This window comes from Copadichromis virginalis, linkage group LG11 (genome assembly GCF_057382275.1).
Source record: "Copadichromis virginalis isolate Kocher_CV1m ecotype Utaka linkage group LG11, C_Virginalis_male_GT1.1, whole genome shotgun sequence".
In the NCBI taxonomy this organism is placed as follows: Eukaryota; Metazoa; Chordata; class Actinopteri; order Cichliformes; family Cichlidae; genus Copadichromis; species Copadichromis virginalis.
Genome location: NC_140628.1, coordinates 24,143,521 through 24,204,503, shown reverse-complemented (window position 1 = coordinate 24,204,503; position 60,983 = coordinate 24,143,521). Strand labels below are relative to the sequence as shown.

Sequence of the window (60,983 nt, the reverse complement as noted above, 5' to 3'; positions counted from 1 at the left end):
TGTACATTTTGCTTTGAGTTACAAAAAAATGCATGGTTGCTAATTTTTATGGTCATTTTCATCTTAATAGAGGGAGACAGAATATCAACCACAAATCCAGAAAAACACATCACATAAAAGTTATGCATTGATTTGCATGCCATTGACTGAAATAAGTGCCACTCAGAATTCTGCCTCCCACAAATTGCCTGCGTGTCCATGTGGCACACAAATTACATTCAGTCAATTACAGATACTCCTGAACTTAACTCGCTATGTTTAGAAAGCACACCTGCACACAGAATCGGTTTTTTTCTATCCAACTTTGGCTACCAGTACCAAAAAAGCTGTCAAATGACATCAAGGACAAGATTGTAGATCTACACAAGACCATCAGCAAGAAGCTTGTTGAGAAGGTGACAAATGTTGGTGTGATTATGGTGTAATTTTGTAGCCTAACCAGCCTCCAGACCTCAGTCCTAGAGAAAATATGAGGAGGGAGCTGAAGGTCCAAGTTGCCAAGTGGCAGCCAAGAAACCTAAATGATTTGGAGTTTCTGTAAAGAGGAATGGGCCAAAATCCCTCCTGAGATGTGTGCAAACCTGGTGACCTATTACAAAAAATATCTTCCCACTGTGCTTGCCAACAGTAACACATTTTTTGCTTGGGGATCAAATACTCACTTCACTCAGTGACGTGCAAATCAATTTATAACTTTTATGTAATGTGTTGTTTTTTTTTTACTGGATTTTTGATTGATATTCTGTCTCTGTCCATTTAAATAAAACTACGATAAAAATTAGAGACTGTTAATTTCTTTGTAAGTGAGCAAACCTTCAAATTCAGCAGATGATCAAATAATTGTTTTCCCCACTGCCACTTCCCCACACTCCCCACTTCCACACAAAGTAAAAACTTTATTTATGTAGCACCTTTAAAGATATTGATTACAAAGTGCTGAACAAAAGAAAACAAAAACATCAGACATTAGTATATCAAAATAGTTAATTATAAGCAGTTGTAAAAGATTTTTAGTTGCTTTTAAAAAAGCTGAACAGAGTTTGCAGACCTAAAACTAAAAGGGAGAAAGTTCCAGAGTCCTGGTGCTACAACTGAGAGAAGGCTCTGTCACCTTTAGTTTTTAAGTTTTAGTTTTTACCCTTGCATGTGGCACAGCAGGCTTCAGTCAGATGACCTTAGGGATCTGCTAAGGACATACAGATGTAAAAGTTCTTAGATGTATGCTTGTGCTTGACCATTCAGAGCCCTATGAGTGAGAACCAAAATCTTGACATGTATTCTCGAGTCAATGGGATGCCAATGGAGCTGGGAAAGTAGCAGTGTGACATGAGAAAACTTTGGTGATTTGTTCAGAAGTCTGGCAGCATCTACAAACGGTCCAATGATGCTTTGTGTAGGCTGGTCAATAACGAGTTACACTAATATATACACTATGTACACACAGATATACACTAAATAAGTGGTGATGATTTACACTAATCCAGTCTCAAAGAAACAAAAGCATGAATAATAGTTTCCAGTTCTGTTTGTGAGATAGTACTATTTGGCAATATTTCGTTAGTGATAAAAACATAAACGAACCAATGACTGAACATGACCAAAGTAAAGTAAAACCAGAATCTAAATTTGCCCAGAGGTTCCTGATGGAAGGCTTGGAATAGTCTAATCAACTAAGAGTCTAATGTACTAAGAGTTTCCTAGAGTTATATGCTTTTCTGGAGCACAAACAAGAATTTCATTTTTTTCCTCATTAAGTTAAGAAAACATTTTATCCATCCAGCTTTTTACACAGTGTAAGACGTGCAGTTTCGAACGTCATGAGGCTTAAAAAAGATATAAAACTGAATATTACCTGTGTAGCAGTGATATGATAGGTCTTTAAAAGTGCTCAAAATGTGCTGACGAGGGAGCATGTAAACCAGAATTAATACGGGCCCCAAAACAGAACCCTGAGGTACACCAAAATGAAGATGACTTAAGGAAGACTTGTAATTTGAAGCAGGCACGCAAAAAGAACGATCAGAAAGATATGAAGGCAGCGTAAGGCAGATCCCAACACACTGGTCCAATACCTCAACCTGTCAAGCAAGATCTGGTGAGCAATTGTATCAAAGGCTAAAGTCGGTTCCAACATAAGGAGGACAGAACAATTCCTGTGGCACTTTGCGCCAAAACATCATTAGATAGTCTGAGAAGAGCTGTCTCAGTTAATTGTCCTTCACAGAACCCAGGTGGAAATTTATCAAGAATGCTGTTTATCGTAACTTAGTCTAGGGTGAATAACAGCATTCTTAAAGTAACACAGAACTTGACCAGAGGCCAGAGAGGAATTTACTATAGCCTGTATGCAATTAACTAAGAAACAAATAATAAGTTCTGAACCCGTGACTTAAATATGTGAGGAACAGTGTGTTTAAGACAAAGCTGAGATAAATAGTCTGGAGATATCCATGCAGTGATAGAGGAGAAAAAAAGCAGGACAGTGGGGAGTGAAGCACATAATTACAGTTAAATATAATGCTAAATAACTGAATGTTGTACATTTAGCCTCAACTGTGGGTTAGAGGCATTTGAATAATACAACAAAAACTTCTTTTTGTTTACAAAGTAAACTTGCACTAGCAGTTTTGTCTTCACCATTGTTACTGAAATAAACGTGGTCTCTGCGGTTGGTGTCTTTAATAAAATTACATAATATGGTTTGCTGGGTGATAGAGATCAACATCCAAGACATCTGCGCTTCAGTTCTGGTAAGTGAAATTGTAGTATGTTGTTAGTCTGTTGATTAATACTAATAAGTCTATATTTGTGTCTGTGCCATGCACGTGTACAGTTTATGAATCAGCTTGCTATTGACGCTTCATCATCTCATTCGCATATGGTCATGTCTTGCTCAAAAACCAATAGCAACATGTCAGCAGCCAAAAAGCTAGTTGAAGCTTCAAAATGCATACTCCAAAACCAGTGGGTGACATCTGAATGTTCAAGGATAGTCTGATGAAGATAGATGAGCTAAAAGACTCCAAAACTATTGAGTTTTTTTGTAATTATGGTACCGTCTCTGATAGGAAAGTGAGACAAATAAGCAAACATGACTTACTTATTAACATGACTCCAAATAATATGTTTTAAAAAAAATTTAAATTGTTGGGCTTCACTTTCTCACTGATCAGCCTAAAAGTAGTACATGAGTTGCTAAATGCCAGGTTTACATATAAAGCTCTTCTCTCGGTTTTAACTCTGATTTTGGCTAAAAACAAAACAAAAAACCCAACATGGGTAATTATTTTCATTAAATTTACAATAATGCTACCTTAATCTGTGGATAATCAAATGATGAGCCTGACAGTAAACACCTCACACACCACTGTCTCTCACATTTACCCACTCTGCTACGACCACCCGTGGCCAACCTGAATCCCTCCCATGAGCCGTCTGCCCTGCACACCCCACAGCCCCCGCCCCCCGTTCCCTCTCTCCAGCCAGCTCTATTATGTAATGACACCTCAGCACATAATATGACAATACCACAGATATTTCTATACAAGTGCACACAGGAAAAACAAAAACGCACACAGCATCACATGCGCACACGCATGCCCTGACCCCACACTGGCAAACACAGTGATTTCAATTTGCCTGTGCAGCTAAAACAAGAGTAATGCATCATGGGGGCATGCGATGGGAGCTGTATGAATTAATCTGTTATATTACTGGAATGTCAGGTATTTAGTTTGTAATCCTAGTCCGGTATCTGCAAAGCTTTTATTGCTGAATCTTAAGTGTTTCCTTTCAGTCTTAACAGCCTTTGAGCTTGATATCAGCTATTAATGTATATTATTGCTTTTCTCCAAAAATTAACTACAGAGCAAAGTTTAAGACTTTAGTTAAGTTATCCCCCCTGTTCTCACACAAAGCTTTTTGATTCATCAACTGTATGGTTATGGTATATTTTATCATGCTGACCCAGTTTTATTTCATTGTGTCTGACAGGGGTTGTAAATCATCTTGGAAGATACACTCTCAGGGGGCTCAGCTGTCTTGACTTCGAGCATACGCTGCTAGGATCTCAGTTTATGTGCAGGTGGTTCATTCTAACTCAGAGGGAGTAAGCTTTAATCTCTCACTTTTGTCTCATTTATAGCCCTCTTTGCTTGCCATCTGTGTCTTTCTTTCCCCCCTCATGAGTATACTGAACCTGGTGATTCCCTTTCACTCAGTGTACTTGAATAATTAAGCAGCCGTGTGGGATGGTGTCATCGCGAGCAGACTCCCGAGAACACATTCAGGCCAGAGAAACTGATGAGGATGTTATTTGCCTGTAGCTGAGCCGTGCCCCAAATATCACACACACACACACACACACACACACACACACAATGTCATGATGAGACACACGTGCGCCCTTGAAAATTTAGTCCTGGTGTCTCTGTCTTTACGTTGTTCACAGAGATGGAGACCACAGATGGCGCGCAGAGCAACCCCTTCAACCTGGCACACCAAGGGCCCGTCACCGCTGTGATCTCCGGCGAAGCAGGGACTTCGAAATGTCTCTGATTTCCATTTCAGGATTGGGCAGGTTTATTGAGCATTCAGGCTGTTTTTTTGGTCAAGTCTGCACTAAAAAAAACCCTGTGGACTTATGGTGAGTAAGAGGCTGTGTATGTAGTTGTAAAGTCAGAGAGTGACTTCACCTCACGCGAGTCGTACTGGAGTGAAATTATGGGGGAGGGGTGTTTAGAATAAGTGAATAAGCACCTCATTGTGTCGTTCCCTTCATTATGTGCACAGAGCAGAACTGGAAGGACACCATTAAATCATCAACTTGTTAAAACCAGTAACAGGATGTGGGCCCACAATTAAAACCTACACAGCAAGGGATAAGAGCCGCAGTAAGTTCATTATGTGCAATCCTATTGATGGACACACACATGCTAAATTAAGCCAACACATGCTCGGAGAAGTGAAAACAACTTGAATGTGAACAGTGCTGTAATGTTAATTATGTGAAAATATACTGCGCAAACAGAATATTATAATCCAACTGAATGATTAAACAAAAAACAAATGTAGCTTTTTTGGGGAGAAAAAGAACAATTATACATATTTTGTTTGTTAAAAAAATGTTCTCAAAACTGTAGCGAGGTCAAGTTTCGTCCCTGTGCCCTCCACACATCCTCTTCTCGTCCTTTTCCTCTTGCCCCTCGTTTCCATCCTCCGGAGTAGAAAGAGGGGGGGAGAATAGCAGCGGTGGGGAGATGGAGGGCAAGGGCTTTTTCTGCTAAAAACTGCATGGATACAAGGGGGGGCCGAGGGGGAGGGAGGGTGGAGGCAGGGAGGGCTGTCTGTGTTGTTGTAACGTAGCATAGTCACTGTGTCAGAGACAAGCCCATCACCAAATCAGCCAGTCAGTGTGTCAGAGCGTGCGACGGGGGGGGGGGGGGGGAGCAGCGCATGCATGCATGCATACGTGCCGCATGGCATGAGAGAGAAGTCAAAACCACACCCTCCCAAATTTTGCCACTCTCATCCTGGTGTGCATGCAGTATCTAAGGATATGATGCTGGGCGAAGGAGAACGAGAGTGCAATGATGGTTAATACATGAAATTAACAGTTGTGCTCCTTGTGCAGTGTAACATCTATTGTTGCGTCTGATTTTCTGGTCATAGATTTTTCTTTGAGAATTGGTGAAATTAACAGAATCAGAACTTCCAGATTTAAATATTAAAGGATAAAAGAAGCAATGTTTTTTGAAAACAACAAAAAAGACAGATTGAAGTTAAATTAGTACACAGCTTCATAACTTTAAAGTTTTTACTTTCTCTTTATTTTGAAGTAAAACTCACATTTCGTTACATAACATTACTCCTAGCAACCTCCCAGTGTGTGTTTGGGTTATCAGAATTTTTTTCATTTTCTTTCATCACGTTCGGTGTGGGTGATGCAGCGCCGCGCCACTCAATTTTTCATTCTCACCTTTTGATTTTTTTTTTCTAGAGGGAATTAAAATTCTCGGTGGTCGCCTGCAGAGATCAGACTTTAGCCTGTGGGTAATTGTTTTCGTGTGAAATGCAGGACCGCGCTACAGAGACCACCAACTTTTCTCTGCTAACCTCCAGAAGGTATTTACTCATTATAACACTCTCACATGAGCACACATATAAGCTAAAGTAGTGTTTGGACTCTGATGTAGCAGCTGGTTGGAGGATCAGCCAGCCCCCCTACCTCTCTCAGTCAGATTACAGAGGCTGTAGTCTCACCACCCCACTGCCCCTCCTCTTCTTTCTGCCTTCATCGTCTCCGCCTCACCCCCACTCACTCGTGCACTCACGCAGCCTTCAGAATATACAGTCTGTAAATCTGCACCCCATCGAGTCACACATCTGTTTATTAAAAGCTGCTTTCCAAATCGGGAGCTGCATAATCAAAAGAAAACAAAATAAATGCATGAAGATTTGCGTAAACAAGCACACAGGCAGTTTCATCTTTCAAAAATTGGTTTCATTTATTAAAAGTTTTTTTTTTATTTTATTTTTTTTAATCTTTGATTGTATCAATATTTAAAAAAAAAAGGAGTGTAATATCACATAGAATTGGGTTGAGTGAAAGACAGAGTTTAGTTTAGAAAGAAAATATACTACGGGATTGAGGGAGATAAAGGAGAGGAGAGGGCAGGGGCAGACGAGTGCAGCAGAGTGGGGGAAGGGAGGCGAGGTGGAACTACAGTCAGCTTTTAAAATGTAATAAGTAGTTGTAGTAGTAAAAGAAGAAGGCAGCTGAAATAAACAAGACATTATTTCTGACCAATAAGCAGTGGTCGCTGCAGTAGAAAACACATGAAAAAGGACATAATGAAAAATAAGTGCAATTGGCTTCTCTGTCATACCACAAATGTATAAAAAAAAGAACCCAAAAACCAAAACAGGAGTGTGGTGGAAGACACCCCCAGCCTCTGATCAAGAGTCAACATCTGGCGTATTGTAGCAGGATAAGAGTGACTGAGGGTTTGTACACTCCGTACTGAGAAAAACAACAAAAACAAACAGGCAGTAACATGTTGGCTGCCGGTGGCTCTGTGTTCACGTGTGGTGCTTTTTGGAGGAGTCTAGTAATGCAAATCCCCCCACCCCATTTGTAGTTATGTAAATAACATATGAACCTCTCACACCAATTCAAAAATATCAGTCCAAATATTTACAATATAGATTAATCCAGTCGGGTTACTAAGAACCCCTTCAACATTTAAATGAATGCTGTGAGTGGACTTCCAATTAAAGAGCAAGCCTTCAATGATACATGTAAATCAGCACGATGATAGCAGCGGTAGAGAGTGGTGCAAAGAAAGATTTCTTCCCTTACATTTATATTTTCACCATGTTTTCAAGTTTTCAAGAGCACCATCTTTAAGTGCCGTTCAGTCTGTTTCTCTCCTGATCAGAACCTAAAGAAAAGCCCCAAAGGAAGGCTAGACACTTAAATACTACATGACAAATAGTAGCCACTGCTGTTGGTGTGTGTATTAGTCAGAGATGCAGGCCATTCAGGTGAGCTGTAGATGTTGGGATATAAGAGCTGGATGCCATTTTTTTTTGTTTTTGTTTTAAAGAATCACAGTTGATGATGTTGGTTTTTAAGCTGTGTGCGATTTTAGAAGAAGGGTGACTACACGTTGGCTTTCGCGTTTGACTGTGCACTGGTTTTGTGAAACACATGCAAACAATCAAAACACAGTATGAATGCACTGAGAGCACAGAATGCTTCTTTTTTTTGAAAAACACATCCTATTTGGTAAAAAAGGCACAGTAGTCCAAGAGACCAATCATAAGATTTCACGTCCTTTTTGTTTTGCCCTCCTCACGATAGCAATAAAAACCACAAAAAAATGTCAACAGCATCTTCCCAGTCACCTCAAAAGAACTGTAGGCCAAACTATGCAAGCGCACAGCAGGTGATAAGCTGCCCAATAAATACAAACAATAAATAGATGCAGTATCAGATCAACACATGAATAAATTAACTGTGTAATTGAATCAATAGACATGTCTTTTAGTGGTCCTTGTTAACTCCATACGCTGGTCTATTAAAAGTCTCGGATTGTAATGAGACTGATTGCCAGTCGGTTTGCCGTCGGAAACATCTGATCCACGGCACGACAGGAAAAGTTATGTGACCACCGGTCGCTGCGATGTCACTCCTGCTCGATGCTGATGATCTGCCAGCCGAGTGTCTAAACAATTCTTGGATTACATTCGTGAGTTGTGATGTCATTTTTCCACCGTCTCCAATGGCTCCGACACGGCGCACACTACACCTCATTTCTCACATCACTAGCAACAAGATTTTTTTAGTTACCCCCAGTGTCGCTTTTTCCTCTTCAAACCATTCAAAAGAATGTAGAGAAAAACGTGTCTTCTGCTGCAAGACTAGAATCAGCTCACTCATCAACCACATCAAAATAAACACTGGAAGGTTTTATTTTGATTACTGACATCGGCTGTTCCATTTTCGAACAGTTTCTTTCAAGTTAGATGTCTGTTGAAACAGTCACCTACATAAATATTTCTTCTTTTTGTATTGATTGCCTTCATGCTGAAGAGGAGCGATCATTTACTCCTCTAAATACTCTAGAATGTCTCTCGTTACCTGTACATTGCTTTTGAACCTTGACAACCACCTTTCTGCACGAGTTTCGATTATAAGTGTGATAACGGTTCTTGTTTATGTCCTGTTGTTTGAAATGTCTGTTTTAACTGTGGTCTGGATGATAGGTTATGTTTTTATCCGTCATTGTTTTCAACATCTATCACCAACAATTCTTTCCTCACTTCCTCTCATTAATGCAAGTATAATCACAGGCCTTCAGCCTCTTCCCTTCTTCCTGTCGCAACAGCTTTTAGCCCAGTGGTGTAACAAAGCAAGGCTGCCAGTTCTTTTGCTGATTCAGTACATCAGGTCTTCAAGCTGGTGGGACACGCCCCAGGCAAAGGCTTAAGTGTAACAGGAGGAGACTGGCTCTCACCCGGAGTTGCCTCGGTGGTCCCCCTCTCACTCTGCTGTCCAGCAACAGGCTGGCTTTGGCACCGGATTGGCTTCTTCACATTTTTGGGGTGCTTGTAAGGTGTGGTGGAGGAGATGGAGCTGTCTTGTGTAGCCGGGCTCAACCTCCTGCTGGCTGTGAGGGCATCGTGTGAGAGGCAGGTATTTCGTGGGGACAGGATGGGCGCAACATGAACCCACGTGAGGCTCGGCTTAGAGCTCTGACCCGCTTGGTACTTCGACACCTTCACTGGTTCCTTGCCGTCTCCGTCTTTTCCGTCATTTTTGTCATCAGTTAGCTGACTGCTGCTGGCTGCATGTGCCAAACTCTGATTTGCATCAGCTGCTAGTGATGGGGAGGAAGAAGGTCCAGCTTCTCTGCAATCAGACTTCACCCTGTTTTCTCCTGTGCTGATATGGGGGGACTTGAGAGGTACAGGGGAAGGCGTGGGAGAGTCTGTACCCGTCCAGCTGAGTCTGCGCTTCTGGAAAATAAACAGGAGAGTAATTTTCAGAATATGAACGGGAGGTTTTTGTAAAATTTGTGGTGCTGGTGGGGTGGAGAAATGTTTATGTGTATTAGCAGCAAGAAGTCAGGAATGTATGTCCTCACCTTAACGGGAATATGTAACTGATCCCTGTGTTTGTGCGGCGGGATGGAGCCGAAAGCTTCCTGGAGGGATCGGGCAGGGGATGTGGCGACACTGGAGGCTGTAGACACAGGCTGAGTGAGAATTTGGGGAAACCAAAGTTTTAGCATCATCTCCACCTGGAGCAGAGTGTTCAGATACTTCTCCCTATGATGTAGAAAGAGGAACAAAATTTAGGTGAGGAGCAGATAGGAATACGACTTTGCTGCTGAGTAGGAACAGGCGTGGATATTTATGATCCTGCACAGAGATCTAGGTAAAATTTCATCTGAAGTTTGGTGTTTCTCTGCACTGACAGTGAAAGCTGTAACTCTACCTGCCTGAGGACTGTTCAATAAAACATCCTGCCTCACCGTGCACTGCATATCTAAGATCAACTCACAGTTTAATAAAGATAATAATTCTTAAATGCAGCTAAAACATCTCATGATGGCAGGACTTGATAAGAGTGAGAAAAAGAGGGCTGATGGATGGTGGGACAATTTGGATGACATCCTACCCGCAGTCAGGTCTTTGTAAAACCCCCACAATCCTCTGGATACGATCCATCGCCACGCTCTGCTGGAAACTACTCAAGCCTGTCAATCAAAAGAACATAATCCTTCAGTCAGCATTCACACTGAATGAATGCATATGTGGGCATGCACGGTCTCACACATGCACACACGCTCTAACTCATGATATCGGTAAACTCTTGCAAGCTACTGAGTCAGCGAGAAGACTCGCTTCACACATACACACACACACAGCACTGTGGACTGCATTGATAGGCTACATCAATACAGACTACTGCTTGAAGGAAAACTTACTATTTCAATGGACTGAGGCCACTTAGATCATGTAAACCTGTGTTCAGCCTCAACAACTGCAGAAGCCAGCGAGCGCACACACACACTTGCCTCCCAGAAGACAGTGAAGAAAGGATGCTTACCCCGGTCGAATCGGCCCCTCTTCAGTCCATTCAGCAGCTCTAGCAGGGGCCTGATGAAACCCTGCAGCTCAGCACACTGACAGAGGAGGAGGGAAGACAGATTACGAGTTGGTTTTGGTTAGGCTTGGCTGTCTGAGGCTATCTGCTGGGCTTTCCTTTGCACGCACACTGCTATGTCAGCCCTCTTCTCATCACTCTCCTTTTCTGCCCATCACCTTTCTTACCTTCTGAGCAAACAGCAGATCTCCTTGTGATTTTGCAGTCTGCCTCGCCGGATCAGTCTTCCCCAGGCTGACGTGAGCCGCTTTGCCGCCACTCTGTGACCTGTACGAGTCCTCCTCTTCCTCTTTGTCGGTGAAGCCGTCACACGTCCACTGTGACCCGGGACTGTCTGACCCCCCATTTCCACTTGCTGACGCGCTGCCCGACCCCCCGATGATGACAGATGGAGAGCTGTCTGTCAGGAAGACGTCTGTGTCGTCCTCTGCCTGCTCTGAATCGCTGAACAAGAGGCTGTCACTGGAGCTCAGGGAATCAAAGGAGGGCTGAGAGGAGGTGCTGCCCTGCGACTGCATCCCTATCGGGACAGAAAGAAAGCTCAAAGATTAGGATGACGGAAAGAAACACAAGTGTGGCTTAAGGGAACATTGAAAACCAACACATCTGAAGTGAGAGGAAGTTCAGTTCTTAGCATTTGGCAATACTCCATTTTCCTACCTCGCTACCAAAAATTATAACCCCTATTACTCAAAATGGTGGGTATAGCACTGCCCTAGTTTGGGACTGGGGGTAGGCAGTAGGCACACAATAGTAGTGCATGTCTGGCTTCCATTGAGGAGATTGGAGGCTGTAGGAGAGTAAAATGTGTGAGGGGGATGGGAGCTTGTAGAGTAGTGAAATCGGAATAGGCCTGCTCTCTCTCTTTGCCACAGCCTCCAGTGCTCTCTCTAGCCCCTCCTCTCCGTCTCAGGCTTGCGCTCCATCCCCCCTTGGATTCACACACACACACACACACACACACACACACACACACACACACACACACACACACACACACACACACACACACGCAAACCACTCTCTTTCCTCTCGGCTGTATTTCTGTATGCTTCTCATCCCTCTCCGCTCTGCCTTCAGCTCATCCTGTTCGTTATGCACACAAGCCCGGTGCCCCCTCTTCCTTTCCTCTCCAAACCAAGCCCTCTTCCTCCTCCTTTTTCTCACATTTTCACATTCTGCATTTCTGGCCATGTGCCTTTCTCTCATCTGTTTGTTTTTCTCCCCCTTTCTTTCTCAGCTTGTTCAATCTCTGATCCCACCAATACTGAGGGGGAGATTTCAGGGGAAACTGAGAAATGCTCAGCAATGAAATACACCAACAGAACTCTTTATCAGCGTCAGAAAAATAAAGTCAAAAGTCACTCACAAATGAAGGAGACTGACACAAACGCAAAAGGAGAAAGAAACGCTCAGACAGCGTGCTTTGCCATTTACATTTTATGTCTGGTGGCTGTCAAACCAAATGGCACGTTGTTAACGTGAAAGAGTCAACAGCTTCAAATACTGTGAGGCAATCTGATGCTATTTCTGTTTATGTACAACCCCTTACTTAGTTTATAGCCCCAGCTGGATGGAGATGCGGTAGGATTGGATTGGTGGATGTGTTGCCACAGCCTGCACAGGTAGACCATGAGGCTGCGACTCAGGTGTTTTCTGCCGGCCTGTGTCTGTGCCCACCACCACCACGCCAGCAAGAGAAACTAATAGAACTGTACATTCAGGCCATCTAAAGCCGTTCAGTCTATCAGACACTAACATAAATCCATAGCAGTTACTTGTCTTAAACATGAAGGAAAATCTGAGCAATCATTATAACGTTTAAAAGCAATTTATCGTTAGGCAACACAGCTTTAGGATATATTAAAATTATACCGGGATGGTACGCACAGGACAGGAAATTCCTTCAGGCTAAGCTGCCAACTTCGGCAAACAAAAAAGATAAAAATGCTTTTGAAAATTCTTACCTTCAGTAAAGCGCTTTTAAAAATAACAGCTGATTCTAATAATAGTGGAGGATGGCTCTGTCTTCTACTTTTGGTCCGTCAGTCCACACTCCGAGGCTGGAGCAGCATCGGGACGCCGAGCATCACCTCTCTGTCACACACACATATACACACACACACACACCACCCGGCCTGCCGTTCATCGGTCTGTGCCTGTGCTGCCTCTTTCTCTCGGCAGTTTACAAGCGTCAACATGTGCGCAAATCCACGTGCCCACGCTCTGCGCGCACTCCATTGGCTGCCGTGTCGACGGCGGCGCGCGCCATTGGCTGAACCTTTCAGCCAGTGATCGCAGTGATCTCCGCTGACTGGACGGCGGCCCCGGCACTCACGGTCCTGCCCACTCATGTGTCGCCCGTGAGTGTGGCGTCTGGGCTGGGCTGCTCTACTATAGCGAGCGGGTGTAAACACACGCAGGCACGCACGTCGGCCCGAGATGTGCACAGTATGTTCTATGCACGAGATGTGCGCAAAAATTACTCATACCGAGAGCGTAAGAACGCACGTTGATAAATAAATATAACAAGGGACTTGAGAGGTTTAGCAGAAGGCACGCATGGAGCACGAAAACCGCTTACAAATAAGGCCTCTCAAAGGTAAAATAATAACTAAATAAACAGTGGGCGACGTTTTTCATTATATTGCCCAGAACAGACTAGAAAATCACATTTCTTATAATGATGGTCACTCTGCCTGGACAAGGCTGTGCAATTCTTTCACCCTGAGTTATCTTGGGTTACATAACTTGCAATATTAGACGGATATTGTTTATTTGCTAAATTTCTTGCAGTTTTACATAATCTCATGTGAACATTTTTGTATTTTCCTCAGTTTAAAGCTTACCAACTCGTTTGTCTAGTGTCACAAACTGGAATTCAGAGGATGAAAGTAGGAAGGAGAGCTGAGGTGATAAATTTTCCAAACAATGAAATATCGTATTTAAAGTGTGATTGCCTGCTTTGTGTCAGTGTCATTTCATGTTTAAGTTAAAAACACACACTGCTGCATGCAATCATACAGATAACAAATCACCTCCCAGTACCATGATATATAGCCTTACAGCAGCGAACTCACTGACCCTCCCTCTGAAACTTGCAATGCATTATACCAACGTACATGGATCATACACATGATCTTGTCACATGCTACATACTTATCTTATTGCTGGTCTCTCTCCTCATTGGGCTTTATTGTAAGGCCACGATTTTACTGGCTTTGACTAGTATTTTTAGATCCGAAATCCCCAGCATGTTTCAGCCTATGATAAACGGCCTACCCTTCCCCCACTCCCATGCTTAACATACACATGAACCCACTGACCCTCCTCAACGTACACAACAGGCTGTGTCCTTGTTAGATTGACAATTACCATCTTCGAGGCCTGCAACTATGTCAAGTCCCTCAGTATTTAGTAACCTTAACATCAGGTGCGCAAACAGGACCCTCTTATTGTCAGGATACAATAACAGGTGAACTTTGGCAAAAAATAAACCAGGGGAAAGGTCGTATGTGTGCTACGTGAGCATTCCTCTACAGCACATGAACTCACTGAACCTACTTTGAGTTCATGCTTGCTGAAGACCATCCCCTTCAAATCCCATCCTCCACTTGGCTTCCATGTTAATTTTTCTCTTTTCTCATTATCAGTCCTTGTATTGACAAGCTGAAGTATCATTTATGGAAGATGTGTTTGTCAATTAAGTGGGTCAAAGTTCAGTGCGTCAAACCGGTCCCTGAGGTGGAAATCAGAGCATTGCTCCATTGGGTTGATTGTAGTAAAAACTGACTATTGCATGAATGTAATAAAAAGGATTCAGCAGATGATTTAGAGGGAAACAAAGAGGGATGTGAGAGCGCTTAATTATAGAAGCTAAATTAAACATTTACACGATTACTTTACGTAGAAGACATTTCTACATACATTCTTACTCAGTGTGAAAGCATTTAAATGTTTAGGTAGTGAAAGTTGAAGTTCCTGTTTGGTGAGGTGAGAATCAGACACTAGGACTGAAAAGTCATTGGTCTAATGGAAGACAAAGACACAAAGAGCTGCAATATAAAGTGGAGACAGTTTGCAGTATACACTCTTTGTGCTCTTTGTATCTTTGTCCTCCATCAGAAAGACAAAGATTCAGACCATGTCAGGATAGCTGGGAAACTACTACACACTGCTGCTTTACCCTGCCCTACCTTCTCCTTCAGCTTCCTCTGATTTAGAGGAAATGTCGATCATGTTGCCATATCACAATGAAATAATATCCATAAAGGAACTTGATGAAACACACTGTACATCCCTCTTGTAATTATTATGTGTTTGGGTGCACGTACCTGAGTGTCTAAACAGTATATTTCTTTTCATTGCAGAACAGGCAGAAACTGCTTAGTACTACTAAACTTTGTTTCAAATTTTAAATAAGTTACTATTTGGTTTGAAGCCTGGTACTTTAGCGCCTGCCTCACAATTATTAACTACTATATCTGCTCCTCAGTGATAGTGCACTCACCTTTGGGCAAATCAGACATGCTTTTTGGAATCAGTTCCAAAGTATCACGCAAACTCTTTCACAATGTATTTTGCAACTACAGTGCGATTACAGCTTCCAATGTCAGTTTCAAAAACACTGGCACACTGAGTAAAATGTAAATAAAAACAGGATGCAGTGATTCACAAATCTCATGAACCCTTGTTCTATTCACAGTGGAACACAGAAAACATATCAAATATTTCAACCCAAGAATAATATCAGCTCATTTTGAATTTGATAGCAGCAACATGTCTCAAAAAAGTTGGGATGGGGTGCCATGTTTACAACAGTGTGTAAACCTCTGGGAACTAAGGAGACCAGTTTTTGGACTTCTGGGAGAGGAATAACGTCCCTTTCTCGTCTGATATAGGATTCTAGCTGCTCAAAAAGTCCTGGATCTTCTTTGTTGTACTTTTAATTTCATGATGTATTGACTATTTGTAGAAGGCAGGACTGCAGGCAGGCAAGTTTAAAAACTAGAGTCTTCTACTACAAAGTCACGTTGCTTCTCCTTCTCTGGAGTAGATGTGGTCTGGATGGAAGTATATGGTGCTCTAAAACCTTTATATGTCTTTCAGCATTGATGGTGCCTTTCCAGATTTGCAAGCTCTCAATTCCATAGGCACCAATGCACCCACCATCAGAGATGCAGGATTTTTTGACTGACTGCTGATAACGAACTGGATGTTCTCTCTCCTCTTTAGTTGTGGGATGCTGTGTTCATTTTTCCAAACAGAACTTCAAATTTTGATTTGTCCAACATCCTTGCCTGAGTACATTTTAAATGAGGGTTAGCACAGAGAAGATAGCAGTGTTTCTGGATTATGTTCACATATAAGCCATATGTGGGGGGGTTTTAAAGAAAAAAAGAAAATTTGTGGATGTGAACAGACAATAATTTGTGGAAATGTTCCTGAGCTGATGCAGTAATTTCTGTGAAAGGATCACACCTGTTTTTAATGAATTGCTCCCCGAGGGCTCAAAGATCACCGACATCCAACAGTTATTTTAAGCCTCCTGCCTTTAACACGGACATTTCTCTAGACTCCTTTTCATATGTTACTATCACACAAGTGCTAAAGGACACCATTATGGTAGTAATATTTGTTGCTGTTACCACAAACATTACAGTTTCATTCTGAACTAGTCAGAATCCATCTTCTGTTCAGGCTGCAGGCGTACATCTGCGGAGCAGACATGTGTGCCACAGAATAAGCAGAGGGATCTTCACATGTCGGAGAGACGCTCCGCTGCTAGATTTGTGAATGAAACCGGCAGACACGCCCTCGGCACAGACTTGGCAAATGGCAGGTGGAAGCACTTTAGCCACACCTCCAAGTGGAAGACTCAACAGCCAATGGGAGAGCGGCAAGTGTTACCAGTGTTGCATAATTTGGCTGAAGTGCTTCACGTTTGAGCGCTCCGGTGCACTGTGTGAAAGGATGGAGCTGAGAGACAGACAGAGGAGGTGGAGAAAACTAAAATCGCGAGATCAGTGCCAGAGATGTTAGAAACAATAGTCACGAGTCACACAAACCGCTGTCAACAACCCGAGGAAGAGAACAGATCAGAGTTTCACGAAAAAACAACAACAAACATAAATAGCAAATAATTCAAACACTTATGAGCAGACCTGGTGGGATTTTTCCCCCCACACTTTTGTTTATCTTAAGGGATAAATAGTTGCAATCAGTGATTTTATTAATTAAATTCTATATCCTGTTGTTTCTATGCTTGATGCAGTAAGTGATGTAACCTTTTCAGTTTTATCTTTGAAGTTTATCCTTGAATCCACAATGTGATGTAATCTAGATCAAAAGACTCTTGCTTGGATTGACTCTGAGGTTTTAAAGGGAACTGTTCCCTAAAGGGCGATTTATATCCAGTTTAAAAGTAGTTGCGCAGCTAATCAGTGCGTGGAGACTTTAATTGGTGGCGCTTGCGGTTCACAGTGAAGCAGTGGATTCACGTGGGCTCAGTCTTTCTGTTTTCACTAGTTTATTTATTTATTTTTGTGATTCGCTATTTTTCACCTAAATAAATGTCGATGTTTCCTTATTCGGCATCTTTGGAGCAGTTCCAAGATTGTAACGATCTTTCCAGTGTTGCAGGAAGAAGTGACGATAACATTTACTTTTAGGGTGTATTTTCTGCTCGTTAAGCCCAAAATATGTCACATGGATAGGGCTCCCCCTGGTGTTCACACCGAAGATCTTTATTTAATGACAGTTTTTATTGATCATTTTGACGCCATTCTCACATCAATCTCACACCAGTGAGAACCCACATCAGGCTTTCTCATAGTATTTGTACACACTGCTATTGGTTTTACACATACTTCACTGCTAAAGGTGATAGTCATTGTGTGATGTGTTTCTCATTTGAATGGCACAACTGATCAAATTGTTATTTTCCAGAAAGAAATACAGATCTCTCGCTTATGAAACAACGCTGTGAAGCATTGCATTAGTGTTTTCAATCAAATCACTTCTCAAGTTTTTAAAATATGCATGAAACAGCAAGGCCGTTAAATGCTGTCAGTGGTAGCAGTGAATATGCTCTTCAGTTGAAAGCAAATATAAACGCGGTCTCAGAAGAGGTTCAGTCGAAGCAGCTACAAACACATATTCTCAGTCTTGTGTCACACGTGCAGGTTATGACACTGTTATTACATGCAAGCATGAACTACACACATATGTAGTGTGACTTTGTCATACTATTCAGTAATTGTTTCTGTGTATATAGTATATTTTTGTCTTTGTTTATTTTCTGATGCACATAGTATCAGGACTGATTTACAACAAAAAAGGGATGATTTTTTAAAAATTGCAGTGACTAATATGATGTTACTCTTAGAAAAAACTAGAGGTGTCTAGGTTGATATGATGGGTTGCATTAAATTTTGTATTTTTCTATAAATTTGACAGCTTTTCCTGCTGACAAAGATACTACACCAAAATAGTTACCTAAAAGATAAACAGGAAAAGGTCCAGTTTTTTACTGTCTAATATAAAAATGTCAGTATAAAAAAGAGAAAATGTTCATCAATCAACGAAAACTTGTTCTTTTAAAGCTACAGGATAGTAGTTTACATTTCATACATTTACACATTTGTCATGAAGATAAACCAAGACCTGCTGTAGATACTGCACTTATTTATCTTATACTAAAAGATCTCAGGGATTAAATGTATAATTAAAGATGTTTACACTGACAGAAAGAGTAGTTTCACTCATCTGCCCCACTGAAGATCCAAGTGGGCTGTATGTGGCCCTCATTGTAAAAGGAGTTTGACATCCTTTGTTTAGACTGTTTTACTGACTTGCACAGATGAGACTGTGATATGAGATGTGGTGACAGTGACACTCCTGATGTGAGACTTACACCAACGTGATGAAGAAACACAGTAAAGTCAGAAAGACCCCAGATGAGAAATGGGAATTTTGTGTTCTGGTTTTTAAAAGATGTTTTTCTATTTAAAATTAGAATCCATGAGAGAACCACAAATAAATTACTTAACCTTGAAGTTAATGCTTGGAAATGGATCCAGGAGACCTCCGGGGGTTAAGTTTATTGACCATAACAAAGCAGTCATGTGGGCCTTGAGTGGTCTCTTCAAGTTTATTAGGGGCTTGTAACCAGATCGGCAGATATGGAAACACAGACAAGCCTTGAAACTTTTTTTTTTTAGTTCCAAAATGTGTATAACTTTAATATCTTTAAAAGTAAAGATCGCACTGGGATGCTTTTAGCTTGGTTATCTTTTCATGTGGGACATAGAGATAACTCTTTTATACATATATTTTCTTTGCAGTAACATTGAATCTGTTTCTGGTTTAAGAAATTTTACTGGTCATTTTTTTTCAAAGTAGCCAATCTACTCAAAGTGTGTCCACTGACATACTGGGTTGCTGTGGCATTTATGACGAAACAATAAACAAAAGTTTTCTTTACTTTTATCTGCACCTTACTGACTTTGGATGGAGTGCAGCAAAAATGTAGCCCTAATGTAGAGTAAAAACATTTTAGGCACAAAAAATGAAATGTGAACAATGTACTTGAAATTTTACAAAATTGCTTAAATGGAGAAAAGCAAAATGATACTCGTGAAACTATATGCATCAGAAAATAGACAAAGAAAATATGTAGAATCCATGAACATAGCAGCAGCCACTGTATGGTCCATTGCAGTCACACCACATACAGTCAGCAGCCACTTTATACTCATTAATGCAAATACCTAATCAACCAATCACAGGTCAGAAATTCAAATTCAGGCATGTAGACATGGTCAGTAGAGTGATCAAGTTCAAACCAAGCATCAAGAAGAAAGGGGAATAAAAGTGACACAGCTACTGGTCTAATTGTTTCGAATACTGCTGGCCTGCTGGCATTGGGAATGGTCTGAAATGAGAAAATATCAAGCGAGCAGCAGCTGGGTGAAAATATCTTGTTGATGTCAGAGGTCAGAGAAGAACGGCCAGAAGATTTTAAGCAGAACAGCAACAGTAAGTCAGTCAACCACTCGTTACAAACATGAGTGGTTGTGCAGGAGCGCATCTCTCAAATCATAACACATCTGACTTTGAAGCAGATCTGCTACAGCAACAGAAGAGCACAGTGGAGGCCACTCCTGTCTGCCAAGAACAGGAAACAGCTGTCGGTTATATATTGGACGAACATTTGAAAATCAATGGCCCCCAATGTCACCTGCACTGTGAATGACCTCCAAGATGTGACTGATAAAAGTACAAAGCAGAGTTGCATCAATTGCACCTCAATAACAAATATTGTTTGTAGTGAAGCACGAGTAAGTTATTTTAAAAAAGGGCATTATTATTATTATTTCATAACAAAAGTCAGAGTATCAGTTCCAAAGAACTGACAGTGTTGAGAGTAGATTGCATTCAAAGAGAGGCCTTGCAAACCAAAAAAAATCTGTAATTTTCCCATAATTTTGCTGCAGCAGGTGAAAGAACCAGTTTTTTCGTTGTTTGTAATTTAGTTTTGTAATGGATTTGTTGTTGATTCAGTTTGTGATAGGCATTCTTCTATGAAGAAATCATCGAACTTCATGTTTTTTCATGCTCAGAGAAACACTGTGCTACTGTTGCTATTCAAGTCAATCAAGAAGAAATTAATAGAAAACAATAAAACGCATAAATCTGACACCATATTGTTAATAAACTGCAGAGCCTTTAGAGGGTGACCTCCAGTCAAGTATTTGACTGTGGTTAAACCTCATATATGACATGCACATACATACCACACAGTCATGCATGCAGTCACATGTGAACAAAGTCACAAAGACAAGAAAACTGATCACACCTGCAGGCTTCTGACACACACAGTCACAGCTGAGGAAAAAGCAAAAGTGGACGACAACGCTTGACTGGAGTCAAAGAGGAAAGGAGGGAAGAGGATAAAAGAACGAGTGCGGAGTGCGAGGGTGGAGAGGCAGAGTCGTAGGATGGGAGAAGATGGAGGGGTGATGCAATAAAATCAGAACTGCACTTTTATTGACATTTTTGGGGTTTTTTGATAAACAAAACATAGAAGAAGGTTGACTAGCAATACTAGTATGAGAACCAGCGCTTGTTTGTCTTCTCAGCTTTCTGTTTTTCACTCATCCACATCTTCTGACTGTACTAAACACCTTTATTCTTTGCCTGTATGACCTCCTTTTTCTCCTTTCTTCTTCTTTTTAATTTTTTCTTGTCATCTATATTCTTGCCCAAGCAGCTCAACATCATTCATTTCATACAATGTGGTTTTACAGCTGATGTGGGATCATAAAGTTTGTGAACAATGGCATAGCTCTTGTCATTTTGCCTCCTATAGATCATCACAACATCACTAACCCTGTAATGCCATGAAATTTAGCATGGGGAAAAAAAGTTTTGTTAAACACGTTTTTGACAGATTTCTAAAATATTTGTGGTTTCTTGTTTTTATCCTAGTACATCTGGGGGTGGTGGTAGTTTGCAATTAGGTCTTACTTTGATATTTTGGGCTTTGAATCTTATTCTTTTTGGTCATTTTTGGACTTTATCTCGTACAATTTGTATATTTTTCATCTGTATTTTCACAGTGTGTATTTGTGTCTGTGGAAACACTGTTGATTGTCCTGCATTAGGCAGGGTATTTTTGCAAAAGAGAGTCACGCTATAACAGATAAATAAAAGTTTCATCATAGAAAGGAAATATTGGTATTATTGACACTATTGATTAAAGTTCAGTAACTAAATGCATCAGAATCTTTACAAGTTTCAGTAGCAAGATCAGTTTAATGTTTGATTAGATGTGCTAAGTAGAAACGTGATTATCAGGCCTCTGGTGAATTTTACATGTTCAAATCAGCTGTTCAAAGAGTTTTCATCTTGCCTAATGACACCAGAGGAAGTTCTTCTGCATCAACAAGGAACTCCACAGACCTGCGTGTTCAGCTAACTGTTGATTCTAAATTGCCTCTGTATGTGACGTAGAATAAAATACTAGTTCATACACAAGCGTGCATGCAGAAGGTGTGGTTAAATGACTCAAATTCAACTCACAGAAGTTCTTCCTACCAAAAAAACTTATGTTTAAAACAGCAGACATCTTTTTTTCCTTCACATATTTCCATTTCTCCTCTTCCCTAATCAGTTAGGTCTTTCATTCTTTTATTTTTAACCCAATTTCCTCCATCCTGTCTTTTTGTCTTTTTCCGCCTCCAACTCTGAATGAATTCTCACTAACTGATCCCTAAACCGGGCCTTGTCTCGCCCCTGATTTTCTCGTTTTGTCTTCTTTCATACTTTCTGTTCATCTCTCTCTTGCTGAGACCAGTGCACTGTGTGCCTGAGTGGATTCAGCATGTGACATCAACACTCTGGCTGTTAAACAGAGCTGTGGCAGGTGGGATTGCTGGAGCCCGTCACTTTCTCTCCTCTCTTTCTCACTCTCTCTCTTGCTCGTTCCTCATCTCTCAGTCTGCTCTTATTCACTGTGTATGGGCAAAGCGGGATAACATGGACACTTTGGGTCTTTTTATGCTGCTAATACTTCTGTTTTTCCAGTGGATGCCTGCCCTTGCTGCTGGTAAGGTGAAAATTAACATAATAACGGGCATCATGTGAGATTTTTGGCTTTGATTCTGGTATTTGATGGTTTGGGTTTTCCAGTTTGAGCCTTAGTAGAAGAAAAGTAGTAATTTCCTGATCTATCTTTTCTATCTATCTATCTTTTATCCTCTGCCTTTTCTTTTTTCAAAGTGAATTTTTAAATTTGGTTTAACCAAAACAGAAATTTCAGGAATTTTTTCTCTTTTGTTTGTTTTTGTTTTTTTTCAGAGGAAATCACCTGGACTTACTCTGGTAAGTTCAAGTTCCCAATGTAGCTCATTAAAAAACAGATTATTTTATTGAGTGATAATTAGCACAACATTGTCTAGATTTATGGTTAGAGTATGTTAGATATCTGGGGCAATTGTTTTTTGTTTGTTTTTTGTTGTTTTTTTAGCACTTTAAAAATAAGGAGCAAAGTCCTGAAGTCAATTTTGTAATGACCTGAAAACAAATAGAGACATTTCGTACTGTTTAATGTGTAATCCATTACGCAATCTAATCTGATAACATCAAAGACTTGCACAAGTTTTGCATGAAACAACTAAGCAGGGTTTTCACCTGCTTGGCTGCACATGTTAAATCTGGATCTCTAAAATGTTAAAATTCTGGTAAAAGCTTCTGTAACTGGGGTAGGATTTAGGTCTTCCCCTCCCATATCTTCCACCCTTTCTCCCTCTGTTTTTCCCCTTCTCTGTATTAGTTACAGTTCAGCAAACTGGCATGAGGGCAGCAGCCACACAGAGATGATGAAGGGGTGGGTGGAGGCCGGTTGAAAGGAAGAAAGCTAGAAAAAGCCTGAGAGAGAGGCTGACTGGGAGAGAGGCAGGTGCACGAAGATGAGTGTGTTGGACAGAGCAAGGGAGATGGGACGGAATGAAGCTAAAGCAAAGCAAATCGCACAGTGTATTGTTGCAGCGCACAATATCCTATGTGTTTATTGTGTTGTTGAGGCACACTGGCTGCCTATGCTGCAGACAAAGACATTGTGGGAATGAATGGGGTGCACAGATTAGCACCCTTTGCATGTATTCAGGAGAGCAGCACTGATATACAGTACATGCAGAATACACAGCAAACTTTAGAGTCTGTACCAGGAGGCAGATAGTGTATATACATGTGTGTCTAGGTCTTATTATACTGGATATAGAGGCAGACGACTGTAAGATTGTGTTGCAGTACATACGGTGTGTTTACTAATGCAGAAAATCAGTTTTTATTAAGCACAAGGTTGTGAAGTGGAGAATCACTTGATGTCAGAGATTTGTCTTCACAGGAGTTTAGAGACAATTAAGGGAAAGTCGGTGATCTCCTCATCACCCTCTCAATGTGTCTTTGTTTTTAGCTGCATTCAGGCCGGTTGTAGCATGCTTTGAGAGGTAGGGTGGGTGCATGGGGGTCATAATTTTCGCCTCCAGTCACCATGGAGACCTCCATGACAACCAGTTAGGGGGCTGCAAGACTTTGAAGTTCTTTGCTGTGAAGAGTAGCTAGTGAGGGGCAGTGGGCATTTGGCAGATTAGAGAGGGCAAGGTGGGGGTTACATGGAGACATGGAGAAAGCAGTGGGAGTGGACATGTGGTATGCGTTTACATAATTAATGTCAAGTCCCCTCCTCAATTCCTCAATTTCTGTGTGTTTGAGTGTAAACAAAGCCTTCTGAATTTACTGTGTCTATGCAGAGGAAGTGTTGGTTTTGCAGAGGTATAATGTGCTTTTAAACACAGAATCAGTGAACCTACAGCTGCAAATAACATGACAGACCTTGCATTTTTGTGTGTAAAAGGTGTCAGTGGTGTGCCTGTTTTCTAAAGCATTCCTCGCTTTGCAATTGAAATTCAGGTTCTTTGACTCACATGTCGCTCTTTCTCTTTCCTCTTTTCTAAGTTTCTTTTATCGTGCAATAGAATAGACCAGTCTCTTTTTAATTCAGTGAACCCAGGCCTCAACTACCCTCCTCTCCCTCAGTTTCTTTCTCAGCGTATCTCTGTCCATCTTTCCATTAAATTCTTTAAAAATAATTAATCTTAATACTCTTTAATCTTTTATACATTAACAGATATTACATATTAGATATTATGTGAGCAGGGGACCAACATTTCATAGTAATTTCCTATGGAAGCCAGCAAAAATATCTGAATCTTGTACAGGTTATTATATACTTTGTTTTTCATGCTCATCAGGTTATAATTATATAAAATACTGACACTGTCATTCAATAATCAAGTCAGTAATTATCAGTGCCACAACAATGGTTTTTCCAGAATTTACCATCATCTGCGTTAACCATCCAAAATTAAGCATCACATTTTATAAAAAAAAAAGAAGCAATTTTAATGGGTTTTTTTACATAGCTGTAGGAATTTACTCATAGTACAAATATAGTATTTATGTTTTTTAAAAAGCACTGTATTTTATGAAAAAATGGACTCTCATCAACAATCATAATGCACTTTGTTAAATTAGAAGTAATTTTATAATCTTATCTATCATTGCACATCTATTGTACATGGTTTATTTGTTTATTTATGCTTTGTGTCTCTTTGACCACAGATATCTGCATTAACTAGCTGTTTAGTAGCAAATATCATCAACACATATCATTAGTAATCAGAAAACACATATTACTGCTTTTGTGTTTTTTAATGTTGATATTTTAAATCTACTAAGTAATAAACAGAGTAGCCCCTCAGTAACCTTTGTATTAATATGTTTTGATCAATTTGAGCCTTACGAGGCACCAGCATCACTAGAATAACATTATTTATGCTACAAGAACCAACACTAACACTAAGAAACACACACAAAGCAAAGGTCTAAGAGTCCAAAAAACTAAAAACAAGTCTTTCCAACTCCTCACTCATTCCTCATTCAATATGCGATCATGCCCACACTGATTTATGAGGAGTCTGACAAGTAAGAGCCCAACATGGTTAATGTGGTCATGCAAAATATGAAAAAAGACACTGCGCTACTATTATTTGTGTTAATTAAACAACTACGTAATGTTAAACGAGTGACAAATAAATATATTAGGACAAATAAATATTACCAGACATTCAAAGTTGGGTTAGAATATATCCCCTCAGGTGACAACCAACGTTGATTAAGCAGTTGATCCACTGCTCTGGTTAATAAAAATTAATGCGGTGCTGATTTCTTTGATTCATTGCTTAGATCCATTTCCCTGCATGTTTGTATTTTTTCCAGCCTTTTTTTTAAAAAAAAAAATGTGTTTGACAGTAGAGTTAATTCAATACAGTAGAAATAGAAATGTTTCTCTGAACAAACAGTTTTCAGTTATTTAGACTGTTTTAACAAAACTGGTTCAGGATTGTCCTGCACTGTCAGCAGTGGTGGCTTTTATCAAAGGCACATAAATATTTGGATGTGTGCATGTTTTTGCCACGAGCCTGTGAACCTAAAGAGCACATAGAGGAATAATTGTTCTGCATAATTAGAGATACATCAATAGAAGCTTTTCACTGAGCCAGTGAGCTGTGTGATTGAATGACATCAGTGTAACGGTCTTTCCTCTGTCAAAGGCTTAGTCGGCCAGAGTGAGTGGTCAGAGTATTTCCCGGATTGTGGTGGTACCTCACAGTCTCCAGTTGATGTGATGACCACGCAGGCTAAATACAACCCCAGTTTGATCCCTGTGACTCCGCTGGGCTACAGCCAGCACGGCAACCAACCCTTCACTATGTACAATAACGGACACACAGGTAACTTTGGCAGCCAGCTCATTTCCCGTTCCAGTTTTACGGTCTGCCTGTTTATACTGGAGTCAGATGTGGTCAGCAAACTTTTATAGCTCATTAATTACTTTAGGAGATTAATAAGAGATGACTTGCAACTTTCCATTTTTATATCCACTTTTAAAATTATAGATTCTCATTATACACTTTCCTAGAAACAAGTCACCAGTGTTGTTTATTTCTCCATCAGTGGTGATTGAACTGCCAGAATGGATGGGACTCGGGGGGCTGCCGTGGTTCTTTACAGCCATACAAATGCACCTCCACTGGGGCAATGACGGCCCAAGTCCCGGAGGCAGTGAACACACCATTAACGGACTGAGTGCAGATGCAGAGGTACATTTAAACACATCTGACTGTTAACTACCAGTAACCACACACATACAGTTAAAGTAAATATGAAACTCACCCACAATACATGATGCGTCACTTAACATAGCATGGACTAAACAGATTTGTAATATAAAAATTAATAATAATAAATAAATGAATAAATAAACAACAAGGACCAGTATAAAGATGTTTATTCATTCATTTATAAATATAAAGACAAATATTTTTATAAATATAAAAGTTTTTTTCAGCTGATTTAACATGTATGTAAGACACACTTGTGTAAAAAGGTTTTCTTGGAATCTGCCATTACATGTGTGACATACACAATTAAGCAATGTGCATGTCACACCAAATTCTGTGGCAGCATGACGGCAGGCAGATTTCTTGGTTACAAATATGTGACTACACACAATATGTATCAACAATTACAGCAGTAAATGTGTGAATTTGCAGATGGAAATAGTCACAAAGAAATTCATCGCTTCCTCTCGCGTGCATAAAACTATGTAAAACGGCTGTGCTACAACTATTATTTTTTAATTAAGTAATAGTCAAAAAGACAGACAAAGATTGATAGAAAAACACTTTGAGAATTAGCAGTCAATTCAGTTATTTTTCTATCAAAAGTGAAAAAAACCCAACTCTCTTTTTAAAAATGTATCTATTTATCTTTGGCACATGCAGTAAATGCAGTAAGCATTTAACTAAAAATTGACACAATTAAATGAGAGACTTTTTATATTCTCTGATAAACTATTTTTGATTGTGTTTTTCATTTTTTAGTGATGATTGAGATTATATAAATATTTGTTTAAATATAACATATTAATAACAAATATATAATATACCCTTCTATAAAGATAAATGTTATTTTAACAAATACAATTATTTATTTTTGGAATTGCATCGGTATATTTAAAGATCTTCTTATATTTTATATTTAAATCTTTGTGTCACTTTTTTGTTGATTTAATTTTGGTTTACTGTGATAATGAAACAGCCCACTGACGAGAAGCTAAGGGGGGAAATGACATCCAAGAAACATTTGTGTTGATTTAATGTTAATTAAAAAAATAAAATACAGAATTTAAAAGAGGGAACGACACGAGTAGGTGACCGAATAAAATTTGGAAAGAGTGAACAAGGTAGAAGAAAGAAGGTAAAAGAGTGGAGTAAGGATGAAGGTGAGCTGAATATAGATACACCTTTAAGAAAAGGACAATTATCATTTTTTTAAAATGAACTTGGCATTTGGGCTTTTACAGCATAATGAGACATTTCAGTGCTTTTCAGGACTGAGTTTGCATCCAGCTTTTTCTGTCTGTCAGTTTTAAACCCAAGCCTCTCTTTGCCCCCTTCTTCCTTGTCAGAGTGAATTTTTAAAAATACTGCATGTCCTCCTACTCCCTCCAGCTCCATGTGGTGCACTACAACTCTGAGCTCTACCCAAACATGTCTGCAGCGATGACCCAGAAAGACGGTTTGGCTGTTTTAGGAATTCTCATTGTGGTAATGAAACAATTTTGTCACACAGCAGCTATCCATATAATCATAAAAAAGTAAAAGGTGTAAATCTTACACTCATTAGCTGGAATATTTTTGAGCATTTTAGTGATCATTTAAGCCCGACTTTTCCCAGACAGGTGAGGAGACAAACCCAGCGTTTAACAACATCCTCAACTATCTGAGTCGCATCAGGCACGCAGGTAAGTCTTCTTCCACTTCCACTTTATTCCTAAAGCACTTTAAAACAAGAAAACAGCTAACCAAAGGGCTTTACAAAAAATACGAGAACAAAAATAAAACAATAAATCAGCTATAAGTGAATACATAGGAGCTGAAGAACATTAGAAATAGTACAGGTGCATACAAAGGGTAAAAGTTTAAGAGAGAAACTCACACTGGGTCAAAGCCAAGGAGAAAAGGTGTGTTTTTAAAAACAGCGAGAGATGGAGCCTGCCTGGCCTCCAGCTATAGCTCATTCCACATTTTAGGAGCAAAAGCTGCAAAGGGTATTTACACATTTCTTCTTCTCCTTTCATCCATAATCAGACCAGAAAGCGTTCATCCCAGCCTTTGACGTGCAGTCTTTGCTTCCTGAGGATCTTGGGCGATACTATCGATACAACGGCTCCCTGACAACACCGCCGTGCCACCAGAGTGTTATCTGGACCCTTTTCCATAAAAGGGTTCAAATCTCAGTAGCCCAGGTCTGCACATCTAAAATCTCTAATCTCTAAACAGTGCAAAAAGAGAACAAACATGCCTCATTTTTTGCTCAGCTAGTTATGTTTTTCCTCACTAATATGAAACAGGTCGATTGAGCATATTGAGTACAACATTAATCCTATTTTTATTTTAAAATCAAAGTGAAATGTATTATTTTTTCATGGGGCGACCGTGGCTCAGGGGGTTGGGAAGCGTATCTGTAACCGGAAGGTCACCGGTTCGATCCCTGGGCTCTCTGTCCTGGTCGTTGTGTCCTTGGGCAAGACACTTTACCCTACTGGTGTTGGCCAGAGGGGCCGATGGCGCGATATGGCAGCCTCGCTTCTGTCAGTCTGCCCCAGAGCAGCTGTGGCTACAACTGTAGCTTGCCTCCACCAGTGTGTGAATGAATAGTGGCATTGTAAAGCGCTTTGGGTGCCTTGAAAAGCGCTATATAAAATCCAATCCATTATTTATTTATTTTTTTTTATCATGATAAATATATGTAAAAACATATCTCACAGAACTTATTATCCCTTTAAGATAACAAAACATTATCTTACCAACAACATATTTACCTGTTTAGACATGTTATGGCTTCCTGTGGATGTGATGAGTGCATCCTGCAGCTGTGCAATGCTCATTGGTTGTATCTGCCTCTGATGAGAACATCAACCCAGCATGTCCCAGGCAGACATATCAGCACTAAATACTGGCCGAGGAGCTGCCTGCATATGGTCCAGAAAATCCTGTCCTACTCCAGCAGTGTTATATTTTCTTTATTTGTAACAGAAAGTGTAAACTTGGAATGTTTTTGTGACTTTGACTTAACTTTCAGCACTACACTATAACTGACAGCTTTTATTCTACCAGAAGGATATAAACTTGCTTTCCGCGTGCCTCAGTGTAGAACTCAGTGTAACTGCTCTTCTTCTCCTTTTTATCTCTCCACTCCAGCTGCTGAAGTTGGAGAAAATCCTTTACTCCAGTAAAGCTGAAGAACCAGACAGGATGCTGCTGCAGGACAACTACCGTGCAACACAGCCACTCAACCACAGAGTCATCTTCACCTCCTTTTCTGCAGGTCAGACAGAGTAACTACAACCAGATAATTAAAAGAGACATGAAATTCTCTCTTTCATGTTGCTGTGGTGCACAGGAAGTCACATATTTGCATATGAGCACTTAGAAAAATGGTACTTGGTTAGAATATTAGCAGAATATTCTTTTTAGCCTTTCAGACTGAAGAAATGCAGATTTGGGACAGGTCGCAGCCAGTCTGCTTTGAAGTGTTACCCCACTTTAGCCCTTCTACACTGAGTGATTGTAATGCCAATCTGCTGCTCGTGATACAAAGAACAATGAGTACAATAAAGTCAGTGGGTGACCATGTAGAGCAAAGCAAGCAATTAGTACAATGTATTTAAAGCGTGAAAAGTGAGGAGAAATGTGGGAATACTAATGATTGCCGGTGATTTTGTTTGAGAGACAATAACCTTAGGATGGCATGATTAAAGAGAAAAAGAGAGAGAATAAGGGGAAGTGATGGAAAAGGAAAAAGTGTTTCTTTGCAAGCTTATTGGAGAAAAGGATTTTTTAGAAACTGAACACTGTCTCCATTGTAATCGCAAGAGAAGAGGGAAGAGGAAAAAGAGACAGAGAGAGAAGTGAAAGAGAGAGACAGAGTGGCAGACAAAAACAAAGGAGAAAGAATTTGTGTAAAATGCTCATTGTAATGAGTGGCTGAACTGGAAAGCCTGTGATATCAGCACTCTTGAAAAGGCAGCAAGACTGAGTGGACATAACATTTCACAACACTACGAGTTGAACAGCAGATACTGTCAAGATAAACCGATTGGTTGCTCCGTGTGAGACGAAAAATAACAAAATGATTATTTATTCTGTATTTTGTAGAATCGGGGAAGGAGCTCTCGTCTGGTAAGACTAGCAGTTATTTCCATGCATATCTTTGCTGTCACTTTTTGTAGAATTGCTTTTTTAATTCGCTGAATTGCTTTATTTCTGTATTTCTGTTCACTTTTTATTGCTTTCCTGTTTGTCTCTGTGGTCATCCCTGCAGGAGAAGTAACAGCCATAGTGATAGGAGTGATGTGTGGCTGTGTAGGCCTGGCGGTTATCGTTCGCTTCATCGTGAAGACAATACGGTAAAAGGTTTTTACTGCATTGCTTCGTGATTTCCATAGTCTCGTTGCTGTTTTTTCTTTCCACTCTTTCAAAAGCACATTGTGGTCTTTCTGTTTTTCTTTTTGGTTTCACTTTACTGTTTACCTGTAGAAACTTTGGGGGGGATCGCCTCACTCCAACTCCTTTCTCTTGGCAGATTTTTTAAACTCCTCCAATTTGAAGCAGTCGTGGTAAACAGGTGCTTTACCTGACCTGAATACTGACAGAGCTTTTGGATAGCACTGACTGTGTCGGGCGTCCTCAGCGCAGATCTTGGATCGGCTTATAGACATATTCATTCTGTTTTCGATCCCTGTGAATGAAAACAATGGTGATCTCATAGTAATCTACATATAAATCATTAATTACAGTATGCTGACAAGCAGACATAAATTAGAGTCCAACGAATACACTGGCATGGACAAAACTGTGGATATATTTTGATTTAGTTACAATATCAGATGGTTTTAACTTAAATATGATCATTTTTACCATTACCAGTGTTGGTTGGGCTGTAATAGAAATGTAAAGAAAGAAATGAAAAGATAAAATTAGCACTAAGATCAGTGCTGGGAATAATCCGATCCTTTGACCTCTGCTGCAATAACATGCCTATTTCATAATTCGCTGCCTTCTCTCATGATTACCACTGATTAATGAAAGTATGAGCTCTTCCCATGCCCGAGCGATTTAACTCTTTTCCCCTTGGATGCCTACTATGTGTAAACACTGTCTCTCTTTTTTGTGCTGAACAGTTTCTGTCATATTTGAGGGCTTTCTTCCAGGATGACTGGGTGTTTGTGTCGGCGGTGGTGGTGGTGGGGGGGGGGGTGTATATAAATAATATGCACTCAGGTGTCAAACCTCATCAACGATGGTACAGCGGAAGTCGTCAAATGTTGTCTTCATGGGGGAAAGAGCTAACATCTTCACTGCTTTCTTCAGCGCTTCTCAAAATGGATTATTAGATCCCTCGAGGAGTTTGGGAAACCATCAGCTTTCATTTTGTTAATCTGCTTTAAACTTTACATTAAAATCTCATCTCCGGTCCCTCAGACTAACGAGAGCACAGTGGGAAGAAAACACTTGCATACAGCCTCTTTGAAATGTTAACTCTCTGTTTTGTTCTTCTGTTCCTGTCATGTGATTCCATCTTTTGATCTTGTGACAGCTCTACCTCTAGCTGGGATGTCCTGCACAATAACCGGCCTGCTCCCATGCCAAGGTCACTGTTCAAAATTATGACCCCTGACCTCAAAACTTTCATTTCAACCTCTCAGACGTAGTTTATTCTTTTTTTAACCACCTATTCACAATAACTTATCCTCATGAGTTAGACATTCTTAGAGTACCTACTAAAGACTGTGAGACATTTTAACTTCCAAGAAAGCCTCCAGAGTACAGTTAGAATTTCTTAAACATCTGTCATTAGTAAGAAGAGTAGTCCTTAATCCTAAAGTTTTAGGTGTTAGAGTTCTGTCCTCTGTCTTCTAATGTACTCAGTGCTCACTGGATACATACGTGACTGTGTTGGACTGTCTCTTAAACTGTAAATTTACATGGGAAGGAATAATAATATCTGTCTCTACTGGCTAAAGTTTAGTTGATTTAAAGTGGCAACAGGAAACTTTTCATCATTCGCTGCTCTTGCAAATAGCTGATAGCTTTCCATTTTTAAATACTCTTGTGTTTTAAACCAGTGTAACAACGTGAGAACACAAGGATCCACTAGAGTCTGAATGGCACATCAAGGCTTTCTGGGGACACAACCTCTGATTTCTTCTAAATGCACTGACATTTCTGCACAGAAGCTATAAGGGGGCCGACTGTGCATGTTTTTCTAGGCTGGACCAGATTTTTCTCTGCATTATGGTAGGCTCCTTACCTTACGATATAAATCGCCATGAGGCAACTACTGTTGTGATCTGATACTTTATAAATAAACCTGAACTGAACTGAAATGCATTTTACTGAAAGGTGTTAATAGTATTTTGTCAGCCCCAGCAACCTGCTTCAGTAACCTGACACAGCTTCTGTGTTGGATTGCATTAGATCACATGTTTAATGTTTCCCAAACAGAGTAAAGCTGGAAGGAAATGAAAAAAAAAAGACAATACATTTTTATACCATAACTTTTCAACTCTATGAATGCGTTTTATAGTATTACATGGCAGTTGATATGACATGACCAACCTGAAAGACAGGATATATATCCACAGATTCTTAAAGCTTCTGTTACGACATCTGAATGAACTGCCAGGACATTTATATGAATGGGGGCTTGTTTACTCCACCTCTTTCCCTATGACAGCTGCAATAGGCTCCAGCTCCTTCCTGTGACCCTGAACTCAAGTGGAAAAAATGGATAAGGATAGAAGGATATTTATATACATTTAAAGCAAAATGTCATTAGTATATCCAAAATATGTGATGAAAAAAATGTACTCTTGCTGTACTGAAACATGACAGTGACACAGTAAATCCAGTGGGCATCCTTTGTTACATGTCCCCCTCTGCTAGTTTATTTTCTCTTGACTCTACTAATTTATCCCCTGCCCTCATAGGTTCCTAAAACACCCGTGTTTGATCATTTTTAGTTTTCTTTTTTTGTTTTTTAATCATATAATGGAGCCTTACCGGGGCTGAGCTGTATTTTTGGACAAGGAGCGACCTCTTCTGGATAAACTACACTGACATTTAAAAAAAAAAAAACTGTCTGAGAAGTTTTGAAGTATGTGCGATTAATCGGTGGGGATAACTCTTCGCTTTGACGTTTCAGGACAAAGGATTCAGAGAAGGAAAAAGAGGAAAAACAAGGCATGGCTATGAACTCGACTTCAGAAGCAGAAAAGAAAGAAGAGTCCTTGCTGTCACCTCAGAGTGTGCCCTAGCTCACAGCAACATCAAACACTGTCCCTCTCATCAGTGAGTTTATTGCTGATCCACATCTCCTCAGGGGAGAGGAAGCAACATGTTTTTACTTTATCATTTACAAAACGCTAAAAGAAGAAGGAGCAGCTTATGAAAAAAGCGAAGGGACTTGGACACAGGAGAAGCCACCTGCTGCCCGGACCATTTCTGTCTGGCGTATGACATTTCCTCAGTTTGCACAGGGAGCAGTTGGTGTAAATATGCAGTTTTGCTGGGGGGTTTTTCAGGTATGGCTCATGCATGGCTGGAATATATGACCGACTCATGTAAATACTTTGGGGGATAAACATTCTGTTGTTTTTATCACAGTGGGGCGGTATTTTATCTGTTCACTTTGTTCTTTGAACTGTAAGCACACGTCACTTGGCACATTAATAATCCTAATTAAAATTATTTTATTTTTCACTAAAACCTAAGAATTGAAGAAAATTTGATAACAATGCACACGAGAGTTGAAGCAGGTTTTATTTGTATAAAATACACGATATCGGAACATTTCTGGCTCTGAACTGAAATCAGCAGATTTTGTTGTAAATCAGTTTTATTTATGTGCATTTAGTTATTCCATCGAGGGTTTGGGTGCTATACGTCCTCTTTATGTGTTTGTTTTCAGCTAACTTGTCAACATGGACACCACATTAAAACACCTGAATGTCAAACTTGCCGATTCTTGATTACATATGACCGCGTGTTAATATCTGGCTCACAAAGTGGTTTTGCATGATTGCATGTGATCAAGTAAGAAGTGTTGAGAGCTGTGGAAGTTTGAGGATGCTGCTTGACATAAAGTTTTCCCTATTCATTCACCTTAACCCTAACCTTAAAAAGTGAATTCCTAACCCAAAATATCATGGCCATTGTGTGTCTTATCTGAAATCATGAGATGGAGCAGTGGGCCAGGACAAAACTGTTCATGATGCAGCAGAGCCACGTGTCATATTCATGTCATACAACCTGACAGCTGCGAGGCAAGGCTGTCTAATTTTGTTTCCTCTGCCTTTCCTACTTGAGGTGGAGGGTGCTTTCACATCTGCAGAGAAAAAATAAAAAGACTGAAGAGGCACTTTTGATATTTGATACCGAAATGTAACAAACTTATTTAGGCATTTTTCTTAAATGAAGTAACATATCAGCAAAAAGAGTAACGTGTGTTCATGATGCAAAATACTACACCAGTAAAACACTTAAAGCTGGAGGTGTCTCTGGATTGTAGTGGTTAACATGGTTGCTTAGTAAGCAGAAGGACACTGGGTTGATTCCTGCTGGAGACACAAACCTGCTTCCTGGGCCTTGTGTGTTAAACTCAAACGTGCTGACGAGATCATGATGAGGGTGCAATCCAACGGAGCTTTATTATGAAAGCATACCGTACACGTGACCAGCTGCACATGACATTCCTGAAGACTGCAGTGACAACATATGACACCTATGATTTGTTTAAGAGTCATGACTGATACCAGTACTGATACTGGTAGTACCAGTAAATTAGAGGAGATTATGGTCCCCATGTTTTCACTATGGCCTGCTCTCTTTGTGGAACCACAGCAAAATCAGCTGAAAAGACCTTCTTAGCTTTATGTGTATTAATCAGATTTGAATGAACATAAACGTGTGTTTAATGTCACAGTTGTTTTGTGCTCTGGAGGCCTGAAGATTAGATCACAACTCAGATGAAAGCGAGAAAAGACAATGAGGAAGTTTGGTTACACTTCACTTACGAAAGCGAAGCCATTCAAACATCTTCTGATCTCATTAACCCCTTTTCTTTATTTGATGTTAAATTTCATGGATTTAATATAAAAATATAAATGATTTATTTCAATCACATATACAGTGGCTTGCAAAAGTATTCGGCCCCCTTGAACTTTTCCAAATTTTGTCACATTACAGCCACAAACATGAATCAATTTTAATGGAATTCCACGTGAAAGACCAACACAAAGTGTTGTACATGTGAGAAGTGGAACGAAAAACATACATGATTCCAAAACATTTTTTTACAAATAAATAACTGAAAAGTGGGGTGTGCGTAATTATTCAGCTGGAGCTGTTTTGCAAAGAAGAATGGGCAAGGATTTCAGTCTCTAGATGTGTAAAGCTGGTAGAGACATACCCCAAAAGACTGGCAGCTGTGGTTGAAGCAAAGGTGGTTCTACAAAGTATTGACTGAGGGGGCTGAATAATTACGCACACCCCACTTTCCAGTTATTTATTTGTAAAAAATGTTTGGAATCATGTATGATTTTCGTTCCACTTCTCACGTGTACACCACTTTGTATTGATCTTTCACGTGGAATTACAATCAAATTTATTCATGTTTGTGGCTGTAATGTGACAAAATGAGGAAACGTTCAAGGGGGCAGAATACTTTTTGCAAGCCACTGTATATGAGATATGATTTCTTCATTTGTAACATATTCTGACTTTTGATGACATCTCAAGCAATTTTAAGTATTCCTGTGTTTCAATCTTAACTATAATTTACGCTGACTATGATGTCAGCTGATTTATAATTGAAAGGTCACGTCTGCAGGAACATAGGCTAGGCTATCAAAACAGAGACAGTGATGTATCGGTTGAAACATGATAATAATCTGCATAATTAAACTAACGTGTTACAAAAAGCAGCCCTTCAATGCAGCAGACTCAGACAGTGAGTAGCCAAAATAGCTCACTGGACCTTTAGTATTTATAGCAGTCACTGGATCACCTTCCTCTCCACAATCACTGCTCTGAAGCATAGCCATGTGGTCGGCCTTATGTAATGCACAAATTCTGGCCACTCCTACTCCTACGGCACAGAGAACTGAAAGACAGCGCAGTCGTCTCACATCTGGAGCTCTTTCACTTCTATATCTCACAGAAGAACCAGCAGCTGGCAAAAGGTAGGAAGTTGTCTCAAATAAGCAGCGGTTTTCTACTTCTGCTCCCGTTTTCATGTTTTAAAAACTGCACAGACAGTCAGCTGTGGCTCTGTCGCTAATTCAGCTGCTTTTTATGTACTGTTCAGCGAAAAGCTGTAACGTGTTTGTTCACGACTTCTTTATAGCTGCTTGATAACTCTTCTCGCTCTCTGCAGGACCGCTGGGTAATGGCTGCTCCCAGGACTTACCTCTCGCTTGCCGTCTGTCTTTTTCTGGGACATCAAACTGTTGCCATAAGCGATGCTCCCTGCCAGCTCTCCACTTGGAAAAAAGGCTTCAAAACCTTCATGGATCGCCACGTTCGCAATGGAACTCCTACGACCCTTGATCAAAATGAGTGGTTTAGTTACATTAAGAATATCGGGGACTGTAGCAGACCCACACAGTCCTTCCTTGATCCAAAGGAACTGAAGAGGGTGAAGGCCGTCTGCTCAAAGAATGGAGGAAAGACGTACAAGGATAACCTGTGCATCAGCCAGCAGCCTTTCACCTTTGTCACAGTGAGAAGTGTTAAGGACACCTGTGGTATCAAAAGTGTCCAAAAGGACACCAAACACCTGATCCTGGCCTGTGAAGTGTTGGACAACGAGTGTGTGCCGGTCCATTTTGAGGGAAACCCCACGAACCTGAAGCCTGATAACAATGCCAAAGCCTGCCAGGACCCCAGGATAAGCCATGCTCCCAGCTTAAAAACGACATGGCTCTGGTTGTTGTTTACTTTGTTATTCCTTATAAGCTTTTTTTAAATTGATTAATTAAATGTTATGGATTTGTTTTTGTTTTTTTATCTGAAGGCTTTTCAATTCAGTTCACATTTCAGTCATGAAATTTGATTTGGAGTTTCTGACTTCAAAGCAATATTAAAACAAACCAAAAAAGTCAAGTATTCAGTTATTTAAAGATGGATTTTTGTAACAAATGTTGCTACTTTTTTATGCATGTACTGCTCAGGTGAGTCTGTCTATGAGTTTGATTTGAATAATTTGATTGTGGACATGGCAGACATGGTGTGCAGGGTTTGAATAACAACAGTGGTCTCTTGAGACTGACTCAAAAATAAAATTATTGGTGCTAAATTATGAGCCCATGAAGAGTAAATTTAATAAAAATTCTCAAAAAGCAACTGCAGGAATTTTTCTTTCATCTTTCTCTGACACAAACTCAACGAATCGCCCCAATCCATCCACGTCTTTTATTTTAATCCACCAGTAGTTAGTGATTCATGTTTACAAATGAGGTAGATGACAACCATGTGAAGATTGTGTCTCTAGATTTGTCTTGTTTTAACTGATTTGCCTGCTAATTAGTCCACAAAAGCTACAGTGAAAGTGCAGCAATTAGACAGCAAACCCATTCAAGCTGCACAGAAGACTGATAATAACTATTGTTTGGGTGAGCTTTGTTTGGAGCAGCTGATATATTTATTATACATTCATAACAAGAAGTCTCGTCACACCAGTAGTTCAGTTTCAAAATTCAAGAAATTAATATTTGCTTTGTTCTTCCTTCCAGCAAATTAACCAAATGGGTTTGTCGTCTGTCAGTGATGAAAGTATCGGTACCTCACTGTGTGTACACTTATTGCATGCGATGCAAAAACCACAGGAAATATCAGACCATGAAGACGCGTGCACTTGAAACTCAAATTGCTCATCACTATGCTGAATAGCTTAACATGCACATGATGGCAGTTTAACTAAATGAAATAAGAGTTTTCAGGTGTGGTTAAATACAGATGTAGTCTGAGATTAAGAAAAAAAATCAGCATATGAGCTGCTTTCAATCACAATCTTAACACATCTTTGCCACAGTGCCTCTCTGGTCTCTGCTGATTCAGATTAGCACCCTCTGCTGGCTTCTTCTTACGTTCGACCTTCTGAGATGAGAAGTGGATCCATAGGTTTGCCAAGCTGACTTCTTTCTACCTCTTCAGGGGTTTTTTATACTTTTGAGGATGTAGTCAGTGAAGTGACGTATCTTAGACGCAGCTTGTTAATGAAAAGGGAGAAAGGTGTCACAGAAATCTAAATTGATTTTACACACAAATGGGTTGAGGGGTTCTCAAAAAGAGAACAAGAAGAACCACAAGCACAGAATCATTTATAGGCACGTTATTTACAAGTTCACAGGTTGCAATAGAGATTGTTACAGTTCACAGGCACTGCTATTTTTTGCGAGTGTGTTTGTGCATTTGGTTATGATCTCTGCAATTTGAGTTCTTGGTGTTGCCCTCTGATAATAAAGGAGGGTTGTGGCTATTTATGTGGCCTTCTCTTTAGCGCTGCCCTTCCTTGGCGTCTCTCATCTCATTACGTGTGATGGCTGCACTTACAGCCACACAGTGGTAATATCACCATGTTAGTGTAGAGGCTTATAAGTAATATTGCATTCACATTTCTTTCTTTAAATATAGGAATTTATTTACAGAACAATAAATAACTGGTTTTGGTTTAGAATTCATTCACATATCCACATAACACTGCATTCTAAAATAAGTGCGCACATTTTAGTTTACACTGTTATGTATGATTAATCTTTTGTTTTCTGAGTTACCTTAGTTGCAGCTGTTCCAGTCCCTTGATTAAGGAGCCAAGAGGTGGAAAAGGGGCGGAGCGAGGTTTAAAGGAAGGCTACAAATTGGTTCACGCCATAACTCGGGACCATGGGGGGGAATTGGAGTTCATTATGTTTGGTTTAGTTAGGTTTTGTGTGTTTTACCCCTTTTCCTGTTTTTGTGGGCTGATCAGCCACTATTTAAGTTTCCCCTTTGACTCGTTAAGTTAGGTCAGCTTGTTTGAGTTATCAGTTGTGTTGTCAACTTTGAGTAGAGGTTTGTTAGTTTGACCTCTTTTATGGGCCCAAGATTTTGATTCTTTTTGCATGAGTTAACCAATTATGTTTTTTGGGTTAAATAAAAAATCATTTTTTGGACTTTAACCTGTGCCTAAGTTTCCTTCACTGCTCGGTCCATCACATTACGTCTGTGCACTAGACCTCTGTTTTTTCCGGTTGCGTGTTTTCTTTTTTTTGTTACTAAGTGATGTTCATCAGGCAGGCAGTAGCTGTCATTTATGTGTTAGGGCCTTACAAGCCAGCTGTAATAAGTCGATTACATGTTGCATTAAAAGATTACAGGGAATCAAAATGAGACACTATGGAGCCTCCCATTCAGCCAGGTCAGCTTGGCACAGAGATGAGAAGAATGTTACAAGTTTCCATTACAAAGAGGCACTGCTGCATTTTTACTGCACTTATACTGACATGGGTGTTTGCAAGGGAAAGGTTTAAAGATGGGAAAAGAATAAAGACACTACAGTCCTTGAGTCAGTGATACAAAAGTAGACCGTTTCCTTTTCTTCATTTTTATTTGACTTGTTATCCACCCTCATATGAGACCTTGTGTATTTAATTTAAGATGCACCTTTTCAGCTCTGTCATTAAACATATTTACAACAGGGTGGGTGTTCCAAAATGATACAATATACAGCAACACCAATATTAAATATTGCAAGCATGTATCTCCACTCTGAACTAAACTATGCAGAATAAATATGAAATAGAAACTTACTGAAATAAGATACTTTGTGATATACGAGTCATTGTTGCTGTTGAGGGGTCACCATTTTCCTGAGTTTGCATTAGAATTTCCCCAAATTGCCCATTCAGCAACAAATGCTGTGCCCACGTGTGCACCATATTTACAGTTTTCTACTAAGCCAGTTCACTGACAGTGTTAACTCAGGCTGATGAAGGTTGAGTGGGCTGAAAGCCTGTCTCAAGTCAACCACAGGCCCCGCTGCATGAGCCAACTGTCAGGTATATTGTGGCACATGGCCCACATAAAACCTGTCACAACCAAAGCCTGGCTCAGCTCAATATTTTTGTGCCAGCATTGGCAAACAACACTTTTCCCATAATAGAGCCAGAAATGCCAAGTAGCTCGGATTCAGCTCAAATCTGTCTACCGGCTTTGTGGTGATTGGAGCTGACCTTTTATTATTCTCATTTTGCACTTTGTGGTGTTAAATGAACATTAACAGCATAAGAGCTAACTCGCAGCTTTGACATAGCCTTCTTAAGAAGCTCTTCAACAAATTAAGGCCTGGGTGAACTGCTGCCACTCTGTATCACATTAAAACTGGTTCTCAGAGAGACAAAAACACAAACAAAATTATCAGGATGACTTGTGGGGGTTGGGACTCCACCTGTCCCTGCAGGCGCATGAGCAGGCCTGCAGTCACGCAAAGCCGAGGGCATTAAACTCCTGTAAACACTAATAACAATAGTTTGATTAGTTACAGTAGGCTCACATGCCCAGACATCTTCTACGTGTGGAGCCAAAAGGTTATAAAGAGTTTGAAGACTTAGACACAGCACCGTCAGTTTGCCACCACCAGATGGCAGGAGAGTTGCTCATTAGGCTACTCACCAAAATCCCAGGATCCAAGCAAAGCCTGAGCATAACAGTACAAACAGCCTTCAGGCTTAAATTCATTTAAAAATATATATGGTTCCTTCATCTTTTATTCTAAAAGAGAAAGACTTTTAGTTGTTTAGAGTCTTTTTAGGCACCTACAGCTACATCCTGTGAGATTTCATCGGTCATGTATTTTATTGCAAGTCACATCGTATGAGCCTAATAAACTTGGTTAGAATATAAAGTTTGATGGTAAACTGCAGAATGACAATACTTAAAAAGTCATCTGCAACTCTGCTTGGTTTTTCCCATGCTATGTCTACTTTGTCATGGTCATTATAACGGCCGGCACATGATACATCATACAAACAAATCTTCCAACACACATGCATTTTACTCTTTGCTAGAATTTCGTTTTGGCTCATTTTCGCTTGCTGTTGGTGAGACTAGATTGTTGCAGCGGTCTCTGTGAGATGATCGTCCTAAACTTCCAACATTTGTTTGCAAATTAGTCTTGAAGAGTTTTTAAAGTGCAACAACCTTTTTGGATCAAAGAATCCCACAAATATAAGTAAGATAACAGGTAATATGATACGTTGGGACAGTACAGATCAGATTGTGAATAAACAACTTTGGGATTTTTTTTGTCTTCATTTATTTTTTTATTGTTCAGTTGAATGTCCCCTCTTGTTTTGGGCTCTGTGCAAAAAATAAAAAAATAAATAAAAATAAAAAATTGAACTCTGACCTGGAGACCACCTGACCCCTTTTAAAAGAATGATATAGAATAAAACTTTACTTATATAGCACCTTTCAGGATAAAAATTACAATGTGAATCACAACAAGATACTAAAAACATACAGACAGAACGTTTCTGAAAAACAAGGTGACAAAGACGAGCGTTTAGCTGCTTTTTAAACCACTGAGTCCACAGATCTCAGGCTCAGTAGGGAAGAGCTCCAGAATCTGGGGACCACTGCAAACACTCCTAGTTATGCTGCACAGCAAGCAGGGCCTGAACAAATGACCCCAGGGCCCTGCTGCTATTTTTAAAAACGGTTCCTGATAGAAGATTTAGGAAAAGTCGCGAGGAAACCTGGTGTTTCCATATGTTGGAGGACACAAACAAGGACTTCTGTTTGTAACCTCTCATTATTAAGTTTGAGAACACTGTCAGCCACCCATCTTTTAATAGAGTCTATTATAAACTATGCAGAATTTGTCATTTTAAAACATCTTTGGGCTTAAAAGAGGTATATAACTGAACATAATCTGTGTAGCAGTGATAATAAAAGCCCTTTAAAAAGCTTAAAATGAGCTAAAGAGGGAGTGGATATACAAGAAACTGTAAAGTGCCAGAAACAGAACCTTGTGCCACACAGCAGGCAAGAGATGCAGACGAGGAGGTTAATTTATAAGCCACAGAACCACTCCAACACAGAACCCAGTACACTCACCCAGTATGTCAAGCTATCAAGCTAAAATGACAGTCACATATAGTATCAAATGTGGAGGTCAGGTACTACGCCAGCAAAAACTTTGTGCTGCTGAGCCATTTACAGTAAAACATGATGAAAAACACTGAACTTTTAGCACCTCTAAAGTGTAAGCATTAGACTCAAATAGCGAAATAAGCAGGATGGAGGTGTTATTATCAAGAGAAAATATTTCTTGCATACTTTAAAAAGTTATGGAGTTCTTATTGAGCTTATTTTGTATACATCTGCTTGTACAAAGCCACACTACACTGATATGAATGAATAGAAGTGCGAATGAAACAATAGGCTCATTGATTTGCAGAAAAGTTAATCAAAAATAAAAGAAGTGATGACTTGCTTGGAATTTGACAAGAAATGACAATTCTTCACTTGGTTTTCTTGTACAGCAACACCGAAAGTATCACAGATGACTCCATCTCTATGCACTGCACCTCGTAAAATTTCATCACACCTTTCCATTTCATGTATAGCTATCTCTCGTAGCTTTCTTCCCCATCATGTTTTTGCAAAGGCAGGTGAATAAAAGCTTTTTAAACCTTATATTGAGCATTTATTTTCTCACACGTCTTTGGCAAAGTCAGAGGATCAGTGAAGAAATCACAGAGCTTAATGCCATTTTCCAGTTTTCTGCCTCAAACTCACTGATATGCAGATCTACTGCTATTCAAAGCAATCGAGAGAACAATAAAGCATAAATCTGACACTGTGTCAGTTAATTGTAGAGTCTTTGGGGACACACTGTGGTCACGTACAGCAACAGTGACCAGAGGGTGACCTGCGCCAAGTATTTAACTATAGCAATTCTTCATCTATGACATCATCGCATGCACACATACTGTCCAGTCGTGCATGCATCCATATGTGCACAAATGCACAGACAAACTTAAACAGATGAGAACATTGCCTTCTGGAGACACTACTGACACACAATCGTGGCTGAGGAAAAAGCAAAAGTGGACAACAATCGTTGACTCGGGTCAAAGAGGAAAGGCAGCGGGAGAATAAAAGAATGAGTGCGGAGTGAGAGGCAGAGCGAGGGTGGAGGGGCAGAGTCGTAGGATGCAAGAAGAAGGAGGGCTGATACGATAAAAGCAGGGCTGGACTTTTATTGAACTTTTTTGGGGTTTTCAGGAAAACAAAACACATAAAATAAGGTGAAAAGCAATAAAAGTATGGGAACCAGCTCTTGTTTGTCTTCTCAGCTTCCCATTTTTCTCCAGTCCACATATGTTAGCTGTATTTCACAAAACCTTCTTCATGAACACCTCAGCCTCCCTCAGTTCCTTTCTTTGCCTCTCTGACCTCACTGTTCTCCTCTTTTCTTCTTCATCCTTCTCATCTGCTGTCTTCTGTTGGCTGCACGACAATTCAGCATCACTCAGTGCAGTTGTCACCTCAGATTAAGTGCAGGTGACAGTGTACACAGGGAAACACAGGGAAAACTTCAAGCATTGAACACACAAGGAGGACCAAATAAAGACAAGCTCGACGTAATCTATTTCTCCAGCTCCTTTTCATTCAGTGCTCACAGTCACAGCCATCTCCTCCCCTTCCTAATCAACCTCTCCCTGCTCTTGCTCTCCTGCTGTCCAGACCGGCTCATAACAAATGTGATAATTAGAAGCACAAAGACGAGGGGGGAGAGAAGAAGAGAAGAGGGGGTTTTGGGAGCGGGGCGAAAGCAGGGAGGAGCTCTGAAGGACAATACGAATAGAGTGTGAGTAATACAGGCGTCTGGCTGCAACTGCAAAGGCATCTAGAGGTTCAGTCTCATGTATGCAACACATAGGCGCACACACACAGTGTCCATTAGTGATACTTTAAATGCAAAACTCCTTGCACGATGATGTGGTGTGTGTGTGTGTGTGTGTGTGTGTGTGTGTGTGTGTGTGTGTGTGTGTGTGTGTGTCAGGAACAATCTGTGTCTGATGATTTCCATTACCAAGAAAAATAATAAGGAAAGAGTAACCGTTATGTGGGGAAACACACACACACACACACACACACACACACACACACACACACACACACACACACACACACACACACACACACACACACACACACACACAAACTTGTTTTCATGTTTTGACATAATGCTTTCCCTAGCTGCTGCTCCTAACCATCAAAAGTGAACGCTTAACCCTAACCCTTAAACCCTTAAACTGTTGGTCCCCACAAGGATAGTAGAATTCCAATTTTTGGTCCTCACAAAGATATCTAAACATGCTACACACACAGACGTGCGCTCTTAACTTTTCTAATTTCTTATCTTTCCTCTGCTCTTTGGTTTGATCTCTCTGCCTCTCTTCCATGTACACAGTTAAATACTGCCATCTCTAATCAGCCCCATATGGATTGCTGGGTCAGCATGCCAGCAGCCAACAGTGCTGCACACACTTTTGGCTGCGAACATGTGTGTCTGCAACTGTTGTGAAAGTCACACAGAGCAGGGGTTCGCAAATGTTTTAATGCTGTGACCCCCTTTAAACGTATTTATGGCTCGGCATGTAATTTTTAGAGGCTGGAAGAGGTTCAGCTGTCATGCATTTTGTGCAAAAAGTGAAAAGATTACAGAAAAAGACACAGTCTTGTGTCACGTAAATGTTTTGTGTTCTTTCCTGTTCTATTAGTCATCTAAAAGGCGCCTGATTCATCTCATGACTCTTTGGGGAGGTCTCAAGCCCACACGGACCCAGGGTTAAATCATAAAAGAGAGATACGGTAATTTGGGGAATGTTAGTCTGCAGGCATGTGCACTTCTTGCCCAGTGGTTTCCTGTGAGGGTAAAGGCCAGTAATAATGACTTCCAGGAGCTGGCAGTTTGGAAGGCCTGGGTCAAGTTCACATCTGGGATTACTAAGGTTAGTGGGTGAGAATTTTTACTGGAGGTCATCGGCATTATAAAGTGGAGAATGCCACTGAAGTGTGGCTTTAACCCGACTGATCGCATTCACACGCACAGGCTCCAACTTGTGCATACATGTCGCTATATTTTTTTATTCTTATTGCAACACAAATACGATAAGACATCTGAAATAGGACACCCACATTTTAGACATACTTTAGATACAATTTGCATTAAATCTAATATGGTGTGAGCTTTTTTCCTGTTTTCTTTCATGACCACATGAGGAAACTTTGGAACAGTAAATAGTCTGTAGATTGTAACTTTCACAGATATGGCTCAAATCTGTGTCATTTGAATGAGGAGAGGAAATAGGAAACAATACGCAGCATAAGAGGAAGTGAGTGTGGAGATATGGTACAGGTCACCCTAGGGAGGGTGTTGATACAAGGCTCAGTCTGTTTTAAATGTAACACAGAGAAGGAAATACAGCTGGAAATTCTCTGCTGCCAGCGACACAACTGTGAGGATTGCAGGGTATAGAGTGTTTAACCAAATGATTTCGTTTAACTGTTTCATGGTATCACCAAGGATGTCAGTGTCACAGTCGGCCCAGTTTTGTTCTAATTAAACAACTGTGTAAAGGATTCAGATTAATTGTGCTTCTCATCACAGAAATGAACAAACCTTCCTTAATAATAGCATTTGGCAAAGTGCAGCAGGCTCCACATAACCAATTATTTAGCATCCTCATTCCTTTCTGTGTGATCCAATTTCAAGCCATTGAAGTATTAAACTGAACCCATCACTACCTCTGAAACCGCACATCTCCAAATGTTTCCCTTTCTATTAGTTCAAAGAAGTACAAGTACATTCTGAAAAGGTTCTCATTTAAAGAAAGATTAATTTGGAAAACAGGTTTATTATATTATCATGATTATTCACAACCTTTGATGTCCTACAAACTATGCAGAATTTTTCAAATACGTCAGTTTTCCTGCATTCTTGCTGTCTGTTGTCAAGGCAAAGAAACACTAGTGTCATAAATCAAAGAAATTCTTCAGAACAACCCTTTAGCTAAACTGGTTTACTGGTGCAGCATGGTTAATGTCCTGATCGATAAGAAGGTTGCAGATGGGCAATGTCTCAAAGGTGTCTGCAGGACAAGAGACAGCTAAAACTCCAGTGATGCGTCTGTTCTATGTCTCTGCAGTTTTTACTTTGCAGAGACACAAGACACACAGCCAAGGGGACCTACTGGACCCTTAGTGGCCTGGAAGCTGCATGTGTGTCACCCCTGCTGCTGCTGCTGCTGCATTTGATTTGATGAAAACACTGGCTTAGTTATTATCAGCTTTTGCTGATGTCATTTAGTCACATTAGTTAGAAAGTTTGAAAAATCTGATTGTGCATAAGCTGGAAATAGTAAATATTTTCATTGTCAAAACTAATTGTATGATTATTTCTCAAACAGAACCCCGAATTTTTTTCTGCGTTGTACTCTTCTTCTATGGTATTATTGCTGCTTTATGTTATTGTTTCTATAAATGCTGAATGTTTGTAGCCATGCTGATAAGAGCCAAAAATGACTGTAAACAGGACACAAGAGATTCTGTTTAGATTGCACATGGTGCAGCCTGCCTGTCAGTCTCTGTGATGGCAGTTGGTGATATCGGTTACCAATAATAATCTTGGTATGAGAAAGAACACAGAAAGATGAAGATGACAGAACAAAAGAAGTAAACAGTATATGTGAGGATAATAGCTGGAACATAAGGAAATAGCTTAGATAAAGTTGGCGCAGGAGCAGGAAAATAATACTTCTTACACCTCCGAAGACAGATCTTAATCTGTCGCCTTCATTCATCCACTGCTCTTAACCTCTCCATCGCTGTTGGCTTTTGATCTCCTTGCTCTCTCTTGCTGACTCACTCTCCCTATCCTTCTCCCCACAACAAAGAGACAAAAATTGACATGCACTTCAGTCTCTAACTTTCTCACTAACTAGCCCCCCCTCCTTTTTTCTTCTCCTTTCCATCCTCTCCCCTTCTGTTTTTGCCTCTTCCCTCTCCTCAACATGCTTGAGGAATGTGTCAAAGCAGAACAAAAGAACAAAAGCTTGACAGGAGGAGGAGGAGGTGGAGAAGGTCGAAAAAGAGAAGAAAGGGGGGGAGAAAGTAGCATGAGGTAAAGGAGAGACAGAAAGGAAAAGAGGAATGGAGGGAAGGAATGGGGGGCAAGAGAGAGGCTGAGAGGAGCGGGGCACGGTTGAGTGGATCTGAATGTTGAGCTTTGCTTTGTCATCACGTGCTGACATGCAGCATCACACACATTTCAGAGCTCTTTATCAACCCCCCCATCTGAACAGCACACACACAACATGGGTGAGGCTATCGTCCTATACTGCATGACTGTCTGTTTCATTCAGTGGCTTTTGATGCATTTCTTGTTATGTCATGCTAAAGCGGTAATGGCCTGTGATGACGCTGAAGACGAATTACTCCATGGTAGCCAGCTGTCCTTTGTAACCTTGGTGGTTTGAATCAGCCACCTTTAAACTGGGGGCGTGATCATGTCCTCTTTTCTTAACCATAGACCACCACAGATGCTGTGCTTTAATATAAAGATTCCCATGTGGATTTCGATTGATCTCAGTAATAAACTTCACTTTTTTACTTCACTATCAGGTGTTTTGATTTAATAATATAAGAGAAAACTGTTAAAGAGTTTAAAAAAGAAGAAGAGGTAAGCCAGCTTACAAAAAACATGAGTGACATAGAAGAAGAAAAAGAGAAGACTGGAGTGCAAATTACACCTCTAATATGGCTGTCTTGTGAGGACATGCTGTGATTGTGGCATGGTGTGTGGCCAGTGACTTAGATGTTAGGTGTGTGTGTGTGTGTGTGTGTGTGTGTGTGTGTGTGTGTGTGTGTGTGTGTGTGTGTGTGTGTGTGTGTGTGTGTGTGTGTGTGTGTGCGTGTAGATGAAGGAAACAATGAGAGCAAGCTTTGTTCACATCAAACAGACCCGCCGGGCCCGATGCAAACCAAAGCAACTGAACGCAGAGCTGTGCGCAAAAGCGCATATCAGGTTACCAAATATCAATCTGACACTGTTATTGACCTCTGTTAGTCACTGTGTCTTTGTTATAACACTGACACTGAGCCGGTGTGTGCGTGAAGCTTATATCCTAAGCCGTGGGGGTATGGGGGCTAATGCCCGCGCCTTAAAGTCGCCCGGGTTACCTCGCGCTAATTCGCCGTGCAGAATTAGCGGATGGGATCATCCATCAAGAGTCAATAGTTAACGTCTGCTTTGTCCAGTTGCCATCCATCATCAGCGCGTGCGTGAGCGCGCATACATACGGTGTGTGTGCGTGTGCATTTCCGTGTGTTCTTTATAGGACTACCTTCCGACCCCGCAGGGCCCCTGACCCCGCCTGACGCGTCTCCTCCCCTCCTCTTTCTTCCGCCAGCGGGGGGCGAAAAACTTTAATAAGGAGAGCCACCGCTGACCTGCGCCAATACTACCTCTTATTTTTAATCCCAGCCCCACGTAATATATTTCCCTCATGGGTTCGGGTTGTTTTTTCCTCTGACGCAGGCTAGCCCACCAGTTGCAGCCGTTAGATGTATCCCATTACCTCTGCTTATATTTTTATGACACAGAACCAGGGCGTACTGGAGGCTGGGAGATGAACTTGGCCCCTCTCTCACTCTCTCTTTCTCTCTCTCTCGCTCTCATCACACACCCACACAAACCGCTCCGCCATCTCTTCAGGTTGGCAGTTGACTTGTTCTTCCTTTGCGCCGCCCTGCCAAGACGACATGTTCTGTCAATACTGACCTGGTTACATCCTTTCTGTTTTGCAATGACAACATTGATGGTAATATGTAGTTAATGTAATTGCCTAAAGTAAGTGGCTAAACACCTAATAAACAGAGCACGCGGGAGTTTCGGGGAGTGGTTAGTTTGGGTGGTGACAGGTGCGCGTCTCCCTGGGCCGAAGTGCACAGAGTGCTTGCTGGGGTGTTCTCAGGTTAAAGCACTGTGGGCCTGTGCCTGTAATCTGTCGGCCTCCGGGGCGTGTCCGTTCAGAAAGGGGCGTGTGCATCCCTACACAAGTATCTTTGCGCTCCGTGTCATTCATTTGAAGTGCAAATGCTTATAACGTGCACTGCTAGATAGATGAGATAAGAGCTGCTGTCAGTAGGTCTCTCATCCCGGGAAGAAGGCAAAACCAAGTCACGGACAGATCCAAGCCATCTGGCGCACACACAACTTGTTCATTTTTGACGCACAGACGCGCACTGACTGCAGCCCAGGACCTGACAGCTTATCTAGTCCACACCACTAAGCAAACTATCGCCGAACATGGAGCGCAAAATCCCAGATTTCTCCGGCACTTGGGAGATGAAGAGCTCTGAAAATTTTGAGGAACTCTTGAAAGTGTTAGGTAAGTAATGTGAAGCAAGGTTTGTTTGTTTTTTTCTTAAATCATCATCACTGTAAGTGGCAGTTTGAACGTTTTTATGCGTCAGTGGTTCCTGGTGAAGCTTTTAGTTCTGTTCATAGAGACAGATCAGATGTGTCAGCTCAAACTGTAGCTTTCTCAGCACATTGTGAGTCTACCTCTGCGTCCGTGCACCAGCGTACTGCATGGGTGGGGGGTCTTTGTCATTCTGCTGCAGAACCCCAAACTCCGTTCTTGGCCCCCAGCCAGCCCCCCCTCTTTTTTATCCTCTCTCATCTCCCCTTTTGGCCTCCCCTGCTAACACAATAGCGACAAACGGCGACACATCTGTCTGTGTCTCAACCTCAGATTGTTTGCGTGTGTTTTTAAAGAGGACCGTTATGACACAATACAGTGCAGGACAGTGGCATCGTTATCCGAAGTGACAGTCCGAGAGAAGAACAAATACCTGCCGCTGAGATCCACGCTGTTTTTTTGTTTGGCTCATTTGTAAACCGGCCAGTGTGTGCGTGAGCGCGCCTGTAGGGCGCACTACAGGCGCGCATCTGTCGTTAGTAGCCAATTTTCATTAGATGACTTGGCAGTGCACACCTGGAATCCGTTTTATCGCAAAGCGCCAACAACACCGCCTTTATCTTAGTCTCTTAGCTACCTACACATATAGAGGTAACTGAACTACATGAATCCCGTACCACCACTACACAAATGAAAGACCACCGGTTAGTTTTAACGTCTGTTTGATCCAGATTATTCTGACCAAAGGCAAATATGGCACCGTGCGCAATAATGCGAGGACAGGATATTTTATGCGTATACTGTCTGTCTAAAAGGACGTTTCTATGACTTTTCGATGAAAAGAGAGGTCTGAGCGCCTGTAGCAACCTTTAAATCTCCTCTTAAGATATACTTTCATCACCTGATTTTTTAAATACTCTTCTTTTTCTTTTATTTCTCCTTAAATGGTTTTAGCATATGTTCTAAAATGCATTGTTCTTGCGATGCGCCTGCTTTGTGCACTTTGTATTTGAATTATTTTATCTCTTGTTATTATTATAAGACAACATTCCAACAGCAGGAATGCTGTGTAACTACCACACACAAACACACACACATCCACACCCATGACTGCATGTGTTCCTTTAATTTACCTCTACATTGGGATGACTGACAGAGGGGAATGGGCTCTGATCCCTGGTTTCATTGGAGGCAAAGCACAGCTGGATGCATACTGTCATCACCTACTACCCTATTCCCTCCATCTATCCTCTCTTCCTTTCCTCATTCCAGCTCTCCTCCCTCTACCCTCGTCTCTCCATGTCCCAAATGCTTCCTTTGCCCTATGATCTTTGACCTCTGACCCTGACCGTCTGTCTGAAATTGTGTTTGTCCCCCAGTGGTGAAACTTGTGTGAATTAAAGAATTTCGGTCACAAAAATTAACAGCGGGGAATGCCTTGAGAACCTTCGTATCCCTCTGTGGCTTCCAAAGGTTTTGGCAGGCCAGCAGCGTCTAAGACAAAAAACTGATGGGGGCCACATTTTCACTTCTAGGCTTTTATCCTTGGTCGTGCACAAGGAGTCATTACATATGGTATCTGTGGGGGAAAAAACTGAAAATAGGCTACATTGTGAGTAAAGCTATAAAGCACATGTATAAATGCACAGTAGGAGCTATGATGTGCAGTGATTTACAATAATAAAAAGTAAATAAATAATCACATTTTCAAACTTTTGCCACCCCGTCACAGCATGGAGGAAAAAAGTATTTATATAACCAAATTAAATAAAGCAAGTCGTTCCACAATGTAAACACACACATACTGCAAATGCCCCCTGAAATGTTGAGAATTATTAGCATAACATAATATTTAAGTACTTGGAAGTATTAATAATTACCTGGAGCAAAAAAGGTATAAGTAATTCCTGCAAAATAATGTCTTTCCAATGAGTGGACATTCATCTGCACACCACAAGCTCACAATGCATTTATATATATGAAGCTGCTTGTACAGTGCATACAAATTATACACAGGGCATAGGCTGGACAACCCAATGCATGGCAAATGACTGTGCATTTCTCTCTGTATATATTTACACTTGGTGACAGGTGGGAATGTGTGAGAGGTGAGAAGTGTGAAACCCAACTCGCAGCAGATACACACTGGGCGGCATACACACACTTCCCCTCACACTTGGACAGAGATCTTCGCACACCACACGCAGACCGCTGCCCCTCGTCTGCCCAGGCCCCCAACCTCCCTCCCCCATACCGGTCTTCTCCTTGTTCCCTCTCTTTTCCCACGGGGTAACATCATTTTTTTCCTCCTTCCCCTTTTCAGATAATCACTATTGGACAAACCTTTTCCTCCTTCACATTTTTTAAAACTTTTAAGCACATTTCAGTGGGAAAAAAGGCTGGGGAAATTAATTTTATTAAAAGTAATACTGCAGATTAGTTTATAAATGTGGCTAAAGTTACCAAACACTAACATTAGTTAGATTTTACGTGACTTGTCTTTTTTTTGGGAGTGCTGTTCTGGTCACTCTTTTGTGAAATCATTGTGAAATACAGATGACCAACATACCACAAACTGCCCCCGTATGGAGAAGCCTTTTACAGTCACACAAACTATTGAATGAGTTATACTTTTTCCCTAGAAACAGAAAAAAGGGGAATAACTGAGATTACACTTCAGGAAGTGCAAATCGCAATCACGGTGTGAGTGTTAAAGTCAGTAAGCGTGTGTTTGCATGGCCGCAACGATGATTAAGTCTGTGGAGGGGGATTGAGGCATGCTTTGTCATATGACCTCATTGTTTCCTGTGCAATCATTATTGGAAAGCACTGTGCATTTCAAGTCTGCTCCAAATTTTGCCCCGTGTGTGCAGAAAGACATTGCAGATAAGCAGCAACACAACAACACTCAAACACAACCACACAGCCGATACAGGGCTTGCTTGTCTTTGTTTGCTTGTGTTTTTGTTTACACTCTAATACACAAGCACAGGAAAAAAAAAGATCCATCTCCATGAACTGAGTTTACCAATGTCCCAGGGAATATTTTTAGTTTTAGTGGAAGCAGTAGTGTTAATTCAAGGCACCGCATTTAGCTGTGGAAGAGCATTGGCACTATGTTTTTTTGTCATTATGTGTTGTCTTTTCTGGAAATCTCTTCTCACACATGCTCTTTCGCATTTTCTGTTGCTTGTTTGTGTAGGTGTGAACGTGATGCTACGCAAGATTGCAGTGAAGGCAGCCTCCAAGCCCCTGGTGGAGATTACTCAGGATGGAGAAACGCTCTCTATTAAAACATCGACCACAGTCCGAACCACCCACATCACCTTCACTGTTGGGCAGGAGTTCAATGAGACCACTGTGGATGGGCGTCCCTGCACGGTACACAAAATATGGACATGAATATATTACTAAATGCACTTCATCTCTTCTTGGACTACACATGGACACACACATACATAACCAAATACACAGTAGATATGGGTGGGAGCTGTGAAGATTACATCAAGCTGTTTAATTTGGCTTTTCATCATATTTGGACTGATAGCACAGCTTTACCCCTCCCTTGGTCTCTGAAGGCCTATCATGCTACACTGCACTCCTTCACACACTTTACAATCCCTTTCAACTTCCCATCTTCCCTCCGTTCCCCCTACTTGCCCTTTGCTACCCTCTGTCCCTCCCTAATTCTCCCCGCTACTCTCTCCAATTTCCCATAGATGGCCTCTGTTCAGCCGTTTCCAAAGCAAACACATGCAACCCAGCCAGCGCTTCGCTCTACTAACGATGAGCGCATCACGAGTTATCACCTCTCAGTGATCACCCTGCTAAAGCCTTTTTGTGCTCTCTCTCTATTAGACACTCCCTCATTAAGTTCCCTTCCCTACAAATGGCATCGTATTTATTCGTGTCCATTTATTTGTGCATTCATTCGTGGGTCTAATGGCTTTTCAGAGTTTTCCACGTTGGGAAACAGACAGCAAGATCAGCTGTGAGCAGACTCTGCAGAAAGGAGAGGGGCCTAAGACATCTTGGACCCGAGAGATCACCAGTGACAGCAAGCTGATCTTGGTAAAACACACAAACTATCACCTGAGCAAGAGTTTAGATTTGGAGACTAACAAGTGCAAAGCTTTACCATAGATTATAGTTCACAAATTATTGTACACTATCCACTACTGATCTCCTACTAAACTGAATTTTCAGACTTGAAATTAACTAATTTTTTTTTTTTTAAAGTGTGTTTTAAAGATCATTATTAAAAAAGTGGCTAAGGAGTAAATCTTAAAATGAACTATGAACTGTATATAAAAAATGGACATTGCCACTGTGCTGCCTCCAATGTACACTTTGAAGCCTTGACCTTAGCGTTGTGAACATCTCCATTTATCATTTTATAGCCATAAATAATTGCAATTGGACCATAGGATGAGGTGCGAAGTTGTCAGCTAATTTCAGGAAATTTGACATCCCTAATTTATACAGGATCACACACACACAGACATTTGCTAACTGCTGTGCAGCATATAGCACAAGAAACACAGTGACATGGTCCAATTCAGTAACCCAGCAGTCACCAACCAGCAACATCTGCATGAGCTACCAGTCACCTGTCAGTCGAAGAAGCTACACCCTTAACATAGTGGCCATGAAGGGGGAAATTAGCTTGAGAGACCAGTTTGTAAACGTGTTTATTTTGTCCATGTGGATCAACTACAGGCTGTATAAAATAGATGCTCATCAGTTCTAGGACTCGTAAACCAAGTGCAGAAATGCTTTAACCCTGCATTTTTTTTCTAATACCTAATAGCTCATGACTCCTCTGGCTACAAAAAGAAGTCCAGCTGTGTAGAAGTCTATGGGTGCAACAGCTCTTGAGCTCACATGATCTATGACATCATTAAATGCTTCCCCAATGAGTTTATGCTCTCAGTTCGCACTTTTAACTTTAATACACAATAATTATGTTATATCTAAATCATGGTCCTCATTCGAGTCAAAAATGAAGATAAGAAGGTTATCTTCACGTTGGCTATGCCCATCTTTTAATTACAGTCTGTGGGGATTGGCTTACTTTTGGTGCCAGCCTCAAGTGCCCAATCAAAGTACTGCAGTTTGGGGGGGGTTGGGCGCTTGTCCTTTAGTCCAGGTTGTTTCCCCTTATTTAAACTCTGCCATCAGCAAAATTTTATTCAGCTGTCGTGAAGACAGTTCAGTTGTCATCACATGAACAAAGTGTGTACTCCGTGTCACAGCAAGACAACTGGCTGACAAACAGACCACGACAAAAGCTGCTACGTGGATCTTGTTTTACTTGTGAAACCTAGAAATATTCTTTTGTTTATAGCAACGAGGGCTGCATGGGCTGTAGCATTGCACTTCTGACATTAGCTGCATGTGTTTGCAAGACACTCACCACACAGAGTTGAGTTATTGTGCTCAAATAACCTTTTTGGAGTCCACTTATATCTGCTGCCTTCTTACAATAAAATACTAATCTAATGAAAAAATAAACACAGAAGCATAATTGCACTTAATGGGGAACCCCACCCAGCTAGCACTTCATGTTGATTAAAACAAACTTTCTGATGTAATTAAATTAAATTACATTAATTAAAATTCTTATTTGACCCAGTAAACCAGTTCAGCTAGAGATAAGATACCACGCAGGCTTCAGTCTGGAGTGAACTGTTTTTAAAGTGCAGAAATTGCAAACACAGTAAGTATTTATGGGGAGATGCTAGCTTGAGGGCTGGCAGTAAATAGTTCACATTTAAGACTCCTGAAGTCTTGTTAAGCACCAAACCCACAACTGGTTTTTAGAAGCCAGCGTAGTTGTGGTGTTTGTGTGTGTGTAAGAGAGAGAGGGAAAGCAAGCAAAGTGTGTTTACTCTTTGCATACACAGTGATTGGTCAAAACAGTTTGGCACAGTGACATTATGTTAGTCATAACTGCTGGAGGCAATAAAAACTGGACTTTTAGGGTGGATTAACATGAATGGCTGTTCTGTGAAAGCTTTAACTTTTTAAAAATGAATTTATGGCTAACTCCATGCCAGTACTTTTGCCTCAGTGTGTGCGAGTATCCTCATTAACTGCCCTCATTGCCCTCTCTTTCTTTTCAGACCATGAGAGCAGATGATGTGATATGCACCAGAGTCTACGAACGACAACAATGAACAAGAGCACTTCTCACTTTTCGCCCTTTCAGCGCGCCCCATGTCTACAGCATCACCGCTTTGTGTCATTGCTCCTCTTTGTCAGAGCTGGGAAATAGCAGCCTATAGTTTTATTCCAGCATCCATGTTAGCTTCACTATATAATAGGTGTGGTAATTATATCTAGCATGTCGCATGTGCACTATAGTCTTAGCTACTGTGCTATCCGTCTGTCTTTCCAGACCCATCAAACGTGACCAGCTGAAGATTTGAACATGAACATGTCTTCTGCATTGTATTAGACTTGCTAAGGAACATCTTGTGTATTTGGCATTGTGTGTGTTTGAGTGTGAGTGTGTGTGTGGAAGGAGATGGGCTGTGAGACTATATTTGTAGACGTGTAAACCAATCTATGAGCTCTTCCAGTCTCCGGGTCAGTTTTGATGTGTCCCTCTGTCCTCTCTGTTGCCCTGCCCTCACAACTTTAACCTTTTTCTATCTCATGATGACATTTTATATTTATTACTACGCTAGAGTCGGTTTTTACATTGTGTCTCTTTTATACGAAATGTGATCGTAGGAAACAACACTTTCTATGGGAAAACAATAAACTACGACATTAACTCAGCTCGACTCTTTGCTCTCCTGTGTTGAAAACCATTAGGAGCAGAAGCGCATTTAACAGTGCCAGCAGTGTTTTATGGTTTGTGAGTGTAGCTGCAGAAGGTGTGCCCATTAGACGGCTCCATCTTATTTTGGTTTTGCTGTCAGCTGTCTGCAACTAGAATAACTTGTCTGTCCCCTCCCGTTTAGTCTTGCTTCCTCCCAACCTCCCTTCCCTCTCTCTGTCAGTCATCTCGGTGCAACATGTCCTCCTTATTCTTCTCTCACAGTTTCATCTTGCAATGTTTCCCCGGCAGCTGGCTCTCATTTCTTTTATTTCCATATTATTTGCCAGTTGGTTAAATGATTCATACTTTTAAAGCCCTAAAAGGCTGCTTGACTTCAGGGATATGTTGTGTTTTTAATCCACTTACTCACTTTCCAGTCAAGAGTTAGATGAGAAGATTGATTCCACCTTTACATATTTAAGGCCTAGACATGTGGCCACTATATGGGCAAAAGTACTGGGTCACACCACACCTGGTATGCACCAATCCAAGAGTATAATAATGAGCTGTAAGTGATATTATGGCAAAGGGGAAGCATTTAGGAACAAATTCAATTAAATTCAAGTTGATTTAAATAGCACCAAATCATGACAACAGTTGCCTCAAGTCATTTTTCACTGTAAGGTAAAGACACTACAGTACTGGAGAAAACCCCAACCACAACGAGCAAGCACTTTGCAATAGTGGGAAGGAAAAACTCCCTTTTACCAGGAAGAAAGTTCCAGCAGCATCCAATTCGAGGGGGGGGGGGGGGGGGGGGCAGCCATCCACCATGACTGGACAGGAGAAAGAGAAGAGAAAAAACATAGAATAAAGAAGAGAAATTACAAAAATATAGCGACATGCTGCAGTCGTATATAAACACACAGGCAGTGAAAAAAGTGCTCAGTGCACCATGGGAAAGGCTCGCAGCATGCTTGGGCCTCCAGTAGTGTAACTAAAGGATAACTAACAAAACTAACTACATGCTTTATCAAAAAGGCAGGTTTTAAGCCTCATTTGGAATGTAAAGAGAGTGTCTTTCTCCAAAATCCAAAATTGGAGTTGACCCCACAAGAAAGTTGCCGGATAGCCGGAGACTCAGCCTCCCATTCTACTTTTAAATATCCCAGGAAACACAAGAAAGCCAGCAGTCTGAGAGTGAAGTGCTCTATTACAATAAAAATCTACAGTGAGTCCTGAGTTGATCATTCAAGACCTTGTATGAAAGGAGAAGGATTTTAGATTTGATTCAGGATTTAACAGGGAGGCAATAAAGAGAGGCCAGTATGGGAGAAATATGCTCTGTCTTTCTGATCCCTGTCCATACTCACTGCAGCATTTTGGATCAGGTGAAAGCTTTTCAGAGAGCTTTAAGCGCAACCTGACGGTAGTGAATTATAATTTTCCAGCATAAAAGTAACAAATGCACAAACTAGCTTTTCAGAATTAATCTGAGACACAGAATAAAGAAAGCAGTCCTACGTATTTGTTTGATATGCATCTTCAAGGACGTATCCTGCTCAAAATAGACACATTGTTTCTAAGGTTTTTCAGACAGAGGGTAAGCTCAGTTATGTTTGAATTTAGGAGAAGAAAATTACAGGAAATCCCGGCCTTCACGTATGTCTTTATTATATGTGTTTGGCTTGACACATTGATTTAAGTAATCTGGCTTCCAGGACTCTGCTGATTCAATAACGTATATAATATAAGTTCAAACCCAGTCTGGCAGTAACAGCAATGCAAAAGCTGCACCAGGAGTGGATGGATTTCCATAACCAAGCAGCTCCTGTAGGTGTAAGATTTAGATGGCCAACTACTTTTGTCCACGTAATGTGTCTGCATATAAAAATGCAGAATCTGTAGACAACAGGTTTCTACTGTAGTTCGAGTTCTATTGCCCAATTAGATTTGCATAGGCTTTGGTTGCATGTGCAGGTAAACAGTCGACGTGGAGTTTCACCTGGTTTCACCTGATGATTATTTAGCTTTTTATTATTAAAAAAACATATTTATTTGTAAACAATGACCAGAGGATGAAACAGATATCTCCTCACCAATTGTTAAAGCCTTTAAAATTGTTTATAGTCAGAGGCAGCAAAATTGCCCAAACCAGCACAACTAGTTAATGTGATATACTAAAAAAAAAAAAAAAGTCTATAAATACCAAATGTTAGGACCTTACCTACTTATTTACATGTGTTTTTTTTTTTAATCTTACACTTCATGTTTAGAGGTGTTGGTAGCTGGGTGTTTCTGCCTATACAAAGAGCAGGGTTGTTGAAGCTAACTAATTATCCATTTGAGGTAGATGAGACCCAGACACAAGAGTGGTATTGATCTTCTTGGAAAAAAGGTTAAAAGGAATCTCTGACAGGTCAGCCTAATCCATTAAATGTCCTCATTTATGGATTTTATATTATTGCAACTGTGGAGCGTTACTGGACAAATAGAGGTCAGCCCGAGATCTTTTTGGGCCAGACGTTGAACCTCTTGACCAATCGTCAAATGGTCAGAGTTCGGGCAGTGGGCGTGCCTCTAATGGCAGGAAATGCCACTTGGATTACAGGGTACAGCTGATTGACAGCAGATGTGCTTAACAACAAGCAGGCCATTAAGGGTCCTGGAAATGGAAGAGGCAGGGGGGGGGGGAATTGACAAAACAATATCCCACACACATTTACGGTCATGTAATAAGTGAAAAAAAGTACAGATGGATTCCTGAGGGAGGAATTTAGCGTTGACAAAACTTTTTTCTTTAAAGAACTATCTCATTTTTATTTCTCTTCTTGCCCTGCAGCTGTGTATAGTTACGGTGTGACCCCAATAAAGTCCCTTCCTCTGCCTCCTGCCCTAATAAAAAAGGTAAATAACTGCCCCTCCCTCTCTGTTTATTGCCCCCTGGGGCAGTAAAAGGCAGCTGTCTGGCCCCCTTCAAAACGCCTTCAAAACATGCATTTCACAGAGAAAACTGAAAACACACATTCTGTCAACTTTTCACACACACCATCCAACACCCACACTCTACATGCAGTTTATAAAACACTGTGCACAAAAACAGGTGAAAAAAGCAGTATGGATAACTAAGAAGACACCGAGCGCACTCGTGTCTGCTGATGACATCCTGACAGCATCGTTATTTCTGCAGGTTGTTGGCTTTAGAGAAAACATAGCAAGGAAAAGAAGATATGGGAATACCTTGGCAAACTCTGGACAAACATACTGCACGCCAACACTGTAAGAGAAACAGTAACGGATATACTGTAGGAAAAAAATACAGACATGCATATACACAATGATTAACAACTGCTGCTCTTCATCCATCAGATTTAAGTGGAAACTTGACACCACCTGAACATGTCTAACAAGTAACCATGGGCAATCGCAGATAACTGAATAGAAACTAGATGTTGGTGTTGTCGAAGTTTGTGGGGGAGCAGGTTCGTTTAGCTGCCCCGGGGCCATGGCTGACTCAGGGTGGCGTTTGATAAATGACTTACACGCATGCAGGAGTTGAGTGTGTTCTTGCCTGCATACTTGAGTGCGTGTCACAAAAGTCAAGACAGGTGATTTGTGATCTGGTTGAAGGAATTACTGAGGAAAAGGGTCAAGTGCATTCTGGGTTAGATTGTAAAGGAGTGGGAGGCGTCAGAGAAAGAAAAATGTCCTGTGGGTGCTCAGAGAGCACACCTGGCAAAAAGCAGCACATTCCCACTACATCTTCCTGATACACATATTCATAGGGAAAGTATGCATGTGGCAGTGTGATGACAGGTTAAACACCCTCACACACTACACTGTCACTGTCCGGGATATTGATTTACACTCACACACACACATCTGAAGGTAAAGTGCACCAATCTCCTGTGGCAAACACTATTAGACCACCCAGGAACCTTTGAGGTCTCTTGTAAAAGACTGGTCAAGAATAGTGCACATGACATCATGCCACACACACACCGGACTGGCTGCAGCACATGGAAATCTACAGTTTTAAACACATCCATAAGCTCACAAACAAAAATCAAATTATCCTCCTCCATTAAATTAGAAGTTTGTTATTCAGCCAAGAAAAGGCATGAGAGGGAGAGGAAGGCATGCAGTAAAGGTCAGAGGAAGAAGTCTGGAAATCAAAAGTATTCGGCTGGCGCCCTGACCCACTGACTCAAACCGACAGACTTCAAAATATCCTCACTTTAACATCTGGCCAGAGAGTCCTTCCATTAAGGAAAATAAAATCAAAGAGGAGCACAACCGAGAGACTTGGA

The 60,983-nt window shown here is 40.8% G+C and overlaps 4 protein-coding genes across 9 annotated transcripts; 3 read left to right on the top strand and 1 right to left on the bottom strand.

Annotated features, from left to right (window-relative positions):
- Positions 1 to 8,459: 8,459 nt before the first annotated feature.
- Positions 8,460 to 12,846, bottom strand: LOC146698684 (uncharacterized). Its single transcript, XM_085473940.1, has 6 exons — positions 12,643 to 12,846; positions 10,843 to 11,195; positions 10,619 to 10,694; positions 10,187 to 10,265; positions 9,651 to 9,834; positions 8,460 to 9,522 (listed from the first exon to the last, which is right to left on the bottom strand). Exons 2-6 carry the CDS (start codon positions 11,191 to 11,193, stop codon positions 8,950 to 8,952), a joined length of 1,263 nt encoding a protein of 420 aa, XP_085330066.1. The 5' UTR covers positions 11,194 to 11,195; positions 12,643 to 12,846; the 3' UTR covers positions 8,460 to 8,949.
- Positions 12,847 to 22,126: 9,280 nt separating this feature from the next.
- Positions 22,127 to 34,390, top strand: ca14 (carbonic anhydrase 14). Of its 6 annotated transcripts, none has more exons than XM_085473946.1 (13): positions 22,127 to 22,286; positions 22,538 to 22,561; positions 25,855 to 26,034; positions 26,258 to 26,403; positions 27,817 to 27,912; positions 28,043 to 28,109; positions 28,456 to 28,613; positions 29,569 to 29,695; positions 30,526 to 30,549; positions 30,692 to 30,776; positions 30,953 to 30,994; positions 31,967 to 32,020; positions 33,575 to 34,390. In XM_085473946.1, the coding sequence occupies exons 1-13, from the start codon at positions 22,217 to 22,219 to the stop codon at positions 33,684 to 33,686; spliced, it is 1,185 nt and encodes a 394-aa protein (XP_085330072.1). In that variant the 5' UTR covers positions 22,127 to 22,216; the 3' UTR covers positions 33,687 to 34,390. The 6 variants fall into 6 exon arrangements, 5 of the variants coding, with proteins under 5 accessions (XP_085330072.1, XP_085330070.1, XP_085330068.1 ...); XR_014923051.1 differs by having other exon boundaries at positions 22,149 to 22,286; positions 31,967 to 32,667; positions 33,575 to 33,637; XM_085473944.1 differs by lacking the exon at positions 33,575 to 34,390 and adding an exon at positions 32,496 to 33,527 and having other exon boundaries at positions 22,149 to 22,286.
- A 2,097-nt stretch (positions 34,391 to 36,487) lies between these two features.
- LOC146698682 (uncharacterized) lies at positions 36,488 to 37,773 on the top strand. The gene is made up of 2 exons (XM_085472693.1): positions 36,488 to 36,611; positions 36,806 to 37,773. The coding sequence occupies exon 2, from the start codon at positions 36,818 to 36,820 to the stop codon at positions 37,394 to 37,396; it is 579 nt and encodes a 192-aa protein (XP_085328819.1). The 5' UTR covers positions 36,488 to 36,611; positions 36,806 to 36,817; the 3' UTR covers positions 37,397 to 37,773.
- An 11,774-nt stretch (positions 37,774 to 49,547) lies between these two features.
- Positions 49,548 to 56,689, top strand: crabp2a (cellular retinoic acid binding protein 2, a). The gene is made up of 4 exons (XM_085473934.1): positions 49,548 to 49,871; positions 53,107 to 53,285; positions 53,859 to 53,975; positions 56,030 to 56,689. Exons 1-4 carry the CDS (start codon positions 49,790 to 49,792, stop codon positions 56,081 to 56,083), a joined length of 432 nt encoding a protein of 143 aa, XP_085330060.1. The 5' UTR covers positions 49,548 to 49,789; the 3' UTR covers positions 56,084 to 56,689.
- The last annotated feature ends 4,294 nt before the right edge of the window (positions 56,690 to 60,983 follow it).

Bases quoted from the DNA above. Each gene is read 5' to 3' on its own strand.
- LOC146698682 (XM_085472693.1), top strand. From the start codon at position 36,818: ATGGCTGCTCCCAGGACTTACCTCTCGCTTGCCGTCTGTCTTTTTCTG.
- LOC146698684 (XM_085473940.1), bottom strand. From the start codon at position 11,193: ATGCAGTCGCAGGGCAGCACCTCCTCTCAGCCCTCCTTTGATTCCCTG. The intron at 10,695-10,842 runs GTAAGAAAGGTG...CTCCTCTGTCAG, and splicing joins ATCTGCTGTTTGCTCAGAAG to TGTGCTGAGCTGCAGGGTTT. The intron at 9,835-10,186 runs GTAGGATGTCAT...TCTACATCATAG, and splicing joins TTACAAAGACCTGACTGCGG to GGAGAAGTATCTGAACACTC.
- crabp2a (XM_085473934.1), top strand. From the start codon at position 49,790: ATGGAGCGCAAAATCCCAGATTTCTCCGGCACTTGGGAGATGAAGAGC. The intron at 53,286-53,858 runs GTACACAAAATA...ATGGCTTTTCAG, and splicing joins TGGATGGGCGTCCCTGCACG to AGTTTTCCACGTTGGGAAAC. The intron at 53,976-56,029 runs GTAAAACACACA...CTTTCTTTTCAG, and splicing joins GTGACAGCAAGCTGATCTTG to ACCATGAGAGCAGATGATGT.
- ca14 (XM_085473946.1), top strand. From the start codon at position 22,217: ATGGACACTTTGGGTCTTTTTATGCTGCTAATACTTCTGTTTTTCCAG. The intron at 27,913-28,042 runs GTAATGAAACAA...GACTTTTCCCAG, and splicing joins TTTTAGGAATTCTCATTGTG to ACAGGTGAGGAGACAAACCC. The intron at 28,614-29,568 runs GTCTGCACATCT...TCTCCACTCCAG, and splicing joins TTCAAATCTCAGTAGCCCAG to CTGCTGAAGTTGGAGAAAAT.